Below are 71,468 nucleotides of genomic sequence, written 5' to 3' on the forward strand. Positions count from 1 at the left end.
TTTAGGATGAGGGGAAGGGATCAGAAAGCCACTGTACACGACAACTGGTTAATTTTCGAGTGGCCTGAGGCTATTTTAGTTACCGTCTCTTTTAAGGAGATCAACACTGAGGGCAAATTCCTTCCCAGATAAATCATGCTCATTCCACATGCACGAGAAAGTGGGGAATTTTGTTTTTCAAGTGGCTGCTTTGCATGTTTCTCTGGCTGGCAGCTTGCACACCACTGCCAGAGCAGTGCTGATTGTGTTTGCTGCTCATGATGAGAGAGGTTTAGCCTCGCCTGATGCTTTTGGGATAACTCTCCCTAAGGCAACACTGAAAAAGCACAGGAGTTTTAAACCGTCTTTTCAGAGAAGGCATCATCCCCATGCTCTTCATGTCTGGGGGTAAATTAGGGGGTTTCTTTAGAAAGGAAAGGAAAAAACAGTCTCAGGGCACAAGCTGCTTTTCCATCACCCTGGCAGGCTGGGTTTATATCCTAAGAACAGGGCAGGGAGGGCAGCCAACAGCAATACCCAGGCTGCAGCCACCTCCCTCTCGCAGCACCCAGCTGTTTCTCATGTCACTTCTGGCCTAAGCTTTGCCATTCACCTGACCCTGTTTGCATGGTGCTGCAGTTCCTCCACAACATCCCATGGGAGATGCATGGAGTCCATGAGTGATGCAATAGTGAGGATCATGGATGCAGCATGCCTGTACCTCCTGGCCAGGACTCCAAGCATCACCTTTGCATGCTGGGCAATGACAGCTGAGGAAAAGCTTTAGTCTTTGCTGCCTTCTCAGTGCTTTGAGATTTGATTGCAAATACTTTGGTGTAGAAAGAGAATGAGGACCTGGAAGGTGGTGAACAGGCCCTTCCTCTTCTTGCAGGCAACTGTAGCTGAGTGCAGAAGCTTCCTTCTCTCCCATCCGTAAGCTGCATGCATGGAAAACAGTGAATACCCAACTGCTCTCACACAGGAATCTCCACACCTTCCTGGAGACCATTCTAAGAGAGCATTCCTTTGGAGATATGAGTATCTCCACATGCAAACACCAGTGTTAGTCCATTTTATCTGAGATTTATCTGCCACTTTTTCATGGTTGATGCACAAGTTGAGACTTGGGTCTGAATCAGCCATAAACACAGTGTAAATTTTCCATGTTTGTTACTTGAATTAGGAATAACTGAAATAATTAAGATGTATTAGACCTTAGAAACAGTGCTGGTATCTTCCATGCAATCTGCACTGGTTTATACTGCACAAGGATGCCCTTGGATGTTTTTAAATCTCTCTTCATGTTGTAACTGGCTTATGAAATGATGGCAAGCGCTGTGAAAGGGGCTTCAGTAAGTCATACAGTCTGTTCCACTGGCCCAAATCTAATTTGTCTCTCTAGCCAAAACAATGGATTTGGCACCTAGTTAAAGTTGGAGATGGTTTCCTTAATGTCTGTAGAAACAGCGCTGGATTTGAGGGTTAAACTGAATGCATCTTTGAAGGCATCAAACACATGTGGCTTGGGGGAGACTTCCCCCTCCTGTCCTATCTCAGGGACCCTCATGCTTTGTGTGAGTTTTTAATTTCCCATGAATGAGCACCAGCTGAAGTTTCCTGCTTCTTGCTGTGGATAATGGTGTACCTAAAGAGGAAAAGCTGCAGAACTGTTCCTATGGTTTTCAGTAGCTCTTGACCTTAAGCCAGGCCTCATTTCTGTAGCTGGCTCCTGTCTCTACGAGAAGCTGAATGCAAGGGTGAACTCAACTGAGTGAACTTATGGATCCTGGTCTGAATTCTGCCTCTTGAGTCTCCCTCCCATTTGGTTCATCAATTCTAGCTGGCAATAAGCTTACAATGAGCTCTTCTCTGCTCACATGACAGCGCTCTGATTTCCTGATGTGTGTTGTGCATGTTAAACTTCTCAAGCGGATTCTGCTTTGGGCAGCATCTGCTTTTCCCAGTTTCAGCCCTGCTGCAGCCCTGGTATTGTTTTACACGGATCTGAAGGCCATGTGTGTTTGTCCCTTCCATGGATAATGTAGCTTCTGTTAAGAACGATCACGTGCTTTTTGTTTTGATCCTTTTCCCATGTGCTTGGGATGTGCTTGGGGTCATCTTTGCTGCAAGCTGCAGATCACGTACAGGGCAGTGAATATTTATGTGCTGGATTTACAAGTAAGGTGTTGACTGCAGTTGCAAGGAGTCGTTATTACTCCATGTCAGTGGATTTGACAATAATCTGTTTTCTTTGCTAACTCTTATCACTGTGGATTTGCTTTGTCCATAGCAATAGGATGTCCAGAAATAAATACAGGGCTTCTGTTTCATTTAGGCAGCTCTGAAAATCACATTCCCACATGTTCACAGACGCCTTTTGTTGTGGAGCTTTGTTTTGATTTTTTTTTTTAACTTGAGTTTCGGTACCTGAAGGTTTCCCTTTGCTCATGTTTCATTTACCAGCATGGATTTGAGACCCTGCATGGCATTGCCAATAATTCCCCTTCGCCATGCAAATATCCTCAAAGATAAGGTTTTAGTGTATATTCTTGACTGTGCATACATGGGGAGGCAAAGACTAAATCTACCCAAAACATTGATGTGGGTTGGTTATAGGGAGATGCTTGTGGGGAAATGATGCTTCTCCCTTCCCACACATGCACATCATCTCTGTCTGTCAGTGTGTAAAAGCCCCCAGTGACAGGTCACGAATGAGCAGAGATTTCACTGGTGGTGGCTGATCTCTTTCAGCAGAAGCCAGAAATGTTGTCAGTCTGTCACAAGGATTGAGATGCTCAACTCAAATGTGCTTTATCAGAGTTTCTGATAGGAACTGGTACAGTGACTCTGAACAAATTGCTGCATGGGGCATAGAGGAGGCAACCCCAGGGTGACACTTTCCATATGTGGTCCTGAAAATCCCCCCAGGCCTCATCTTTTGCTATTGATGCCTTTAAACCCCTTAAAATTAAGCTTTAGAAACCCAGCTCTTGCTGTTGTCTGATCTGTTTTGTCCTTTTGAAAACCTTCCTGTGTATCTTGGAGCCAAATGCTCCGGCAGAGTGTGAATCTGTTCAGGATTTAGTTCAAAGGGGCTGGAAGGAATTCCTGGTATTGCAAAACAGGCAGTGGTGGAGGCCAATCGCTGCCCCGCTGGCCAAGGCAGGCTGCACGGGACTGGCTGGAGCCCAGGGACAGCAAATGGGTGACTCAAAGCATTGGGTTAGTCACTGCTTGATGGGGAATCCAGTAAGATGTCTTGGAGGACTGCACTAGATAGAATATTCTCCAAACATGGCAAGGAAAGAGTAGCTAAAACAACTGAGAATTCAATGCATGCTTTAATTTAAGCATGCCTTAATCTTCCTAGCAATGTATTACCATGACAACTCCATCCATATTTCGAGAACAATCACTTCCAGCCATTCGACTATCAACTATGTACTCAGTGTAACAAAATAATTCATAAACCAATGGACTAAGTGCCAGGAAAAGATGTGATCAAGCAGTCTTATGATACTCGAGAGAAATACTGCACTGCTCCAGTGTGCATTTGAGTTTATTTTTCTGTTAAAAATAGAGGGAGATGAATGTAAACAGAACACAGAGAATGTCTGAGATAACTTAGAATAAATTCTGGGGGTGTTGAAATTGCAGCACCAAAGGAAAAACATTGCAGGGTTTGATAATAAAATCATCCTTTATGTGGGGGTTGCTGAGCTCTTGAAGGTTAAACTTTAGCATTATTCTAGGCTTTAGGAAAATATAGATTCCCTTTACTATACGTATTTCAATGACCTGTGGCCAAGTGGGAGCTGACTGGATGAGCTCTCCATCCCCTCCTCTCACAGGAGGACACTGCAGGGTCTTGATACTTGCAGTTTCAGCACCCTTCCAATGTTTTTGTCTTACTAGAGGGGAATAAAGCATCAATGTTGGTGGCCCCTTATGGAAGGATCTAGAAGTGGTAAGGTGGTTTGCAGATGGCTCCTTGAAACACACACTTTGTTATTAATATGTACAAGGACATGTAGTGATAGGGCATGGGGGAATGGCTTTAAACTGGCAGAGGGTACATTTAGATTAGATATCAGGAAGAAGCTCTTCACAGAGCTGCTACTCCAGAGAAGCTGTGGCTGCCCCATCCCTGGCAGTGTTCAAGGCCAGGCTGGATAGTGCTTGGAACAACCTACTATAGCAGAAGGTGTCCCTGCCCATGGAAGGGGTTGGAGCTGGATGAGCTTTAAGGCCCCTTCAACCCAAACTGGTCTGTGATTCTATGAATATCTGACAGTCTATGCCGAGAAAGTTTGTGACCACCAAGTGAGGGCATGCAGGTCTCTGTGCTGATGGTTGGCTTTTTCTTGATTTATGAGGATGAATGCAATGGGATTCCTGAGGGTCTTCCTAAACATTTCCTGGAGAGTCTTTATCCAGCTTAATCTCTGATTTTTTTTTTTTCAGAGCATGCTTTTCTCCTCCTAATAGAATCACAGAATGGTTTGGGCTGGAAAGGACCTTAAAATCATCCAGCCATGGGCAGGGACACCTCACACTAAACTATGGCACCCAAAGCTCTGTCCAACCTGGCCTTGAACACCACCAGGGATGGAGCATTCACCACTTCTTTGGACAACCCATTCCAGTGCCTCACTGCCCTCACAGGGAAGAACTTCTTCCTTATATCTAACTTGAACTTTCCCTGTTTAAGCTTAAACCCATTACAGTCCTTGTTGTTCATTCCCTGAGAGCATCTGTGCAGATTGAGTCCGCTCTGTACTCCGCACCCCTGAACACAAGAGGTCTCATACAAACAGGGGGGCATAATGGGGCACCCCAAATCCCACTGGCCACAAAAGCCTTTGCCTCATGGCCAGCCAAGCCCCACCTCCATGGCCGTGCATTCCTGCCTGTAATCCAGGGCGAGACTAAGCACCAGATGTCTGACCTTCTCACCCTCCTGGCAACATGAAATGTCCTTTCCTGTAAAGTTCGGCAGGGTTTTATTTTCCTTTCTTTTCCCAGTCTCCGACTGCTGGTTATTATCGTTATTAAGCATAAATGGCCTCTTTCACATTCGGCAAGGCGAGTGCTCTGCTGAATCAAGCCTAACTACTGTGAAAGGGTTCGCAGGATGATGCTGTGAGCGATTCAGAGAGTGACTTGCAACTAAATCAATAAGAGAAAGGGACATTATGAACCCATGTCATTTTGCAGGGGAGGGGATATTTCCACATGCTTGGATCAAGAATATAACCCGTTATTTACTTTTGCAAAGGAATAAAAGACCAAGGAGAAGGTCTTTCCTTAGCTTCCTTACCCTATTGGAAGCACAGCTTGGAAGGAGATATCAAAAATTGAGCAGTGGGAAAGTATTAAGATCATAGTTTGACTCACGGGCCAAATGAGCACTTGTTTTTCAGTGGTGAATTCAATTGCCTAAAAAGAGCTCTGGCAAAGGGCATCCATCTACAGCACCCAATGAGGGAAGAAATCATATATATTAGACATGGAACAGATGGGTATTGGCCTTACACTGTGCTTTTAATTTATCATCCAGCACATCTCTGCACTAAGGGCAATGTGAATGCAAATGTTCCTTCTCCCTGCATGAGGGGCTGAAAATAGCTGAATGCAGGTTACAGTTACGGGCACGCAGCTATCAGAAAGCCTCTAACCGCATCCTGTTACAATTAATGGCCTGCGTTCAGAGCGCCTCACGCTGCGATGCCCTCAAATATCACAAACTAAGCAGGGTCGGGCAGGATCATTAGGAGGTGAGGAGAGCTCCGAAGAATCCCTCTGTCTTGGCAGGTTGTTCTGAGCTGGCGCTGTGCTCATTCCCAGCACGGCCCGGGCCAGGCTGCTGTGCAGGGGCAACCTGGAAAACGGAGCCTGAGGTACAGGGCTGGGGTTGTTTGCTTTGGTTTCTTTCTTTTTTTTTTTTTTTTCTTGGTGTTTGGGCTTTTTTTGGGGGGTGTTTATTTTTAGGGGATTTTTTTTGTGCTTTTATTCTTATTTTTTTGGGGCAGGATTGGTTTTTTTTTCTTTTATTTTTTTTGTCTTTTTTTTTCTTCGTTTCCTTTTTTTTTCCTTTTTTCCTCTTCTTTTCCTATTTCATTTTTTTCTTTTCTTTTTCTTTGTTTTTTTTCATCTTTCCCTTTTCTCCCCTTCCTTTCCATTTTTTCCACTCTTTTTTTTGTGTGGTTTTTTTCTTTTTTTGGGTTTTCAGTTTTTTTTGTGGATGGTTGCTTTCTTTTTTTTGGTTGGTTTGTTTTGAGCAGAAAGGGAAGGGATTCTTGTCTGTTCCCTTTATCATGATTTGGTGCCCAGCTCCTGCATCCTGATATTTCCCCCAGAAGGCCAGGCTGAGACGTTCCTACACCAAAACCACGGGGAGACCCTGGTAGGGAAGAGCTGCTTTACTCCTCTCTAGAAGGGGCTCCTTCTAGACTTAAATACAACCATCTCTTCCCCTTCAACTGATATGGGAGCTATGACACCCACAGGTGAAGCACAAGGAGCATCCAAATGTTGTATGATGGGCAACCATTTTCCAAGAGGAATTGTGAATATAAGTCCTGGCTTGGAAAATGCACCCCATAGGAATGTCAAACACAGCATTCAGTAATCAGGAGGAAGTTCAATCCAGCTTCACAGATCTTTAACACCCTCAAAATCCCTGCCCAGAAAGACCCTGCCCCAGTACAAACACTTGCACATTGTTAAGTCCAGTGATTTCCTAATGGTTCCCAATAGTCCCAGTTTCTGAGTGTGTTTTATCCTGTTTCAAAACTATTTTGCAGAGGTCTCAGGACATGTCTCATATTGAAGAAAATGTGAATATCGTGGTCATTTTGCAGGATTCCCCCCCTTTCCCCTTCCTTTTGTTAGGGCTGAATGAGGCTGGGTAGTCTCTTGTTTACAGTCCCTTACAGTGGGCTTTTTTTACTGCCAGTGCCACAAATGATGTCATTCATTTAGCGGGAGCCTGCCTATTCGAAATGCCAAATGTAATTAAGATCTTTACTTTCAACTGCCATTCACAAGCACTGATGGTGAGAAATGGCTCCTACCTTTTGAACTTTCGGCCTAGCAGTGGGAGCCTCCCCCTGCAAGGTTTCAACCCAGAGCAAGCAGAGATTTCACATGGTATTTGCAATTCTCCCCTGATATTGGAAAGTTCAGAAGCTTTCAACCAGGAGGTGACATCACTGCAAATAACTCCTCTCCTGGGTGAAAAATACCATCATTAACCCCTGGAGATTGCAATGCAGAGGCTCTGCCTTGCTTCAGGTCCTCCAAGTCCTGAAGAAATGGGGCTGAGCCTGGCCAGATGCTGCCAGCTGGTTTGGAGCCAGGGTACTGGGATCCTACTCCACCCATGACACTTACAGAGAAACAAAGGGTGTAAAGGGTGTGTTAGGGACAGGAAGAGGCGTTATGCTTGTGACTGTACTCCAGCTATTCTCCACTGTCAGAAGCCCCCTGAGGGAGGAGGTGGGAGGAGGCGAGGGGAGGAAGGCCAGTAGCAGATGGCATTAATTTAGCACAGCCCAAGGCTGCTGCACAATGGGCTGAAGCCTGGTCCTTGTTTTAAACCGGCCTTAAAACCTGCAGCCCTGTGCTGGTAGGCTGGTTTTCCACCCCTCCTGCAAGGAGAAGGAACCTGGGCATCGAAGCTAGTCCTGAAATTCACCCAGTGAAGCTCGAGCTAATAGCAGTCAAGATGATGTTAGCATGCAGCGAAGCTCTGGGGGCCCATCCCAGCCTCTCCTGACGTCAATGGAAACCTTTCTGTTGACTTCAATAGACTGATCAGGCCCTTGGGTTGTAATTGCAAGCATACATGGTTCCTCTCCTTCCTTCTTCTGACCAGAGGTGGTTAAAAATGTGTATGAGAGGTGCTTTTTGACAGGTCTGGCTGTTAAAGCACCTTTCTAACCCCGACAAAGGGAGCTTGTAACCAGAATAATGTGTGTGCAGACACTATTTGACCTGGGCTATCTATTTTATCATGATTGAGTTTCAGCAGGCAGAAGATCACTCTTCATGGCAGCTGGCACTGCTGTGCACTGTGGTGTCCAGTCCTGCCCTCTCCTCTCCCCTTCTTCAGCAAGGGCCTGCTTCTCAACACGGTGTTGAATTATAAGCTGTAAAATTCATGGCTAAGGAAACCCCAAAGATGTAGTTTCTTTACCCTCTATTCACCACAACTGTCACACACAAAACTCACTGGTCTTATCTGCTCTGAGCAAATCAAAGCAGGTCACTCACCAGAGTGCCCAGCCTGACCTGGCAGCTTACTACTGATGTGAAGAACTTTAACCCAGTACCTTCTTGCTGTCTCTGATCCTCTGGCACCAGCTCCATGTCCTCTGCAGACTTCCCTTCATCCCCCAGAGTCCTCCTACCACCACCTCTTCCAGGGATTTTTGTGCAGGTTATCTGAGGATATGGTACTTGAGTGAAAATATGATGATGAAGCACCTGTGTTTTGACTCTACGCTGTTTTTTGCTGCTGGTTTTAATGTTCTGTACATTCCCGTGTGATCACTTTTTCTGCATTGCATCTCTTTCATTGAGCTTGTGAATGCAAATCACTGCTGGGATGTCATTCATCTTCTTCCAGCTGATAAAATGTCTGTGAGACAGGAGGGAGCATGAAGTCTGGTCTCTGTCCTTTAAGCACAAGCTGCATGCAGCCAGCAATTTTACCCTGCAGTTCACAGTTATTCCCATAATAGAGGCATCAGTAAGAGTTGCTGATTTTATTTGTATCTTTTGAGAAGAGTAATGCATCAATCTAAATATTTTTGTCCCCTCTGCTTTTTACTTTAGGGGAAGAAGACAAGATGTGAAACTTGTCACTGCATGTAAGTAACTTGGTATCTACTGTACAAGCCAGACAGGAGCTGATCCAGTGCATCAGCTGAGAAGCAGAGCGTTGGTTTAACCCTGGGGACAGACATAAGACCACTGATTTCTGGAGGTGGCATCATGCAAAGGGGTATGGCCTGTGACTTCTGGCAAGGCACAAGAAACCACAATGTCTCTGGACTTTGACCTGCTTTTTAGAGCTGCTGTCATCCTGATGCTGTAGATGCCAAATGCAATGAAGGACCCTGCTCAGAGCACTCAAACCTGGCCAGATTTGCTAAGTAGACCCCTGGACAAGTTCCATCATGCTCCTGATGCTACCATGAGTAGCATCAAAGCGAGCAGCAGGGCAGCTCTGTGCCTTCCCTGTCTGTCAGCAGGGACTGATGGGGCTGTGTGCACAGTGAACTCCTTTCCTCTGCAGGAGGTTAGTCTGAGATGCTGCGGTGGGGCCACCCTTTGTTCCAGGCAGAAAGCTGGTGCAGGACCCACTTCCTGGAGGCAGCAAGGAAGGAAACCCTAAGGAAGGAAGATTAACACCACTCTGAGTCATGACCTAAGCCTCAGCCTGCCTCCGGGCAGCACGTGTGGTGCTCACGATGAGTGGGGTTCGGGGCAAAGTGACAACAGATAATCCTGCTTCAACTATTGGGAAGAAATTGCTCTTAGATTTACAACTTGATGTTCTAGAATGTAGTGTCTAGGCTGGTTTGAAAGGTGGATGTCTGGGGCGATATATAATGTTGTGGCTTGTTTAAGAAATGTTAGTGATGAGCACACGTTAGTGAATAAGGCAGGTAACAAAAGCTATACTATTGCTAATGCACCATTCTGGTCTGATGTACCATGAGAGTTGATGGCTTCGGCCAACCCCCGAGAGATTCCAAAAACAAATCCAAAAGGGAGCCCAGGTAAATAAGGACACTACCAGACTGAAAAGACTTTGCAGACTTTTTGTGACTTGATTTCATCTTGTGAGTACACAAAATCCCTCAGTCATTGACATTACTTGTTTTAAAGAGCTAGGGAAGAGTCAGGAATGCACAGTAACTTCTGGCTTGAACTGCACTGAGGAGCTTTGAGAGGAGGAAAATGCCCTTTCCTCTTCTTCCTTGCTGATGCTTCATCCTTGACTTGTATCACAGTCCCTTCCAGTCAGGGCTGCTCGCTGAGGCTACACGGCCTTCACATACTTGATATTGTGAAAGGAATTTTGGGTGTTTTCCCAAACCTGAACTAGTCAGCAATGTCTGCTAACCAAAGGCTTGGTGCATTTAATTAGTTGAATGGGGTATTGGGTTCTCATAATATTATAAAACTGGCAAATCTGACATTTTCTCTCTCGGAAACATAGGATACGTTGACAAGAAACTGAAGATTATCAGTAACAGGGTGCCAATGGGTTTTGACACTGGTCTGCCCTTTGCTCTGCCCACGTAAATTCTGACACATTTGGTCTTCAAAGAAATCACAGAAGAAACAAATCGGAGGTGAAATCAATCCCTAGGTGAAAAGAATGCAAATACTGGGAAACAAGGGCAGCACAACATTGAACTCTGCTAACTTTTGGCTCTCCAGCCTCCGCTTCCTTGAAAAAGTTAGATAACTTAATACAGAGATGTCCTTGTTTATTGCTTCTCTCCGATCTTTCATGGTCATTTGAAAGTTAAAACAGATCCTCCTCCTCCAGACAGTCTAGCACAGTGAAAGCAGCTTGTTACAAAACATGGTTAAGAATGTTTAAACAGAAATATGTAGACTAAAGAAGGAACTATTCATGATGCATCACTCCCCTGACAGGCTCTGAAGTTATTTCACCCTTCAACACAAGTGGTAAAACATAATGGAATCCCTACTGAGTGTTTTCATGCCTACCAGTACATAAAACAAGGACATAACAAAATGCCCAGCGTGCCCCTAACTATGAGCTTGGATGAGTAAGGAGGCCAAGAGAAAACAGTGGCACTGTGGGAAATATCTGTGGCGAGGGAAAGGAACAATAACCGAAAGTGATAGAAATGAATGGTTCTTGTGCAGCCATGCATCAGCCAGGGAAGTGCATTGTGCCTCTTGCAATGGAGGAATAGCTGCAAGCAGAGCATCAGGATAGACCGTGAGGTTTTCCTCTCTATTAATGTAAAGAATGTTAAAAGCCACATTTAAAAAAGCCCAACAGTTGGGAAAGGAGGCTGTTTCTGGCCCTTTTGGTTACAAAAAGGGCCATCGAGCTTAGGAGCAAGTCTATGTGCAGAATACTTGGAATGCACCATTTTAATCTATTCCTTTTTTGCTTCTAATTTAACTGAGAACATGGAAAGGGCATAGATGTAGCACTGCAGCATGCAGAAGTGGGGCACTAAATGGTTCATTAACATAATGCTGAATTCTGCTGTCATTAATCAGGCCCTATTCAGGAAGACAGCAGCAAGGCTTTTGCCTGCATAAAACCTCCATATGACTTGGCCTTTAATATACAAGAATTCATTTAAATTTTACTGAATTCACTGAACTTTATGAACTCAGAGTGGCTGTACAGGTACATATTAATGATGAACAAGCTGTAAATGAGAATTTGCTCCAAAGAAGCTATTAACTCTTACTGCCTTTTTTTTCCCCTCTGATTTGCAGCTCAGATTGAAAGCACTTCTGAAGCCTTGAATGTTTTTTTGATGTCTAGATGCAAAGAACCTCAGAAGAATTGTCCTGAATTATTGTCATTTACAACAAGGAAGTGAACTTTTATGGAGTTCCAAATGCTTTTCTGTGCTCAGTAGCAGGGATGGTTTAACTTTGTTCTCCCTTTGCACTGATGTAGCTTCATAACCACCCAATGGGAAGTGATGGTTATAGTGTTGTAAAACTGGTGGAAATAACAGGATTACCTTTGACTAACCACAGGGTTTTCTATGTCAGGAATTCAAACAGCTGGAAATCACTGTGCCCTCAGACTTCGTTTTCCTTTTAGAAGAAAGGACTGAATAATATATTTAGCTCTTATACGCGGCATTCAACTCAGCGTAAAGCCTGCAAAAGTAAGCAGAAAGGACAAAAGGCAGGTAGGGAAAGAGCCAGAGAGAGGCATCTGCAGACCAAAGCCAATGTTTCTTCAAGATAGGAGAAGGTTTTTGTCAGTCAGGTGAAGGTAGGACCTGGGAAATCCATCCTACTCAGCATTATGTTGTCCCTAAATTCTGGAGCCACCAGCAGCAAGACCAATGTAGTAATGAGAGAGAAACCCCTGAGTCTTCACTGCAAGCTTCTCATAGTCTCACTAATTATCATTCATCTTTGTTTCCTGCAGCAATAATGGCCTGCAGTAGGAAAGTCCACTCTTCTTCCACCTCTCCAGGCTGATGGTGATGATGATGATGGTGGTGAGTGATGGTGGGAGTAATGGCTCTGCTTTCTGCTGGGGATATCATCAAAGGTGCATCAGGCAATTCAGGTGTTGGCAGTCACCATGTTGTACCCACAGTCACCTTCCAGCTCTTGCAGCAGTGAGCAGCCGGTGGTAGTTTGTCAACTCTCCAAGGTGGCTGTGAATCACTCAGAACTCCCCAAAACTCATAGTTTTGAAGGAACCAAGTTTCCTGTCTGAAGTTCTCCCAACATCAGAAATTTCAGTTTCGCTGGGTTTGCTTTTGGTCTGGTTCTAAGAATGCTAACAGTGGGAGAACATCCTGAAGATCTGTTATTTCAGATCTTGTGACTGAAGTAGCTGTGACAAAATGACACAATTTATTTCCTTCAAAATCGAATGGTGGTAAAACTGACATTACTTGATGTCAGTTCTTGATTTGCATCAGAAAGATTCCAGCCAATGGTGTAAACTGGTTCTCTGATGAACAGATCAAATGTCAGTGATGTTTGAAAGGGTTTTTTTTAAGCCACCTAAGACTTAATAAAACCATAATTTTACTGCTTCAGTGGGGGAAAAGCTGTTAATGAGGGATACCATGGTAAAGAAAACTGCTTTTTGGCTCTGCCTACCAACTGGCTTATTCTGCTTCTAAACAATTGGTCCCCCTTATGAGCAGACCGTAGTGTATTTATTAAGTACCATCAAGCATTCACAGACCTCATAGTTTTATGTCTGTAAAACACTTGGATATTATGATCTCACCTTATGATACAGAATCTCTCTATTCAAGTTTATACATGACGTGGAAAGTCTCTGAGATGTACTCTGAGGTGTAGAATGAGTGTAATTCCCCTGGAATGAAAGAGACGTGCCAATGTATATCAAGTGAAGCTATGGCCCACAATGTCTCAAAGACATTTGCTTTTGTCTAGCAAACAAGCAAACAAACGTTTTTCATTTCAATGGAAAGCAACATTTATGTCTCTCCTTGCTCATGTACAGAAGGAGATCAAAGATGGCACAATCCCTTCTTACCAGGCAACGTTTCACTACCAGACAATTAATATGATAGTATCAGGGAAATGAAAATCCATTCCATACCGAGGTGTTTTCCCTCATGGACTGGAAAACCACTGGGTTTATCATTTTCTGTCTTTAGGCAAAAAGGTAACTCTTATTTGCATGATTGTCAGTTTGTGCTTGAGAGTACCAAATTTACTTAAAAACAAGCTCAGCCAGCTAAATGAAATGCCAATGGCCTTATTATCCTGAGAGAGCAAAGCACTTAAGCCCATGATTAAAATGAAGTTAATTGAATTTAAGCCTGTACTTAAAGCATAGCCATAAATACTTCACTGAATAGCCAGGAGATTATTCTCATGCTTAAGTGTAGCACTAATCAGTATTTTCCTAAACCCAAAGTTTATAGCCTCCTATGAGCAGTTCCAGGTACCCCACTTTGAAAACTGGCACCAAAATCAGGGTGTTTCTAAGGAATTCGTTTTACAGAATTAAGTTCAAGGTGCTGCTTATACTGTAAATAGGCAGAGTAGGTTTGAAACAAGAACACAAACATTAAAATCTGGGTGTGATGAGTTATGTATAAGAAAGGCAGGAAAAAGCCTATTTCAAGTTGAATTGTGTGGCTTTCTCAGGAACACATCCCTGGTAATGTAGAACGGAAACATCTCCCTGTTCTATGAATTTAGGGGATAGTGGGAAGTGCAGTGCAACTGTAACTGCTCTGTATTTTCACACCCGAGATCCTCTGTATCAGGTTGGTCTTTGGAATTCAAAATTGGGGGTTGAATTAAAAATGGCAGCTCTGAAGTGGCCTGCTCTACTGGAAGGTGTCCTGCCCATTGCAGGGGGTTGAATCCAGATGATCTTCAAGGTCCCTTCCAACTCAAATCATACTGTGATTCTGTGGATGTATTGAGAAAGCCAAAGTGGTACACTGACAACCAGTTTCACAGCTTTTGACCAGAAGAGCTATGTTCCTATTACCAGTTGCATTTTATATGTGTAATTTGCAACTATATGATGGTATTTTTAGGATGGTGGAGAAGCAGAACTGAGGTATCACACAATTTGGAAAAGAAATGCAGACCAGAATGCTACTTTAGACAATAATATATGACTGCAGTGAGATATGAGCTTCAGGATGAAAAGCAGCTCTCCTAATACATGTGAAGAACATGAGTATGATCCTACTAGGTGGGATCAATATTCTGCCCAGCTCAAGTGTATTGCCCAACAGGCAGCAACAGAGGATGCCCGGAGGAAGAACCCAAGTACAAAGCAAACAGTAATGGCACAGAATACTTGCCAACACTTGGCAGCCGAGGGACTTCTGGAGCCAAAGGTCAGTGTCTTTGTATTTACTGACCTTTAATGGGTTTTTCTTTCATGAATAGCTCTGTCACTGGTTTTGGTTTTTGAACTTCTGTAAACTTTTAGTCCCACAGTGTTCACTGGCAGAGATTTGAACCCCTTATAGCACTTTGTGTGAAGAACTACTTTTTTCTCTTCAAAAGCCAGCAGCTATGCTTCCTTTCACCTCCTCCAGAACTGGAAGACAAAGTCTTCTTTCACCTTCCCTGTTCCACCTGGGCTTTTTGCAGATGTCTGCAATATCCTTTCTCAGCTCTTTCCAGGTGGAAGAGACTACTTAGACATTCCCTGCATAGGACAATTTGATGCTTCAGATCACTCTTTTTGGCCTTGTCTGTACCTCTGCCAGATGCAGGATTTGTTTATCAGATGGAAACAGAGCCTGCTGCCTGGATCCTGAGATGCAGGTGCACCAGGAATTCAGTGTCAGATGACCCGCTTTGCTTTGTTTGCCATTCCTTTTGTGCCTATTCCTGACATTCAGTGAACTCCTTGGTGACCAAAAATACATTCAACACCTGCATCAAACTATTATAAATTATTGTTCCTGAGTAATAATGCTCAAGCACATCATATTGGAAGTGACTTCACTCCCACATGTGCTGCTTTACTTTTATAGTTATACCAAATTTCATCTGTCTTTTGTTTCCCAGTCAGTACGGTGAACTCCTTCTTCCGTTCTTCACATTGAGTCCTCATCTTCACTTTCCTGGTCAACTTTTTTACCCACAGATCATCTTACTGCCTTTTCCAGCTCATTGAGCACTACATTGAGCAGCACCAATGTGCAATATGCCTGTGAAAATCCACTTCCCTCTGCCATGGAAAGTAACCAGATGTTTCTTTCGAGTAGCAATACCTTCTCAGGAGATCATTACCTCCTTTCTCCTGGCAGATGATCTTCCCTGAGAAAGGTGGGAAACATTGCCAAGAGTCTTTTAGAAATCCAGGTAGAATATATCATTATCTTCCTTACACTGACTGAAACCTTCAAAGGAGTCTAGTAGTGATCTGCAGAGCCTGACTCTTGAACAAGCCATGTTCATCCTTCCCCTCTATATGCTTTACAGGGGGTGTCTGAACCTTCTTTTCTATTGCTGCCTTAAATCTTGCCAGATAGCTGGGGCTCTGGCAAGGGACTCCAGCTGGCAGTTTGAAGGAGACACAAGGTTTCTCAGAAACTAGGGTTTGAGATGGTTCAGCTGATCATTTAGACACAACCCTCAACACCAACCTCATCCCTGGCAGTGTCCGAGGTCAGGTTAGATGGGGCTTAGAGCAAGCTGCTCCAGTGGAAGGTGTCCCTGCCCATGTCAGGGGTTGGAACTGGGTGAACTTTAAGATCCCTTCCAACCCAAGCCATTCTATGCTCTATGATCTTCAAGATCTAGGCATTGATCTATGGCTAGTAATTAGATATAATCATAATATTCTCATTATTTTAGTAAGAACTGCTTTGATTCTTCAAGCATCTAATTGCATGAACTTTATTTTCTGTTCTACATTGTTCTCCTAGGGTGTGCTGCTGTCAGACTGTTCCTGGACTTTGAAACCTCTGTGAGCTCTGTTGTCAACAAGACTAATAGGCTTTTATTGTGTTTAACTCACAGAGCATAAGCATGCAGACTTACAATGTTAGTCTCCATTTTTGCCATCTTTGTATATAACATAGAGAGTGGTGAAATGCAAATAGAGAAGGCCTGATACAAAGATCATTCATGCTTTATAATTGTATTTTTTATATGAAAAATGCCATTACCTTAATTACAATGGCCCATTTTGTAAATGCCTTAAATGTGTGTATATATATATTTATATGTGCATATAGATCTATTTATATGTATTAAACATGTATATACACATTTATATCCATTAAATGCATTCCGATTGCAAGTATTCTTCCTATGCACAGAGCCTTCATGCAAAGAGTCAATACATTGAGATTGTAATAGCTCCCATTTTGCAACCTAGATAAATTATTCACTAAAAGGGATCAGGCAGCTCTGGCAGAGCTGGGATTTACACCGGGAAAGAGCTTTTGATCTACAGATTGTAAGACAGGCACAGCACAAAAGATGGCTGCGTTGCACCGGCGCGAGGAGCGTTATTACAGGATGAAGGAAGGAAGCAAAAATAGACCTGACACACAAGTTTTGCTGAAAGTTTCTAAAGTGGGAATTTGAATTCTCTGCAGCCGGCTCTGGGTGCGCTGCTGGGTGTGTTACCCGATCCGGAGCTGGGGACCCTCGGCTCCTCCCCGCCGCCAGCATGCGAGGAAGAGAGGAATAGGAATCACTTGGAAGGGAGCTAGGGCAAAAATAAAGGCTCGGGAAATGGAGCTGCAGTAAAGTTGCTGGAAGGTAAAGCCCTGTTCATTTGTTACTGCTTCTTGCTTTGTTTTCTTCTTACGAGCCCCTGCCTGCCACTTGGTTTGTTATGCTTTGAAGTACGTTTTGCAGCAGGGGGAAGGAGATTCGCGGAGATGGCGTCACTTATAAAAACTTTCCAGATTTTACTGAGCTTCTTGTTTGTTTTCTTCTCCTTTTTTTTTTTTTTATAAGGGGGGGGGTAGTTTGTACTATTTGCAATGCAAGTGGGCGATGTGGCTGAGGTCTAAATATACGCCAGTGGAAACAGAACCCCTCAGATAGCGACACCGATAGCAGATGCTATTGTTAACTTTTGGGATTCCAATTAAATCCTGCAATGTTAAACATTTATTTAATTACTGGACAGGGAGCAGAAATTCTCCTTGGCTACACTAATGGAGTCAGAATAGCGCAGTAAGGGAGAGAGCTGTTTCTCCTACCTCCCCCCAAATCTAAATAGCCATAGGCAAGCACAGGCTCAAGTAGGAACATTCAAGGACAAAAAAGTTGCAGCTTTGTTTTAGGAATTATATTTCATTGGGATAAGTGAACTATATTGCATGTATTTTTCCGTATCTCCGGCTCAATCCAAACATAACATTCCAAAGGATAAAATCTGTTACAGAATAAAACCGACTTCGTGACAGCTGAACTTCCATGCGAAGTCTAAAAATGATCTAAAAGCACCTTGAGAATCCCAAATGTCATTCCCAAGATGTGGTGAATTGTAATTAGGGCTGGGAACTATTTTAGTGACAGTGTCTTACATGGGGCCCGTGGAAGTAGCTGAGGCATTTATGAACTTGGTGGGTTTTCTTCCTTTACATACAAAAGTTTTCAGACAATAACAATGATCCCAATTCATTTCAGATTTGCAAAAATGGAACCAAAACTGAAAATGTGTTGTTTGCCTTTTGATTTCCCTTCCTGTATTTCCCTTGAAAGCATAGGCCATAGGGCAGTGCATAAAGAGTGGAAGAAAGCTCATCAACAATAAAATAGTGGATGAAAAATAACTTTTTCATTATTATTATTATGAGAAAAACCCTTATTTTGTGTTTTTCTCATCTGTCTTCTCCAAAAGGTTTAATTTTTGTTTTAGACGATGATCCAGTTCCTTTTCTCCTAACAAAAAGCAAAGAAAGGAAAATACAATTACAGTGGAAAAGAGAAGCCAACAGCTTGCAACAGGCTGCCCAAAGCCTGCACTGCACCATGCCCAAGAGCACTTTAATTTTATAATAGACATTATTATGCCTGTATATGTAGATCTTGATACTGTAGAGGAAATTATTAAACCCAACTATTTGGTCATGAGGGTGGAAAAGAAAAAGCTGTGTCCCTAAGTGTGCCACAAAATTTAAATACAAGTTGAAACACAAGGCCCAGCGTCTGTAACTTGGGGACCTGGGCAGGAATACACCCAGAAGGAGAAAGTCAGGTCCTGTCGGTTCCTACATGAGAAAGCTCCAGCACTTGGCATTGCCATCGCTAATTGCTTTGTGTTGTGAAATCCTGAGGTGATAAAGCTGCTGTTAGAAAGCTGGCCTGTGAGTAATTAAGCGTAGGTCTGGCTATTAAAACCTGGTTTGTTACTCATAGGCTACACTCATCTGCTGTGTCTTCTCTGAAGATACAGATAAACTCAGCGTCCTTTTCCTTGGTCTAAGCCAAAAGTAACTGCATAATGAATGGTTTTTAGCCATAGGGATTGTTCAGACACATATTGTTGGATGAATTACCTTTATCGTAATAGGTACAATTATTGTAATAGATGGCTTCTATTTCAAACTGTTCCTTTTTCCTTTCATTTATTCCCAGAGGACATGCTGGAGGATGCATACCTTTCTTCATTTAATGTTTAAAATGATGATTTTACTCAGAAGGAAAAGTTTCCTTTTCCTTTTTTTCATTAAATTTCTGTTTCAGAGGGTTTCTGTTTAGTATATTCAAGCTTGTCCATAGAGTGGGTGTAACCAGGGGCAGAATTTGGCCCATGATGTGAGCTAAATTTTCAGGGCTTCCACTATTTAGAGCTCTGTTGAGCTAAAAATAGTTTTCCTGTGGTTTTGGCCATGGAGCCACAAATACAAGTTTTCAGTGCACAGTTATTGTGGATGTTGGTCCCAACTATTGCTACAAGCAATGGAATTCCAGCTCATGAGTCTGTCAGCAGATGATTATGTCGAGTGTGAAGCTACAGTGATCTTCTCACTGTCTCAAAGTGAGAATGATTCCCACCCAAATGTCAGGCACTTTCCAAAGGGACCATGCTGAGAAGGCAACATTTGGGTTGGGGAGTGAAAAGCCCCAGGAAAAATTAGATCTGTACAGGTAATAATAGTGAGCATGTTGTGATCGGACAAGGGGAATGGCTTTAACCTGCCAGAGGGGAGACTGAGATGAGCTCTCAGGCAGAAGCTCTTCCCTGTGAGGGTGCTGAGTCACTGGCACAGTGTGCCCAGAGAAGCTGTGGCTGCCCCATCCCTGGCAGTGTTCAAGGCCAGGTTGGACACAGGGGCTGGGAGCAAGCTGCTCCAGTGAAAGGTGTCCCTGCCTGTGGCAGGGGTTGGAACTGAATGGGCTTTAAGATCCTTTCCAACTCAACCCATTTTCTGGTTCTATAACAACACTGTAGAATACACCCAGGAGGCTACCCAGAGGTCTTGGTCTGGCTGCTGCAGACAGATTTTAGGAGGCAGGGGCTATCATCTGAGTTTAGTAGTGGGAGTCAGACAGCAGAAAGTGCTCATGTACCGTGAGATTGCATTCTGGAAATAGTTGGAAATCACTGACTAGAAGAGTGAGAATACTACAGGCTTTGGTACTGCTGATGCAATGGTGCGGGTAAACTGGGGGATGGTCCAGAAAAGTTGCAACACCAGAGGAATATTCAAAGGATTGTGGCATTTACAATTTTGGCATTTACATTTTTTCATCCCTTCCTGCATGAGATCAGTGTATTACATTGTGTTAATCAGCTGGGACATTTAATTCCATTCCTCTGGGAAGGTTTCTACCTCCTTTTACCAAGAAGCAGATCCAATTCAGCAGTACAACCAAGTGCTATCCACAGGTGTCAACGGAAGAGGGTTCACAGCATGACGTGGACTTTATGGCAGTTCTCAGGCAGAGGCTTCTCTTAGTCACCACTTCTTACATATCTTGCTCTTCCTGCAGTGTCTTTTTTTCCCTTCTTGGAATTTTGCTTTGTTTTTTTATTAGTTTTCCAGACATTAATTTCTTGAATTGCATGTCCAGTTTTGCACCTCTCGTTGACTCCCAGGTCTGTCAAACCGGATACACCATCCCTAAGATACCCATATTTTTACTCTGTGGAGTGTGAGAACTTACAAAACCTTTATGTAATGCATTTGTTTCTAACGTCCTCATAGATCTACCAGTATGCAGTAGCACATCTCATTTATTCTTCCAGTCTGAGAAGAGTTTGCAGCTTTAGACTCACTGGGAAGTATAACTTGAGCTTGCCTTTCCCTCCCCTGGCTTACAATTTCATGTTAACATCTCGTACCTGTAGCTTCAGGAGACAAGACTAATTCTTCTCTCCCTTCCTCTGTGCTGCTGTGGAAGTTGAGTCATGCAAGGTACCCAGAAGTGTGGCTGTAACAATAACAGAGTACATAATTTATTCTCATAGCGTTCAAAGGCTGTGAGCCTTTGAATGAGTGTAACTTCACAGGAGCCCACACCACCAAGGGCCTGGTAGATAAACACCTTTCATGTATTTCCTCCAAACATTGCACTTTTTTGTTTTTTCACTTTTTTACATATCTGATGCAATGCACACAACCTTTGTATTGCCTTCTTGTTGTGAGGCAGCAGCCACTTAGTATCCAGCACCCTTGTTCTCAGTCTGCTGTAACTTGCAGGGTTGTTTAAGAGGACTAAATGGCCAGAGCCAATGCCACCTCCCTTTCCACTTGCTGAACTCTGCTCAGACTTAACACTGCTTTTCAGCCTCAAAAATATACGTAAAGGTATGTATAGTATGTTAGCCCCTCCTTAGTCTTTCCCACCCTGAAACTTTTCAAACAGGGATGGCATGTTCCTCTCTTCACTGCCAAAAAAACCCTGAAATTCCTTTCTCAGCCTTTCCCCCTTCCCCCATTTCTTCTCAGCTGACAGCTGTGAGAGTGGAACCTTCTTGAGCTCTCCAAACCATCTCTCCCAGTCCTGTTTTGAAACTAGATTTGGATTAAACAGTAAGTCATCTTTCACAATGCAGGAGTTTTTTAACATAGGTAGAAAGTGGTTTTGCAAATGCTTCATGTGGGTGAAGGCATGATAACTGGTTTTATATATATATATATATATATATACACACATATATATATGTAAAACCAGCTTTCCCCCTTCTCTCCCAGCCATTTAGAGTTGACAGAGAATGAAGTGGAACAATGCAGTCGGTTTAGAAGTCATATGAAGGCCACAGTTTCGTAATAAAGCAACTTCCCCCCCAACTATTTCCTTATAATTCAAACAATTTGATTTTCAAACTATTCATTTCTAGCCAAACAAAAATTTCATGCAGAAATATAGGGACTGTATTCAAAATCTGGAGAGAAACATCAAAATAATGCTTGTTGAAATTCATGGTTGCTTCTCAACCATACAAACTGGTGGTAGGTCTTCCGTTGTTTGTTTTGCACTTTTATCAGGTTGTAAGGTTATAGTAGCTCCAGCACACACATCTACAGTAATGCTGATTATGAGAAGGAAGTTTTCCATCTTCATTGCTATCAGGTTGTGTGTAAAGGAATGCAAGACTTTGGTTGACTTTGCAAGACAGGACCAAAAGCATAAACATGTGCAGTTGTCCCTGCAAAATCTGAACACACAATTAGTAATTAAATATTCAGGTAAGTAAAAGGTTAGCTTTTTTTCTTTGGAGCACCACAGCTGCATGTCTATGTGTTGGAAAATCTTGGTTTGCCAACGCTGAAGAGGATTCATGGTTCCATGAGTTGTAAAATTCACGAATTCCTGAAATCAAATTGATTTCTGGAAACAGTTGAGGATGCTCTGAGTCTCGTTGTTGCAAGCCTTTCGTTGAACTTGGTAGGTCAGTAGGATGGACCCAATGGAGCATGGCTGTAGAGATTAAAGCAATGGAAACCATGTATGAAGTACACAGTGGTGAAGGTGGTATTAACTTAATGTGTGATCTTAAGGGTATACCGACTTGAACAATCAGATGACCAATGTCATTGACTTTGTCCTTTGTCTCACTGACTGAGACTACTTGACTTTAGACACTTGAGGTTTGCCCATTAGAGGAAACCTATTTTTTAGCTAGGAGGTCATATTTATATTGCAATATTCCAAACCAGTCTGTATACTCTGCTTAAGAATCACTGCTTTCTGAGTGGAGTGCTGCAAGCAGACACGTCCAACTTGCCTGTTGTTTAAAACTGAGACCATTTGGAAAACTCAGTTTTGGAAAACTTAGTTTTCCTCATCCTCTCACATACATTTTCATGCACACCTTCAGCATTCCTCATCATTTGAGCTCTAAAACCTCCGCAAGAGGCAGCACATCGGAGCTCTGCATTGCAGATTGCTCTGACAGTATGCAACTGTTTTGTAACTTCTCAATAAGAGAACATTTTGTTTTGCAGAGACACGATGGCTGGCACACGAACAACACCTAAAATGCCTGCTGCCAATTTGTTGTTTGTTACTTGGTTTATTAATTAAGTTACACAAAAGATTTGGAAGAAGACCAACAGTTGGGTTTTTTTTTTGTCCCGTATTTTGGACTGCCCGGCCAAAGCAGAACAATTGCTGGTGCACAGATACATTGGAGTCCCCAAAGGTTAGCGCTGTTCTGAGACTGAATTACACCAAAGCTTTGCTCCTTCCCCACTGTCATGAACTTTAGTTAGAGATATCCTCTTGGGCTCTTAATTGACCTCTGTATAGATCTGATCAGAGTACACTGGTGCAAAATACTTCTGTTTACCTCAAAAATAACCAAGAGCCACATAGGTTTGAACGGGAAGAAAATGTCTTTGAAGCTCAGATATATTTGAAATGGAAACTTCCATTTGGTTCACTGGATATTTTTCCCTCTTTCTACAAACTTTATGCTGTAAGATTTTATTGTTTGGTTTTTTTTGGTTGGTTGGTTGGTTGGGTTTTTGGTTGGTTTAGTTTGTTTAAATTATTTTATTTTTTCTCTTTTTTTATGTTTTACTCTTAATTCACACAAATAAAACCTGGGTTTTAATGTGGCCTCTTTTTCACTTAATTATATATGTATTTTATGTATTTATATCTAAAATAACTTTTCCATTCTATTTCCTTGCTTCTAACATTTCTCTCCCAACAGGAATTTGCTTGATAGCAAGACTCCCTTGGCATGCCAGATGCAATCGGTATGCCAGCCTCTTAACTCCTGCAAGATGGAGTAGTTACACATCCTACGACAAAGATACAAGCTTATGTACAGATTATGATTTTGCCCCATATTCTCTGTTCCTACACATGCTGTAGGAATTTTTGTGGTGGGTGAGACCGGGATTCAGTTTAGGTCAATGCTGTGTCTGACCCAGGCTCCAATTGGCCTTCCCTAAGGAAGGTGGCTTTTGCTTTCCTTGCTTTCGTGTAGGGAAAGTTTCCTCTTAAGATCACTTTGAAGGCTGAAGCATTCAATACTTTCCCCTAATTGTGGATGTTGGCGATGCCCATTTAAAGCTAAACTGCGCAGTGCCATCAGGGTGCAGGCCTCAGCATTGACCCCTGGGCCGGTGGCCGTGCTGGGCAGGAGGGATGGCTGCAGCCCAGGCCCTGCAGCGCTGGCCATTGCGGCATTCAGCCCTCAGCTGCCATTGGGGCCTTCAATAGGCCCCGACAGAGGTGTTTCATGGGGGCTCACTGTGGAACCGCACTGATCCTCAGGTAAATTATTTATCCCTTCCTCTTGGGGTGAGTTCTTTCTTCATCTAGAACCCCCAACACTTCTATTTTCTCTGATTTCACTTGGTTTTGCGGGTACAAGCTGGATCCCCAAAGGCCCTTCCCGCTGCATCCCCTCAACATATTCCACCCCTCCCTGCTGCCACGCACATATTAATTCCACTCAGCCCATCCCATCCCTTGGATCAGCCTGTGGATCCTAGTCCCTGCAGCACCGGCCATTTTGGCCTCCACCCCTCAGCTACCATTGAGGCCTTCAAAGCCAGCAAACATATCCTAAGGGGTCACTGTGGAACTGTGCTGATCTTGAGGTAAATTTTTTATCCCCCATCTCATGCAGAGTTATTTTTTTCATCTACAACCCCCAATGCTTCTACTTTTTCCCCTGTTTCACTTGGTTTTGTGAGTACAAGCTGGATCCCCAGAAGCCCCCCCTCCATGTCCCCTCAGCCTTGCTTAGCTGCTGGATCTCAGCCCCTGTGGCACCGGCCATTGCAGCCTCCACCTCTCAGCTGCCACTGGGGCCTTCAATGGGCTCTAGCAGAGGCGTTTCATAAAGGGTCACAGGGCGACTGCTCATCTCGAGGTAAACTTTTTCTTCCTCCATCTTGAGTTATTTCATCAACAACAGGCCCCGAATGTTTTGCTTTTTTCTCTATTCCACTTGGTTTTGTGGATACAATTTGTATCTCCTCAGCCCAGCCCAGCCCTTGGATCAGCTCAGCTGAACCTGGACCTCAGCCCCTGCAGCGCTGGCCATTGTGGCCTTCACCCCTAGATTGCTGCTGGGGCCTCCAATAGGCCCCAGCAGAGGCATCCTCATGAGCAGTCACTGTGGAACCACACTGATCTTGAGGTAAATCTTTATCCCTTGGTCTCAAGGTGAGCTGTTTTTTCATCAGCAACCCCCAACGCTTCTATTTTTTCTGTTTCGCTTGGGTTTATGGTACAAGCTGGATTCCTGCTGCCTCCCTCCACTCCCTGCCATCCCTGTCCCCATTCCCTCAGCCCACCCAGCCCTTGGATCCAGGCCCTGAAGCACCGGCCATAGAGGCCTTCAATAGGCCCCAGTGGACGTGTTCTCATGAGGGGTCACTGCAGAACTGCACTGATATTGAGGTAAATTTTTTATCCCTTTTTTTACCCCTCCTTCTTGGGGTGAGTTATTTTTTTTTCATGTAGAACCCCCAACAATGCCATTTTTTCTCTATTTCATTTTCTTCAAAAATCTCTGTCCCCATCCCCTCAACCTAGCCCAGTCCTTGGATCAGCTTAGCTGAGCCTTTGGATCTCAGCCCCTGCAGCACCAGCCATCACAGTCTCCACTCCTCAGCTGCCATTGGGGCCTCCAATAAGGCCCAGCAGAGGCATTTCATAAGCATACACTGAGGGACTGTGTTGGTTTTTGCAGTGAATATTTTATTCCTCAATCTTGGGGTGAGCTACTTTTTAGCAACAGCCCCCAAATGTTTTGCTTTTTTCTTTGTTTTGCGGGTACAAGCTGGATCCCCCGAGGCCTACCCCCCACACCCCCTCAGCCCAGCCCAGCTCTCCCCACCACATCTGCTTTCTCCCCTCAACACTGCACATGCATTATGCTTCTCACTGACATCAGAATTCAGGCCTCAGCCTTATGTCGAGTACTTCCACCTGTGGAGTGAAGTGAGTGAAAAGCAGAGCTGAACATGGCTCAGCCTTCACACACTGCTCTAAGTTATCTTGTCTTCTGTAAGGGAAGCAAGACGTTGCCAGTCCTTCCCTGCAATATGAGGCCTTTGAACAGATGACCGGGTTTATTACTCATTTCAGTGCAAGTGAGTTCCAGCCCTCATCTGCCACTGGGGCCTTCAATAGGCCCCAGTGGAGGTGTCTTCATGAGGGGCCACTGCAGAACTGCACTGATCTTGAGGTAAATTCTTTATCCCTTATTTTTTAGTCCTCTTTCTTGGGAGTAAGTTATTTTTTTTGTGTGTGTAGAACCCAAAACAATGCCATTTTTTCTCTATTTCACTTTCTTTTGGTCATATAAACTGTAGACCCACGGCACCCTCCCCCCTGTCCCTCTCCCCAGCCCTTGGATCTCAGCCCCTGTAGCACTGGACATTGTGGCCTTCACCTCTCAGCTGCCATAGGGGCCTTCAACAGGCCCCAGCAGAGGTGTTTCATAAGGGGTCACTGCAAGACTGCTCTGGTATTACAGTAAATATTTTATCCCTTCATGTTGAGGCTGTTTTTTCATCAACAAACCCCGGTGAGTCTATTTTCAATATTTCACTTTGTTTTGTGGGTACAAGCTGGATCCCCACAGGCCTCCTCCCCATGTCCCCTCAGCCCCTGCAGTACTCCTCGTCATGGCCTTCACCCTTAGACTGCCATTAGAACTTTCAATAGGCCATAGCAGAGGCATTCTCATACAGGGTCACTGAGACCTCCCTGAGGTGATATTTTTTATCCCTCAGTCTCAGGGTGAGTTATTTTTTTTGCTGTCAGCCCCCAACTTTTCCATTTTTTTCTCTTATTTCACTTGGTTTTGGGGGTACAAGCTGGATCCCTGCAGGCCCTTCCTGCTTCTTCCCCTCAACCCTGCCCTGGCATCTCAGCCCCTGCAGTGAGGTGGTAGAAGCCTTCTGCCATTGGAGCCTTCAATAGGCCCCAGCAGAGGCATCCTCATGAATGTTCACTGCAGAACTGCATTGAACTTGAGGTAAATTTTTTATCCCTCTATTCAGGGTGATTTGTTTTTTCATCAACAACCCCTGACACTTCCGTATTTTCTCTATTTCACTTTCTTTTACGGGTACAAGACTATCCCCGCAGTCTCAAACACTGCATCTCTTCAGCCCTTTCATCAGCTCAGTTGAGCCTTCGGACCTCAGCCCCTGGCACCGGCCATCGCGGCCTTCACCCCTCGGCTGCCACTCGCGCCTTCAACAGGCCCCGGCAGAGGCGTTTCATAAGGGGTCACTGCGAGACCAGGCTGATCTTCAGGTCAATTTTTTAAGCCTCCATCTCGAGCTAAGGTGTTTTTTCGACCACAGCCCCCGAAAGGTTCTCTTTTTCTCTATTTCATTTTGTTTTGCGGGCACTCACTCGACCAACACCCGCCCTTCCCTCCGCGTCTGCGCTCTCCCGTTTGCAGCGCGCATGCGCGGAGAGCGCAGGCTCCCGCCCGTGCGCTGGCCCCGCCCCTCGCGCACATCCGGGTCCCGGCGCTGGCCCCGCCGGCGCCGCCGCGCCGCTGTCCCCCTCCGCGGGCTCCCGATAAAGTTTTGTTGCTGAGCGGGCGGGCGGCAGCGGTCCGGTCCCTGCCTGCGGCTTCACGGACGGACGCTCGGCTCTGGTCGCCGCGGTGGAGCACGGCTGCCTCTGCTCCGTGTCGGGTGGGTTCATGCGATGGGGGCTGCGGTCAGCGTTCACGGGGCGGGGAACGGGCCTTTCCGAAACTCACAGGGGGACCGAGGCCTCTCCCGTCGGCGCGGGGCTTTGGGCCGACCCGGGCCGGGCTGAGGGGGAGCGGCGTGTGGAGGAAAGAGCAGCCGCGGGAGGGAAGGGAGAGCGCAGGATCGCGCTGCTGGGCTGTTAAAACACGCTCCGTGCTGATAAAAATAAGTCTGTGCACGTAACTGTAGGAGCGAACTGTTGCAACCGTAATGAGAGGCTCGGTGGTTTTTGTTTCTCTTTTTATTTATTTATTATTTATTTAAGACGAGGAGCTCGCTCCGGGCTGGAGCAAGGCCTTGGCCCAAGGAAAAGGGAGAGGAACAATTCCACGTTTCGGATCCCTTGGGAAAGAGAGGCGCTTTCTCGCGGAGGCGATGGTAGGGAACCCACATTTGTCCACCTCGGCCTTCCCTTGCGTGCACCCAGCCCTGACAGCTGCCTGACAACAAATGGGCCGCCCGAGTGATTTAGAATGGCAGTTTTTGTTTTCTGCGGGTTGTAAACTTAATAAGAGGAAATATGGTCTTGCGGTTAAAAGCACAAGACTGGGAATCAAGTGATCTGGGTGCTTCTTCCACTCGGGTAGTTTCTAGTGGGACTTGAAGCTCATCGAATGAAGCTGTTTCTCAGTAAAACAGGGAAGACCTGATTTTACAGTAGTTGTTGAATGTATTATTGAATAGGTTCAGTAATAGTTGTTGTTTTGGTGGTATCTGTGGGGATTTAGAGATTTTGCTCAGTGAATGATTTGAGCTTTCACAAAACCTCCAAGAAATAACTGTCAACATTTGCATCAGCCTCTAAGTTTTGCCTTGTCGGGGGAAATCAGGTCGTCCGACGGCTTTAGATGAAATCTCTTGCTGGTTTTTATGTCTTTGTTGATTTCAGTTGATTTACCTTCCATGGGTGGCTTTATAGTACCGAAACCTGAAATTACCATTGTATATCTCAGTTATGAAAGTTCTGTACAGAATATCTATCTGATATTTTAAGGACTCACAGAATTATGTTGAAGAGAAAGGGGGGAAAAAGGGTGGAAACATAGTGTTGCAGTCATGTGCCCGTGCTCATCAAGAGTAATGTAATACTTTATGAAGTTGGCAGCTGGTAGTAGTGGAAGTTAATAGCAGCAGCAAATAACTTAATTGAAGATGTTTCATAATTAGAGTGTTGTAACTTTTGAGAGTGCACTGTGTGTAGAGTGCTGTTGGATTTAATGTCTTAATCCCTACCGTTTGATAGTGGCTTACTCTTACCGCTGATATTAAAATTGCACACTTGGCCTTGAAACTGCCGCTCAGCACTTAATAGCGCTTACTTTTGCAAACAAAACCAAACTTTTACAAACCATGTGCTTACTGGGGAACCTGCCTTTGTGAAAGCTCTCTTTTCCATTGTGGAGAAAATACACTTAAGGGAGGAATTTTCTTGGTTTTCTTAGAAAACATTCCTAGTGGAAGCCCAAGATGGATAGTCCTGATGGGGATGAGAAGTGGGAAAGGAGGAAGAGAAGCTTCCTCTGAGTTTCTTTCTCTGGATGGCAGAAGATCACAACAAAAGGGCGTGCTGCTATGATGTTGTATACAGCTGTGGTGGGTGTATTTTATCTGAGATTTGGAATTTTAACCTCTGATGGAACCTGAAGGAACTGTAACTGGGGACTTTGTACTACTTGGGTCTGGTTATGAAGTCCAGTTTTTAATCTTGCACCTTGAGTGGATGATCTGGGCAGAGTTTTCATGATGATAGAGTATTATCTGAGCTGGAAGAAGCTCTGTCTCAAGATGGAGTGCATGCACTCTATTAACCAATTTTGGGGTTTATTCTAGTGGTTTTAGCAATGTAGGTTGTGATCTTTAGTATTCCAGAGGATGCTTTTAATTTAGTAAAATGTCCTCTATATTTTCTTTATTTTTCTCTAAAGAAAACTTAACTCTTCTGTTTCTCTTGGCTGAATTACCTACCTGCAGAGATACTGCTGTAGCAATTCTGAGCAAGTCCCTGTATCTTCCTTCACCACCAGTTGAGCTGCTTTTTTGTTAGGTTTGTTTTTAAAATAAAATGCAAGTTCCTGCTAATGTCTATGATAGATTTGCCAAAATTAATGTGTTCATACTTATTCCTCAAAGATCTTTAAATGATTTTTAAGAGCAACAGGTAAAGGAGCTCATGCTAAGAATTAAAAGATTCATTCTGGTGTGAGCTGAGAACACTTCAGATAGTTCATGGCTTACATTGATAAATAGCTCATTAAAAGCAAGTTGAACAGTAATTTAAGACTTTTGCAGTTATCATTAGTCTTGGTGCAAGTTCCTGCCCTGTTTTCTGGAAGCCTTTTAGCCGTGTTCCTGTGACCACGTAGAGAGGTTTGGCTGGCACTAGAGCGTGCTTGACCAGCTTGGGTTGGCAAGGTGTAGCCCGCCGCCTGCCAAGTCTATCCCTGCTGACCTACCACCAAGGTTGAGCCTGCCAGGACTGTCATCCCCGACAGAGGACCTTTGTCAGCATCGCTGCTACTGATACACCAACTATGAACTAGGGTCTCTGAATTCTGGGTCAATGCATGTCACAAACTGACAAATTTAGAATACTTTGCCATTCATTCATTCTGTGCAATGGGTGTGTGGGGGGAAAGCTGGTTGAATTACTACTGTAAGTGTTCCCTCCAATCCTGTAACTTTTGTAAACTTGTCACAGTCTTAATGCAATTCAGATGGAATGGAAGCATATATATATACACACACACTTTTATTTTTCTTCCCTTCTTTCAAAGCTTCATGAAATTTTAAAGTCCCTTTCAGATTATATTTTTTGTTGCTAATTCACATTTTATTTAGGATCTTAGTCTTTAATGAAGGTCTTGCATAGGAGCATCAACATTTTTGGAAGGCTTTGTTCAACTTTTTTAACATATTTTAGGGGTTGTCAAAAATATAAGATCCTTTATTTTCCCAGTTTTTTCTCCAGCTGTAGTACCAAGGTAATTTTTAATCACTTCCTTGCTTGCTTGTCCGTGTCCACAGAAGAGGCTTTTGTTTTCATGTTTAGTGAAATTCGGTAATGCTTTAGTATGTGATTTTTGACTAAGAAAGGGATGGTAACTTGTAGCTATCTGCTGTAGTTAAGAGTAGATCTTAAGTAACCTTAAAAACGTGAGACAGTTTCAGGGCTGACTTTCAGATGTGCTGATTACTGTTGGTAATAGCATTTTTCAGCATAATGCTTCTGCTGGAAAGTGCTAATTAGCAGAAATAGAAGTGTGAGAAAATGTACAGATCTGACAAAACACTTAAGGGAGAGAGATTTTGGTTCAGAGATGGAATTTGTAGGTTTTGAGAACTTCTACAAAAGCTAATTGCTCAGTAATTAGAGTAGCTGCAGACACCAGGGCCATGGGAGAGGTGGATTTTTGTGTTCTAAGCAGATGCCTTAAGAAATAGATATTAACTTTGTTTAGGCGTGGGAAGTTTTCTGTGTTTCTCCCCTGTATCACAGTTAAGCTCAAGTTTTGCTGTGATGCAGACCAAATTCAGACCTTTCTGTTCTTTGGTTACACTCTTTCTGGGGTTTTCCTGGCATCAGTTGGGAATGAGGGTGCTTTTGAAATGCAGTACAGCTCTGTTAGTGAACTCCTGACTGGACCTCTTTTGTGATAGAAGTCATGATCACTTGTATTATTTCTTAACAGTAATTATTGAGAAGACTAAGAAAAATGAGAAGCATGGCTTTTACTATCAGGCTTTTATGATTCCACTTTTATGTACCATGTATTACTGCTTGTGCTTGGCCTTGGAGTTTTTATGATGTTTCCTTTAGGAGAGTGCTAGTTAAATACTTCTCAGTTGACAGAGCTAAATGCTTCAGTTTTATTTTCTTTTTAAGCTGTGTTAGATGATGTACAGATGTGGAAATGAAAAGAACAAGTATTGTGTGAGAAAGCCATGTCTGAAGTTGTCAGTACATTTTTGTGTTTGGAGAACAGTTCATGGTTAGTAAAAGTTTTGAAGATACCAGACAATTCTTTTCTGTTCTTGTTTACATGTAGTATTAGTTAGAATATATTGCCTTACAAGGCATGTTTCAAGCACAGAAATCTAGTGCTGGTATAAAAACATTTATGGGTTCTGGTGAACTGGATGTGCATTTGGATATGCAAGCTCAGTTCTGATCAAAACACTGCAAGTTCCTTTTTGATACCATTTGTAAAATCTCCTTTCATTTTCTACTTACCCTTAAGGGGAGGAGAGTTAAAAAATAGTTATATCACTGGTGATCTGCTGCATGGCTAAGATGTTGCACAGGGTAATTGAAGAAAACCCTTTTCTGTTGGAAGGGCTATGAAGTGGTATGAGATATGTAGGCCCTTTGTGTTTATTACCCAAGTTTTTAACCATTGTGTGACCTTGGGATTTATCTTATCCTTGATGTATATGGGAAAACTGTGGAGCTAACATTTCTTCTATATTTGTCCTCAAGGAAAGGCTGTAATTCATATCATTGCATGGGACTGTGTGCTGGACTACAAGGTAAGACATAGACTTGGGAAAACTAGAATAAAACCCAAGTGTAATTCCTGCCAAGAACTTTGGAGGGAAAGAAGGACCTTCATAAAACCAGGTGAAATTGATATGTGGGGTTGTAGTTTTAGACAATTTTGAAGAAAATATTGATGGTTGGATGTAGCATAATATGCTTGTAGTAAGCATGGGTAAAGCCCTTCCCAAATCTTAGCTTGTGAAGCCAAGCCATCAATATGCTGTGCTATACTGTAATTGAATTTGAGTGTTCTGTGTGAATATATAATATATTGAGTGTATGAAGTCAAAATACTTGAGCATTTCTAAGTTGGAAGAGGTAATAAAGTTAAGCACAATTTTAACTGCAGATCTGCAGCAGCTCTAATGAACTACCAATTGTGTAGCTGATTATAAGTGGTGGTTTGTTTCTCTTCTGAAATTGAGTCTCAAAGCAGCTTCTAACCATGGGCACTGAGGTTCCTTAGTTCAGACTGGGTATGGTGCTACAGGAAGCTGTCTTAATTTGCAAAAAAGTAAATTAAGCAGGAGGAGAATAGTGCTTGTGCATTTGCAATACAGGCTTAGCATTAGCAGAAGGGAAAGATAAGGACTATCTAGTTCTTACCCATTTTATTCTTACCCTTGTAAAAAGCATCATCTATTGCCAAGCTGGTGGAGTGATGGGCTGCTTGGTTTAATGATACTTTAGCTTTTGAAGGTGGGAAATTGGTTTGCAATTGATGGCAGAACATGTTGCATAAGAAGTTCAGCTCATTAAAATAAACTACATTTAACTTTATATTGATCTATTCTGCTGCGAGTCTTGCTCAGACCTTTTTAGGCAGAAGGAGATTCCTTTATAGTGAATCAGATTTATCTGCCAAACTTGCTGGTGTGATATAGTATGCTAAGAAAATCTCAGAAGAGGAACCAAAAAGTAGTTGAGTTGCTTAGTGTTGTGATGGTAGATGAAAGGTAGTCTCTTCCTCCCATCTTTGCAACTGAAAAGTAACTTGTAAATTCTGCTGTTAGCTCAGTTTATTTATGTGTAGCTGGCTTGATGAGGTATTAAGGGGGGGTCAAACAATGGGTCTGTTCACACAACTAGTTTCCTTCCATTTGCTGCAGTCATTAACAAGAGCTTTAAACATATAAATAATGTATGCCCCAAAGTCCAATTTTGATACAGCATTTACTTCCTTTTATGCTCACCCATTAAAAGCCCCCTCATGCTACCCCTTGCAATGCATTACACTCACTCTTTAGAGTATTTGTAACTATTACTTTATTTTAAATGTAATAACATGTTTTCCAACTGATGTTCTCTTGTAGCTGAGCTGAAAAGTTATTAAATAAAAGCAGGTAATGTGTAATAGGTCCTGTGCCTCTTTAAGGAAAATTAAGAAAGCTTCCCCCCCCCCCATGAAAGCTGTTGCCAGCTGGGTCTAGAGGTGCAATAATACATGTAATTTGTGCAACACTATGAATGAAAATATGACTCTCAAGCATTTGTTTCTGTGCTCAAGTCTTGGTGACGTGCTGTTGTACTGCAGTCACAGCTCACAAGGTGCACTTTTAAAGCCTCAGCAGAAATTGATTGTAAATATAGATGATGTGGTGATGCTGTTCCGAGCAGATGCATGATTACTGAGAAACCTTTCAAAAATCAGATGCTGAAATGATATTAAATACAAGTAAGTGTTCTAAATGTGGATTTTGCTGCTCATTCAGATATTTTATCATGAAAATGTTTGGTTTCTACATAAATACCTGAATGTGCTGCTCTGTGGCCTTAAATAGCTCCAAAGAAGGAAACACTTTAAGTGTACACATAATTCATGAAGCTTTTTAATTCTACCTTGCTTTCTTAAGAAAAAGCAAAAGCTGTAAACCTTCAGTATTTTTGCCTTCCAAAGTGAAGCTTTTAATGAGATTTAATTTAGTGTTCTTTGTAGTTCTCAAAGTCTATTACTAGTTCGTTTCAGGGTTTTGTTTTGCCCTTGCTTTTCTTGACCAGGTAAAAATACATTTCAGCAGAAGAGTCTTGAAAGCATCATGGGTGGCCAGAATGGATTTCCAGTAAATGCCATTAACATTTTCGTCTTCAGCAGTCTCATTTTTCAGTGGTTATAGTGCAAGAATGTATGTGGAAAACTAGGTTGGTTTTGTTGATAGGTATTTAGGTGAATGTGAAGGGTTTTGAGTTATGTTACTTACTTCAAGCAGATTGTTTCTGAAATCATCATTTATAGGACAGTTATTTGTCAAAATTCTCTTGACACTTGCCCTACAAACCCTAGTTCCTCCAAAGCATCAGTTTAGAACTGTTCCAACTTTCTTTGCCTTTAGGTAGGATTGTTTATTCCATGAGCATACTTGTGGATAAATGATGTTGAAATGATATACAAGCAGGAAAATTTCATTCCTACTTGCTGCATGTTACTGTTGTGTGAAATAAAAAATAAACAATTAGATGTGATCATAGAATGGAATCATAGATCTGCAAACTTGATTGCTTAATATAGATGGGGCAGCTGTAACGGAAAATAGATCAGGGTGGCGACAGGCACGAGGCGTTTCTTAGAATCTCATCCGAGCTCAGCAGCTATAGAAATTTCTGGTGTCTCTTCTGCCTCAGTGATGCTGAAGGTTCTTTGAAAGCATAGCTGAGAACCAAAAATAGAACTTTTGAATTGTCTTCTTTCTGGTCTGAGATTCTAGGTGGGATCATTTCCTTTCTTAGGGGTGTGAGCAATAGCCGATATCTTACAGCTATTGAATGCGCACAAGGCTTGGAAGCAACTTAATGTGACTATAAACAGCTTTTACTTTTTAGAACAGTAAACTTTTATCCTCAATAAAAGAATAAATTTAGTCTGCATTCTTGGCCAAGTTTATCTCCCTTTATGTGTTTCCTGTTACTTTGAAGGGTGCAAAGGTTCTCATGTGTAATAGTTCTGGGGAACTAAATGATACTTAAAGTGCAGACATGTCCTTATTTCTCGTGATACATAATTGGTTGTGGGTTCTTTTCTTCTTTTTTCTTCAATGGCCTCTTCTGAGGCTTTACTGAAGCAGTGGGAGACTTCTAGTCCCTTAATTTCTTTTTGTTCATTTTGCTTTTTATGAGAATTTAGGAAGAAAGGTCTTCAGCCAGTTTTGGTTTGGTTTTCCCAGGTTTTTTGGATATTATAGAAACAAAGCTGAATAATCAAAGAATTACCAATGGGATTAAGCTACTGTGTGAAAGAAATGTTTTGTTTTTTTTTCCTGTAAAGCACGTTCATAAGTTTTTAAACTTACACTCTTTGTTGTAACCAAGTGTCCTTGGGTTTGTTCCCTGCTTTCCTCACCTTCTACCTCCCTAGCAGAAAATTTAGGATGATTACATGTGCAACATGATAAATGCTTTGTCTAGGGATGTTTGCTGTATCTTTGGCTGCTGATGCTTATACATGGTTATGTTAGAAGAAAATACCTGTCCATGTGTCTGAGCAAGCTTGTAAATGTGCCCAGACACTAAGAGAAACCTTATCAGATGACTTTTAGTTTATCAGAGATGGGAGGCAAGAAGATCCTGATGATCAAAGGTAAGAATCTAAGAGAACCAGCACAGAGGAACTTAAATCTTCTGCTCCCCAGCACACACCTTTCTCTTATGTGCAGATTTGGTGTCTTGGGCTATGTTAGGTGTTCTGATTCACCGTGGTTTATCAAAAGTTGAGAGACAGTGTTGTTTGGCAGTCTCTGTAGCAAGAAAGGAAGCATCTTTTGTTATTGACATCCTTTCTCTTAGCTCTGCTCTTGCTTTTTGCCAGCTGCTCATTGTCTATACTTGCTTATTTAGTATTCACAAGGGATTTTACAAGTTCTTATCAGTGCGTTGCCACAGCACATCATTTCCTCTTGTCATCGGTATTCCTTAAATTGGTGGGGGGAGGATTTGCATTAGAGCTGGTGAGTGGTAGAAAACATCACCATTCATGAGCTCTGCTTGAGTTGCACAGTGTTGTTCTATTCCTCTCTGAGGCAGTTTGTAGTAAAGGTCACAGTATTTACTCCACCATGCCTCCCCCTTCTTTTTCTGGGGAAAAGAAAACACTTTTTTTTGTGCCAAAGGCTAAATATATCCAGCGCTTCAGATATTCTTCTGAAAAGATACAAGGAAGTGCAGCATAAAAATAGCCACAGCTGAAAAGGTTGATCACCTTTGAGTGGCTGGGGCAGGGTTGCTTTTGGGGGTATTACTGTTTTTCTTTCAATTGTTTTTGTTTTCTATGTAGCTATCTGCAGCTTCTTCCTTATTTTTTTCTTAATACTGTTCCAAAAATGTAGGGTGCTGAATTGGAGCTGAAGAGCAAGCAAATGCTTTCATATTTTCTCCTTTTGGGAAATAAAGATCCATTTGAGAAGCTGAGTGCTTCAGTGCAGTACTGGCTGTGAAACTTGCCTGTGCCTCTTCCCTGTTTCTTCATTGTGAGTTTAAGTCTTTTGGTGAAGCTCCATGACAGGGAAATAGTACGAGTTTTAAAGCATATTCCCCAGGCCTGTTTTCTGAAGGAAAATAATGGATTTAAAGAATACTGCTAACAGAAATCATGCTGTCCTTTTTGTCCCTTGACTGTCCTTTCCCCCACTGATCAGTGATGCAGGAACTGGGGACTCTGATGACATTTAGCTTTGGTGTGAGGTTCTTGTACATAAGAGATTTTTTGAAACAAAATCGGGTGCCATGGCTGGATTGAAACAGGGTTTCTTTTTGATATCAGCTTTTTTGGTTTACCACCTTCTTTTTTATTAATTACTTGTTAACTTATCTCTTTAATAGGAGGAATCAATCATTTTTTTGATGCAAAGACTTCATCACTGACATCTATATGTTCATTTGTCGGCCTCCAAGAACTAGTGCAGCTCATCAGTGACAATAACTGACATTTCTTTGGAAACAAAAAAACCTCAAACAAAAAAGCCCAACAGACAAAACCCAACAGACCTTTTGAAGACTTGTGTCAAATGACGTCAATGGCCAGTTTGTTCTCCTTTACTAGCCCAGCTGTAAAGCGTCTGTTGGGCTGGAAACAAGGAGATGAAGAGGAAAAATGGGCAGAAAAAGCTGTTGATGCTTTGGTTAAAAAGCTGAAGAAGAAAAAAGGTGCTATGGAAGAACTGGAGAAAGCCTTGAGCAGTCCAGGACAGCCCAGCAAGTGCGTTACTATCCCCCGCTCTTTAGATGGACGACTTCAAGTTTCTCACAGAAAGGGCCTTCCCCATGTCATTTACTGTCGTGTTTGGCGTTGGCCTGATCTACAGAGTCATCATGAGCTGAAGCCATTGGATATTTGTGAATTTCCTTTTGGATCTAAACAGAAGGAAGTCTGCATCAATCCATACCACTATAAGAGGGTGGAGAGCCCAGGTATGTTTGAACATGACTGTCTTGAAAACTGGACAGTATCTTCAGGAACCACTTACTGTTCACTCCTCTTTCTCCAGTGCCACATAACAAACTACATTTGGTGTATGAGGGAGTTTGGAAGAGGAGTAATGTTCAAAATATACTTTTCTGATGGGGTTTGCGGGAGGTGTGTTGTCAATTCTGTATTAGCTGTTTTTAATTTGTGGCAAGTTACACTTTTCCAACAGATCTATTAAGCCCATTAACCTTAAACATAGTGGCAACGTCCTCAATTGTAATAAAATAGTGAGCAGTGATCAAAATACTTTGGTTTATGTGACAAACTTGTTTAAAACCCTCATTCTGTGGGAGATTTGTAATCTTCTTTCAGGAGTTTAGTATTTAATCACTGAGTGACATGAATTGAGGAGATAAAATATTAATTCTAAGATATAGAGTCGATAAAGTCAAGTGGGACTTGAGTTCCCAGCAGCAGGCAGCAGAGCTGAACAGCACCAAGAGTGATGATCAGTTAGAGCAAGGTACCAGATTTGTGTCATGTAGCAAGTCTGCTGTTAAGCTAGATTGCTAAGGGAGAAGGTGAGGAGGATTGTGGTTACGAGTGGGAGAGGTGAAGTATGTTACTCTAGAAAGTACAATGAAAAGTTACTTCTGTAGCACTTGAATTCCAGACTCCAGCACTCTTGAATTTAAAAGCTAAAACTCCAGCTTAGCAATAGTTATGTTGTAGTATAGAATTTTGTTGTGTTCAGCAAGAAAGGACTATGTGTAACTATGTAGTTAGGCTATAGTAATATAAACTGTATTTCTGTTTCAACTCGGTAATTTACACATACAGTGACAGTAGGAAGAAAATTAACTCTACCCCAGCCAAAACCAGGACAGCTTAGCACCTCTAAATCAGTACTTTGGTATGTGCCACATGGAGACTGTTTTTTTTTCTTGGGAAAAAAAAAGATCCAGTTTCATGAAATAAGTGTAGTTTCACTCTAATTTTGCAAGAGTGACGTTTGAGCCTTCCATGGAGCATAATGTAAAAAGGTAAAGGAGAGAGGATGGGGTAAAGGCATCCCTGATGAATCCCCTACTTCTCTTTCCACCCCTCGTCTTTCCATGATGAGCAGAAGAGCATGTTACTTGTACCTCTCCTATCACTGGTTTTAATCTAAGTATCTATTTTTTGTGTTTTGTTTTCAGTTCTACCTCCAGTGTTAGTGCCTAGACATAGTGAATTCAATCCACAGCACAGTCTACTAGTCCAGTTCAGGAACCTAAGCCACAACGAACCACACATGCCACACAATGCGACATTTCCAGACTCTTTCCAGCAACCCAACAGCACTCCATTTTCCATTTCACCAAACAGTCCCTATCCACCTTCTCCAGCCAGCAGCACTTACCCAAGCTCCCCAGCTAGCTCTGGACCATCCAGTCCATTTCAGCTACCAGGTAAGTACAGCTTAATGTCGACTCAATAAAATAATTGAAATGTCACATGCTACTGTGACTTACTACCTCAGGAATTTGTGATACTTGCAGTATCACAGAATCACAGAATCCCAAGGGTTGGAAGGGACCTCAAAAGATCATCTGGTCCAACCCCCCTGCAAGAGCAGGGTAACCTAGAGTACATCACACAGGAACTTGTCCAGGTGGGCCTTGAATATCTCCAATGTAGGAGACTCCACAACCTCCCTGGGCAACTTGTTCTAGTGCTTTGTCACTCTTACAGTAAAGAAGTTCTTCCTGATGTTAACATGGAACCTCCTATGCTCCAGTTTACACCCATTGCCCCTTGTCCTAAAGTAAATTGCTTTTCCATTTGCTTTTTGAGAGGGATTTCTTACTAGTTTTGTCACTGATCAGAATTAGTTCCTGTTTTACTGTCGTGGATGGTCTGTTATTTTGCACAGCTTCCATGCAGAATAACTGATACATACTTCAGAAGAATATTTAGTAATGACAAGGAAACAGATGTAAGAGGCTGAGCAAAAAGTTTATTGATGTCTGTCTTTGAACAAAGACAGATGGAATTTAACTGGGGAAAAAATAGCAGATTTTTGATAGGAACTTAACCTATTTGGATAAAAATAAGGAAAAACCAACAAATGATATGGGAAAGAAGCCTTACTGAGTCTGATTATTGGTGTGGTATATAAAGCCAAGAAGTTGATAGATTAAAGAATTTCTTTTCCAGTAGCTCAGTGGCCTCATCTTTGTTGATGAGACCACTGGTTGCCCAGTGCCACAAAATGAGTGTCCATTCAGTGGGTATCCCTCTTGGATAAGTACTGGGATCACTGGGATGGGTGCATTAATGGTATCTGGAGAGAATTTCTGAAATAGAGGATAATAATATGTTGGTACACTGGCTGCTTTGCTGAATGGAAGAATGCAGAGATCTGCACTTTTGTAATGAACTCTGCCTACAGAAGCAGCAAAACCATAACTGGTTTAGGCCTTTGTTAACGCTGAGACAAATAAAGTTATTTCTTCTAGTACTTTCTTTTTGAACAGGAAGGAGAGGGTAGGCAAGAAAGCTAGTGTTTGTGGGACAGGAGGTAGGAACTGGAGTCATCTTGCTCAGCTGCAGGAATACAGTTCTTAAAACAAAAATGCAGGAAGAAAAAAAACCCTGTCTCTTAATTTTTTTAGGTAAGAATCCCAACTGTTGAAGGAGTTTACAGTAAAGGCAGCTGGCTGGGTTGTCTTCAGGTTACTTTGAAAATGGGTCCAAATGTTTCAAGGTCTCTTGTTCAAGAGTATTTTTGTGTATTTACAGCCGTAGCATGAATAAATAAATACTCTAAATTGTTGAGGTTTATTCAGGTTTATTTTTTTCGTGTTTGCAGCTGATACTCCACCTCCTGCGTATATGCCTCCTGATGATCAAATGGGGCAGGATAATTCGCAGTCTATGGACACAAGCAATTCAATGATCCCTCAAATCATGCCAAATATATCTACCAGAGGTAGGTTTGGAGAGTGTGATGTAAAATTAACATGGTTTGGGTTATGACCAAATTGAGTGAATAACTTCAGATGACACAATGAACCTTGTTGATAAGTGGAAGCAGTCCTCCAAGGCAAGTTGGGGCGGTAAGAGAAAGAGTTGAGAAATAAAGCTTACCTTGCTTATTTGCATCTCTTGCCTTTAAAGCCTCAAGTGCATCATATAGCTTACAACAAGCTGAACTTTATTCATTTATTGGAATAATTTTTTTTTCTGCTACCTTTGCCTGCTGCTGGAATTATATATGCACAAAATAGTGCATAGACTCTGAAAACAGTCCCAAAATTATAACAGTTCTTTTAAAAGTGGACAGAAGAATCATGTTTCACCTGATACCACAGTCACCTGTATTTTTTTTGTGTAAAAACATGCTTAAAATAGGAAAATAATATAAAATCAGTGGACTAGTTAAAATGCCTAAAAGTAAAAATCATTAAGATCCAAATCAGGACAGTTCTTGCCTATCATGACTGTTGACTGAGTGTTTACTTAACTGTTGGTATACTGGAACATCTGCTTTACAGTTTGGGATTTAATATTTTAACCCTCATGTAAATCCAATTTGCTTATTTTCAGATGTTCAGCCTGTTGCTTACGAAGAACCCAAACACTGGTGTTCCATCGTGTATTACGAGCTAAATAATCGTGTTGGGGAGGCTTTTCATGCATCTTCTACAAGTGTCCTTGTAGATGGGTTTACAGATCCCTCCAATAACAAAAACAGGTTCTGCTTAGGTTTGCTCTCAAACGTTAATCGCAACTCGACAATTGAGAACACTAGGCGACACATTGGAAAAGGTAAAGCTTGGCTGTGTTATGCATGATTATGAAGTGAAGTCTTTGTTTTTATTTGAACTTCTGTATACTGCAACAGTGTTTATTCTCAGATAAGAATAGTAGAAATAATCTGATATGTTATCTACTTCTCTGGTATCAGAACACAATTTAGTTAAGCATAGTTTGGGTTTAATTAGAAATTGAACACATTTTTCTTTAGCACTAATTTAAAAGATTTAATACTACCTCTTCCTTACCACACTGTATTGTCATAGGGGCTTGCTTGTTATGACTGATGTATTAGTCTGTATGTTGAATTTCATGTTTCAGCAGCAAGAAATATTGCAGGACTTCTATGTTACATCTTCTTCCTAAATCAGATTCTTCATGCTACTTCACAGTGTATCAAAGATAGATTTCTTTTGTTGTACATGCAAGACACTGCACTGCTGTCTGCAGTATGTTCAAGTATCTTGCATGAGTTGTCAGCAGGACTTTGAAGTGCTAATGCAAAACTGCAAGGGCTCATTTGTCTGAGTGGATCCATGGGGTGTGTTTGTGTGTGGGAGGGATTCCTGGAGACAGCAGGTTTTGCGAGATCTTCTAGTTTTCCCATACTGTTTGGCTGATAGCACATACAGATGCACAGTTTTCATCTTTGATGGAATGTGCTTGGATTATCTTGAAAGGTAGTGCTACTTTTCTGAATATCTCCTTTTTTTTTGTAACTAAGTCCCAAGAAGAGAACCCTATTTCTGTTACACAAATTTAGAGGCCTTTTTAATGCCAGAGATAATTCAATGCAATTGGTGTTGAGTTTTGTTTGATAAAAGTCGCAGTTGCTTGTAATATGTCTTCTATCCTCAAGACTCATCCTGTTCCTTAATGGTCTTTTAATTAGAAACAACTATAAATATGGCAAAATGTTGCTTGGCTCTGCAATGTTGTTGTCCAAGAAAATTTAATAATATGAAGGGGAACATCTGATTTCTTGGTTAAGGGTGGTTTGTAAGGTTCTGGTGTTTTGGCTGATGGCTTTTAATGGTGCTGGCAGGGAAATCTAGCGCATCTCCCTAAGGTCAAAAATGTAACAAGGGTTACACATGTTGTGGAGTAGGATTGGCTGCAATGAGCTTTAATAAGTCTATGTCTTTATTACTAGTTATTAAAATAAATTTGCTTTATGGTAAAAGTTCTGAGATTTAGTTTAGATTTTAGGCTAAGGCTCTTCCCTGTGAGGGTGGTGAGACACTGGCCCAGGGTGCCCAGAGAACGTGTGGCTACCCATGCCTGGCTTTATTCAAGGCCAGGATGGATGGGGCTTGGAACAAGTTTTAGTATAATGGGACCTTTCAAAGGTCCCTTCCAACCCAAACCATTCTATGGTTCTATGTTTTTTGGATTAAAATACTGCTTCTTTATGGCTTTTGGAAGGTCTTGGGTTTTGTCTCCTTACAACTACACAATCCTACTTGATAAGTTCTTTTTTTCCCTGCAGAAGTATTCCATTGAAAGTGTGATATTAAGTATAATCCAGTGTACAATTAGAAGTACCCGTGTGCTTCTCAGACTGTTACATTATCCCACTCCCCTCTTTAGAAATCTCTTGGAAGATCTTTACTCAAAAGATTGTTAGTTAGGAAGTGGTAGTCCCTGTCTTTCTAAACATATAGGGTTGTGTGCTGAAAATGCTTTCTTGTGCACTCCAGATCTTCTGACAGCTGCTTAGGCTGGTTGAAGCCAATGGTTTCTCTGTGTAACCATCCTACCTTAGTCCCAGGCAGATCTAGCAATGTTCACAACAGTTGCTGCTGTCTGAAAGATTAACTTGCATCTGCTGACTCGCTGCAGCCTCATCTGGCAAACTGCAGGGTAGTCTGCAGTGACATATAGGCTTCGGTACACAATGAAAGGGAAGCATTTATGTTACATATTTGAATCCAGACAGATGTGAAAATCTGAGGACTTTGATTATCAGATCTGTGAAGTCTGATGGTGTTAAAGTTGTGCAGCTAATTGGATTACCTCTTTTACTTCACAAACATACCCTGAATGTCAGAGCATGGGTATACTTTCTGGTTCATGTCTGTCATTGCCCCTTCTCTAGGACACTTTTGTTTCTGTTGAAATTACCATAGGCAGAAACAATCAGTTTTATAAAACTGGAGTTTTAAAACCCATGAAAGTTCTCTAGGAAAATAGCTTGAAATAACTGTTGTGTGGCATTCTGTTCTGTAATTGATGAGAGAAGGACATCTAGTGGCTAGTGTACAATGAAGCCTACTGTGTTTTGAATTGAGAAAGTATGTTACAGTGTGGATAAAAGAGCTTACTAAAAAGGTCCTCAAACAGAAAATGTACTTTGTTGTCTCTGATTTTGAGGGAGCTGCATTAAATGCTATATTTTTGGAAGAAAAAAAAAAGTAATTTGACACGTTTTTATCTTTTGTTTTCCAGGAGTTCATCTCTACTATGTTGGTGGGGAAGTCTATGCTGAGTGTTTAAGTGATAGCAGCATATTTGTACAGAGCAGGAACTGCAACTACCACCATGGCTTTCATCCAACAACTGTATGCAAGATTCCCAGTGGATGCAGTCTAAAAATCTTTAACAATCAGGAGTTTGCTCAGCTTTTAGCTCAGTCTGTCAACCATGGATTTGAAGCAGTGTATGAGCTCACCAAAATGTGCACCATTCGCATGAGCTTTGTAAAGGTAAACAGGGCATTGATATCTGCTGTGGATTTCGGTATTCAGCAACAATTTCATTAGCACTGTAACAAGGTAGCAAAGCTATTTGGACCTGATGTTCTTTTAAATGATAACTATGTTGAAAATAGTTAATTTGGGAGGAGGGAAATCGGTGTAAGAAAGGGGAAGCACACAGTGCTGTATTGGATGTTGGCTATCTAGTTAATTCAGTATTCAGGACAGGCATTTAGTTGTGGTTGCTATAATTTTATTAAAGGAGATTTGAGTTCATGCTCTAAATCTGAAAGAACAAAGTGAATTACAAGACCACTAAAAGAATGCCAGTAGAGAAGAGCGTAAGAGATTGCAGAAAGAGATGCAACTCCTTCAAAGAGATATTAAGTTTTAAATAATTGGTGTGGGGTAAGAAGACATGATTTGAATTCATGAAGTCAGACTCTGCTGTTACTCTCAGTGGTGTTTTCTCAACATGTTTAATCAAGATGCTGTCCCAGTTCAGAGTTAGCACAAAGTCTAGACTTGGGCCTTCCAGGGTTTTTTTTTGCATCTTGTCCAAAAGATACCTTGTTTTGTCAGTTATGATAAATATTGCTCAACTTGAGAGTATAGAGGTTAGGGAGCAGGAGGGAGAAACAGAAAAGATGTGGCCATAGCCAGGAGTCATTCTTTAGTCAGCAGTGAACTCCAAGAGGAGCTCCTGCAGTCACTTCAAGGCTGTAGCAGATAAGACTTCATTCAGGCTTCCAGGTGCAGCTTCCCTCCCACCCCTTCCCGGCCTCCTGTTTTTTCCTTTAGATAAGAAGTGTTGCTAGATCAGGAGTTACCTTCAGATAAGTATCTTAGAACATGAATTCCTGCTGCTTGTTAGTACAGTTATTTTGAAAGCATGTCCTCAACTTGATCAATAACATGCTGTTCATTTTTACAGGGCTGGGGAGCTGAATATCACCGACAAGATGTGACGAGCACCCCATGCTGGATAGAAATTCACCTTCATGGGCCCCTCCAGTGGCTGGATAAAGTACTTACACAAATGGGTTCTCCCCTTAATCCCATCTCATCTGTTTCATAGTGCTGAAATTCTGTCTTCAGCCTTATTTTTAGCGAACTTATTCTAATTCTAGCGAAACTTCCAGTGTGGATACTGTGAGCTATGTGGAGAATGGATCTTACAGTTTAACTTCTCTTTTTTTTTAAAGCCCTTTGTGACCAATTCCATTGTGTATAGCTAATCAGTTTTACATTTCAATTTGTTCTTGTGATGCTTAAGTGACAGTTGAGCCCTAAGGGTAACAAAAAAAGTCTATTGAAAAGATTCAGAACACTTTTCCCCTCCCTCCCGTAGAACTTGGAGGCATATGTCTTAACTGGAAAATGCTTTTTGTCCTGGAGGGACAAGAATTATGAAGACTGACTTCAGCAGATAAATACATATCATAGTTTGGGATTTTTTTACTGTTTGAACATGTGCATGAACATGTGCAGCTCCAGCTTACAAGCTGTAGTTTTAGCAGAGTTGCTTAACATCTTAAGGTTGACATCTGTCATAAACAAAGTTAGACTTTATCATGGCTAATTTGCCTCAGATTGAGCAATGTGACCTTTTCTTTTTTAAAGTGTACACATGAATATACTTTTTACAAATCTTGTGTAAAAAACACTTTTATTGTCTATTGGAAAATGCTGTCATAAACACTATATTAATGCAGAATAGCAGTTCTTAGCCTTTTTCCCACTTTAGTGTTGTAATCTCTTTTAACCACCGTTTTCAATAGTAATCGATACAAGGTAAACATCTTGCACGTTTCTGGAGTAATAATCCTTGTTTTGCTTTGATTTACACACATGCCATTTGGATTTGGTTGCCAAGGCTATTTCTTTTTAGGTACCCTTCTGTATTTTAACATCAACACTACTATTTGTAAATGGCAGTGCTTTCTACTTTTTGGAAGGAATTAAGTTTTTTTGTTCTTTTTTTGGTGTTCTAGCTGTTTGTTTTACCTGTCTGGAATTGATCTGTGTTAGGCCTTTTTAATCTCTCTGTAGACATTACGCAGTATTAGTGATTACACTGTATTTAATTCACTTTCAGTATGAGATTGAGTCTCTCCGAAGACTGTGAGTGGCTTAGCAAATTAGTAACTGATTGCAGAAGCTTTTACTTCCAGATCATGTGATTTAATACAGACCTGTTGGTAATGACCAAAAGTAATCACTTCTTTGTAGCCTACATGAAACAGTGGTCTTGATCCTGTCCCTGATGGCAGGTGTTCAGTCAGAAGACTTGTAGCTCTAGTTGGCAGCTTTATGGGATGGAAGGACTGCATTAATATGATGATGAAATTTCTCTCTTACATGTACGGAATCCTCTTGCCTGTGCTGTTGTATTACTCAGTAGAGAATTTAAACACTGTACTAAACACTAAAAGAAATCAGTTAAACAACTTATGCATATTTTTCCCCTTTAATAAAAAAGGAGGCTGAAAGAAATACTCTAAGAGAATTAAAGTGAATTATATACAAAACCTCTTTGCATGCAGAAAAAGTCCCATTGTATTTTTTACCTTCTTGTCCTCCTTTTTCCTGAATCACCTCTTCAGAAAAGGGTTCAGTGTTTGGGGGAGAGGCTGAAAACTCTAAAATGCAAATAGTTATTCAGAGATGTGCTGCAGTTAATTACTGCAATCATGAGACATTGATTGCTTACACAAGTTTTGGTGTCTTCTATTGAATGACATGGAAATCATGCATCATATGGTACCTAAGTAACAAGTGATCTTAAAGAAATGAAATTGTTTATGTGCCATTAAAATGTTTCTTATAAAATTTCTTAAAGGAATAAACTGTAACACTTCTGCAGAACCCTGATGTTCTCTTGTACAGGAATTTCTGTATTACTTTGGTGGTGTATTTTTTATGGGTTTAGTGTTTTTTAAGCAGTTTCTCAAGTGTGTTCAAAACCGAACAACTGAATGGTCAGGAGAAGGGGAAGAACTTGATTTGCTGTTCACCTTGGGGTTCTCTCTTTCATTCTTTGGAGCTGCAACCCAGAGATGGTTCTTTTGATCAAGTAAGATGTGAAGTCAGTTGGACACAGGATCAGGCTTTTCTTCCTATCAAGTTGCTGAATATGTATATTTGACACTACAGGATTTATTTTTCTTGACTAGCTTTTATAACGTCATGGCACAATGGATTAAGGAAAGATCTTGGTTGTAGGTACAAGGTTTTACTTTATCCAAAATGTTTTTCACTTGACTTCATCTCTGCTCACTTGTGTGTTTAGATGTGGCCAACAAAATGACTCAAGACTGGCTGCTGAAGTGGGTGTTCAAGAGCCAGAGCTGGTGCTTAGTGCTACTATTGTGGTTAGATTGGCTACCCATACACTGAACCATAATTTCTGCAATAATAACCAGTTAACCCACTTCTGATGCTGTCATTAAGTACTACAGTACTCTGGCATTAGTCTGCTTGTGTACCTGTTCTTGAACTCTAATATATGCAGTGCTGGGAATATCCTTGTGACTGCTGATTTTACCAGGGTAGGCTTGTGGGAGCAGAGCCAGTAAGATTTGTCTATGTCGTACTTCTCTGTAGGACTTTTTGAGAGCTTACTAGTTAGCAAGTGTGTGCTGCTGGTTCCTGGTGTTCCTGGTCATATTTGGGTCAACTGTGCTGCTGATATAAAATTCCTCTATCAGTGCATGGATGGATTGGATGGAGAATTGTTTGACCCTAATGATGGTTTAAGAATAGTGATATCAGAAAGCGCGCTTTGGTTGCAGCATACTTGTGTGTAAGTTACTTCTTAGATGGAGGGATGGAGAAACTGTATCAGCCAGTAATGTGGTACTGAAGGACTGAGCCTTTCCAGTGTAGCCCAGCTTAGACTGATGTTACTCTTCAGTGAAAACTGTTTTGATTTTTGTAGTGTATTTTCTTCTTTTGGGCGTCTTTCTACTCTGCACCAACCACACCATTAACTAACAGCTTTGGCAGTACCAGCAAACACCTAGAACGGGCTTATACTGAAGTTCTTTCTGGGTTTGCTTTTATCGTCGCTAAGACAGTAGCTTGGATATTCCTTCTTAGAGGAGGACTTCAGTCTTGCTGGCAGTCAGTCCAGTGCCTTGCCATAAGTGTTACGTTCATTTAATTGCATTAGGCATTAAGTAGTTGTACATGAAGGGATGACAGTGAGTTAGAGAATCTATAGGACCAAAATAAAACTTTCTAGTATGACTGACTGGTGAGAGACAAATCTAACAGAACAATCTATTAGTCAAAAGAGTGATGAACCAGCCCATGTGTTACCATTTGGTATAGAATTGGTTTGGCTTGAAGCTATGATTTTTTTCTCTCCCCACAATACCACAGTGTGACAGTTCTCAATTCTTGGGCAGATTCTCTTGCAGTGTAAGTCTAGAGAATACAAAAATGTGTTGGGCTTTTTCCCTCCTTTAAAACACAAACTTTTCTTCAGGTTATTGTTTTAGTTGTCCCAGAGTATTGCTGGTGATGGCGTTTAGGACAAAAACACCAACCTAGATGTTTTACTTCAACAGACAAACATGTGACTTAAGTTTTTATAGTTGTGTTTTAGGAAGGTGTCCCATTCTGAATGCAAATCAATAGACCAAACCATCAGATTACAACATAATGTTGCTTTATTGTGCTGCTCCATAAGTCTGCTTCTGTGCTTGTTGCAAGCATAACCTTTATGCTTTTTGTTTACATTGTAGGAAACACAGTTCTAGCCATGAGTTGTTTTTTCATTTAACTCTAAACATCTTTTTATTTTGTTAATTTTAAATGATTAGGTTTTGCTATGTTAAGTTTTTAAAGAAAATTTTTTGCATACTGCTGCTCATATTTCAATAAACAAAACAAACAAAAAAAACCCACAGATTTTCCTCATTTCCTTTCTCTGTAACTCAGTATGTCCAAAATACTTGTTTCCAAAGGCTGATTTATGACTTTTTGTAACTCACTGCTGATGCCTTACCATCTTCTCCTTGTACAGATGTGATCTTGTATCTTAAAAGTACTTTTCTACAGGATTTTGGTAATGCAAAGCTGCATACAAAAGTGTATCAACAACACATTGTATAGGGGGTGGTTGAGGTTTTGTTTGGGTGTTTTTACCCCTGTGGTTTTTAAACAGGTGTCATCATGTCTGCCTGAGTAGAGCTTTAAACCGATGGCCTCTAACCTGATAGCCTTGTCATTGAAATGAAGGTCTTTGAATGTCCTCCCACTGTTCCAGTAACATGGGAATTCAGGAGAAGTTTCTTTGCTGTTCTTTTACTCTTTTTTAGCTTTAACTTTGAAGATTGAGGCATAGAAAACTCTTCTTTTGTTTACCAAAATATTATAGAAATACAGGTTGAAATAGCAATTGGTGGAGTGCATAAATTAAAAGAAATCTTTCTTTTTTGGGTAGGCTGAGTACAAAAATACTGAATACCAATCCCACAGGGATACCCACTGAAGAAGTAGCTAATCTCTTAAAGTCCCTTCCAATTCCAACCATTCTGTGAATGCTACAGAAAGGACAAATGATTTGCTTAGTATAATACTGAAACAAAAGTGTTCCTAGTGCTTCATCTTGTGTGTGTTGCCTCCTTTGGGCTTTAACGTGGACAGCAGGCTGCACAGTGCAGTGATATTCTGAAGTTCTCATCTCTACAATAGTAGGGGTGTTTTTCTCTGAATGTGCAATTGCAGTGTACTAAGGAGGATCCAGTCACTCAGGCGGTCATTTATGTGTGTGTGTGTGTATATATATATATATATATATATATATATATATCTCCTGATATTTTGATGGTAAACTTCCAAAATAATTGCCATTTAAAGCTCCCAGATTTACTGCCACAGTACTACCTATATGATACAGTTTAACTTGTAACATCCCCATGAAGCGTTGCAGTAGCTGTTTTACTTTCCAGAAACTTCATATGGAATTCTTAATAGCTTTCTATAAAGTAAAAGATTTCATTTGTTTTCTATTTTTATAGATTGAAGAGGTTTTGTTAACCTTTCTCTCTGGGCATTTAGGTGTGTGGTAACAATTGGTAAATACATCTGAGTAGCCAAAGTGACCTGTGAAGTTGTTCATTTATATTTTTTATTTTAGACGGGGAAATAAAAGGTTTGGTCAAAACCTCTTCACCCCAATACAACCCTCATTGTGAGTGAAGTGAGTCAGAGGCTACTTCTATTCACTGCTAGGTAAAAAGCAAATATCTCGCTGGCATTTAGAATAATAAAGGGTGTCCTGGACCCTGTTCCAAGAGAAATCGGCTTTTCTTGTTCCACAGTGCTCCCTGTCCAGCTGTAAGCAACGACTGTGCCTTCTCTGGCAGCATCCCAAGAAATCCTACTCATCTAGATAAACTTTCATGGAAATTCCTTAGGAAAACTTGGAAGTTACTTTTGCTGTAGATACTATAGTCAGAGGCTACTGGTGATTGGATTGTAGACAGTGTGCTAAATCAGGTTTTTCCAAATAGCTTTCCTTGAACTAAGCACTTCATTGTGGAAATGCTGATTCCCGTTTGACTTTCCATAGTCAGTATTGGGCCTGTGTGGTCCAGAGCTTGTGTTTCCCAGACACTGCTAGCATAAAAAATGGACTATGCTCAGTGATGATACTGGCTCTAGTTTCCATTGGATTCTTAAGCAGTGTTAATCTTCTGATTTAGGATGCAGAGCAGGCTGTCATCTGTGTGTGCTGAGGCATGTGTAAAAGGTCCCAAAGTACCTGTGAATTGTCAGCCACTCAGTTAAATTGAAATGGATTTAGATATTGCATCATCTTAATGCTCAATTAGCCTTGACTTGTGCTGATCAACCTTACTTAGCACTTCGGGTTGGTGACCTTGAAGAGCAGTAATCATTCCCTTTAGTTTTGGCTATCTGTAATCTTTGAAGTAAAGAATTGTCATCCTGTGTGTTTTTATCATACAGGCACAGCAGAGGTGGTTGTCTTTAGCTCTGTAGTGTGAATTCTCACTCCAACCACTTGCAAATGTAATAGTGAATCAGAAGAAAGGTGCATGCTGGAAAGCTGCTTACTTCCACTGAAAAGTGAAGCCTGTGCAAGCTGTAGAGTGGAGGTTTGAGACTTGTACAAGCTGTTTAGCATCTGTCCCCAGACTTCCTGTGGGAGCAGCAGAAGTTAGAGTATGTGCCAGCCGTTGTTGCAGGTAGACTAAACCACAAGGTCTGGCTTTTTCAGTTTTGCCCTCTGTTCCTATATTTAGGGTTATTTTCCTCTAAAACCATCCTGTGTAGTCTTCGAAATCCAGCACAGTTGAAGGACTTGACCTCTAGACACCAAATAAGCAGCCTCTGACTGATCATAGAATCATAGGATACAAGGGTCATCTGGTCCAACCTTTCTAGGCAAAACATGACCTATACTGGATGTCCCAGCACTTTGTCCAGCTGAATTGTAACAATGTCCAGTGTTGGGGAATCCACCACTTCCCTATGGAAATTATTCTAATGGCTGTTGTTCTTGCTGGGAAAAATTCCCTTTGTGTCCAGTTGGAATCTTGCCAGGGGTAATAACCCCTCTTTTTCATGTGACTGCTTGTAAAAAGGGAGTCTCTGTCTTTGCAGCCACCCTTTCAATACTGGGCCATGGGGATAGGATAAGGTCTCCCCTGAGCCTTTTTGTCTTTAGGCTGATGGAGTTCTAGTATACATCACTTTAAAACAGGGAGCAAACGTTAATAGAAGACTACACAAACACATACATAAAACTCTTTTCTGATGGGTGCTTTGGTGCTTTACTATTTCCAGGCAGTTTGCATCAATTCTTTTTAAATATACTATTAACTGCCTTATGGATGCTGCAGTGTGCTCTACAAATAAATCTGTGAGCACCATTTCTGAGCTCTGGATGAGTGCAAACCCAAGGGAAAGTCCAGCTTGGGATTCTCAATCTTCCTGATCTGTGCTTCTCAAGGTAAGTCCGAGGCTGCAGTTTCATCAGCTGGTAAATGTGGTTGTAGGAGGTCCAGTTTAAAACCAACGTTGCATCCACTTACAACATACAGCACTGAAATATGTAACAATATGTGTTGTGTATGACAGTATATTTTGTATATAACAAAAGAAATCAGTCTAAAAGTTAATTCAAGAGCTGTGGAGGCAGGAGAAATGTTGCCAGGCGAGATCTATTTTTTTTGGGTTGATATTTAAAAGATGATCTTTATAGAAAGAATGCTCCTTAAGTTTCCAGTAGGAAATCAGAGGCAAATATGGTATGTTAAAGCTGGTAGTGCAAGTTTAGGATGCATGATCATGCAGGGCAGCTTTGCTTTGCTTTCCTCTTTGCCATGCAGAACCAAGGTAATTACCAACATGAGGCACCCCAAAGAGGCATGAAATACTTAACTTTTGGGTTTTATCCTTTGCCTTTCTCCTTGCCTGTGTAGATTGATAGACTTGTGAGTCCTACAGAGGAGTCCATCAATTGATGGCTGTGTAGCATGGGGTGTGGAAAAAGCTCAGCTCCTGGTTATTGCTTGAGGGAAAGGGAAATGCAGGAGGGTGAACACCCATAGCCCACCTATGGGTATGAAATGCAAGAAGGAAGATAGGTCCTGCTGGGTCTCCCAAATGTTAACCCAGTGTTCAGGCAAAGCAACAGGATGAGTGAGCTTCCAGTTTTGGGGTGCTCTTGCAGAACAGCGTTGCACTGTCGGCTCCTTGGTTATTCAGTGCCAGTACTGTACAAACTCCCTGTGGGCAGCTGGTTCAAAACCATCCATGGACTAAGAGATTAAAGCCAACACAATGAACTGTAACAATAACCATTGGGAAGCGTAGCACGGATATGAAAGGACTCATTGCTTCCAGGTGGAAGTGTGGAGTTATTTCAGTGCCCCAGAGGGAGAAGAGTTAAAACCCTACTTAACACTCAGGTCCTAATGCAGCAGAGCAGGTGGCTGTGTATTTAAGTGCAAAGCATTACAGGAGCTACTCATCATTTGAAAACAAAGCATGTAATTAAGAGCTGCACTGAGCTGGGGCCATCCTGCTTTGCACAGCACCGTGTCCCACAGTTCTGGTGTTTCACTTGTCCTTCATGTTTTAGTACCTCAACCTCTGGTGTGCTCTTAGAGAAGCCATTCGGAGGAGGCTGCTGCAGGGCTGTGAGTGCTAAGAGGCTTTTACGGAAGGCATTGCTCTAAAGCCCCAGTGAATGGTGTATTTGTGCCAGGGGCAGGAGTGTGACTGGCAGAAAGGGAAGGGATGGAGTATGCATTTGGGACTCTGCGGGTGCCATGCACCTAATAAATCAGTTACAGCAAGTGAATGAATGCCCATCAGTGTGCCTCTGGTTGGGGAAGTAGATTTTTATGGTCAGCTTGAAGTTTGGTTCTGGTAAAAGAATATATATCAGCTGTTTTCTATACATAGTGTTTCATACAATTGTTCCAAAGTCCTTAATAGAGCATTTCCTCTGCAATAGAAATGATTCTGGGTATCAATAAGAGCAACACAGGGCATGAAGAAAAGCTTTCCCGAGAGGTTCTTCTGGGCTGTTATCCCAATTATCGGGCTATGGAGAAAAATCAGATTATCCCTGGGTTGTTCTTGGACCTTCATTTAAATTAAAGGGTGCAATGCAACACGTGCTTGATCAAGCTCTGAGACTTTTGCCAGCAGGACTTTTTAGAGCAAACTCATTAAGGTTGGTGGCTGAAAACAAGCTGTTACTTTGCAATAAATCAGAAATGCCTGATTTGATAAAACTTGATTTATTCAAAGAGGGCTGAGAGAAACACACTTGAATTTATTCGTGCTTTCTACATTAGAATAATTGCTTGGAATCACACCGCTTAAATTTGGTGCAGAGGAGACCAAAACTGGCCACCTGTCAAGGAATAAAATACTTCAGCCTGTTGTTGAGTAGTTGAACTTACTTGAGCAGAATAAAACACGGTAACCAAGACAATGACATGGAAGTGTTATCAACTGTGCCATTACGGGGTAAAAAAAGCTTGCAAACAGGCTCCTGTATATCCACGCTTTGTGTGTAATTGCATTGTGAAGTCTCAGTTGGGTTAAATCAGTTATGTACATATATACACACAGCACTCGGCTATGCTCTGCGTGTTAAGAACACATTCAGGGGTGCAGCAGCTGACACAATTTGAACCCCATTCCTCTGATGGATGACCCACTAGCAAAAAATAGGGTCTTGGACTCCGGATTTTGGGAGAGCTGCAATTTGGTTGCATGTTGGGCGACTGGGCTTTAAAGAAAAGCCCTTTGCTCATTGTTTGTGGGGAAGGACAAGTGGGAACTGTGCTGTAACTACAAGATTGCTAGAAACCAGCAGCTATAGACTAGCATCTCAGCTAACAGGGTTAAGCAGAAGCTTTTAGAACAAAGTGGGAGAGCTAGTAAGGGAAACCAGTGGGGTTTTCTGGCAATCAGTGCTGGATCAAGCTGTTACTGTATTGATAAAGCATGCTTCTAATCATGCTAGGTTTATATAAAGAGCAAGGAGTGGAGGTGTATTGTGCATTAAAGCAACTATTCCTGTAAAACTGTTAATGGCTTGCAGAAGTTACCTACTTTGTACTGAACTCGGAGCACTCTGCTCTCCTCTTTCCTTAGTTTACATGCTATTAATGGCATTTATTTTCTCTCTTCTCCCCATCCTGATTATTTTGGTTTTGTGCCCTGCCAAATCGTTTCTTTTGTAGCTTAAGAAAGTTGAAGACAAATTCCTTCAAGTATTTAGTGGTTCACGTAACTGGTAACTTCAACCCTGATGGATGATGCAGTAAAACCAAAGAATCCCCAATCTTAACAGAGTTACAATCAAAAGACTAAACAAGTGTTTTTCCTTTCCTCCTTCTGCCTGCCAGGGCTCTCACTGCATTACAGCAGCAGTGAAGAAAAATGGGTCTGGAAAGTAAACTCATACCCTCAGCATGGAACTGTTAGGTGAATATACTGTGGGTTTTTCACATTTGATGCTATGGTTTCATAAACGCGGGTAACAAGCTCCACCAGATGCCCAAATCAGAGATGGTTGTTAATGCAAATATCCTTGTATGGACACTGAATGGGTGGATGATGACATTTGCATACATATAGAGCTTAATCTGGAATCACTGGGTGATTTTGTAGCACAAAACTGCATAAATTAGCTAAAGCATTCTATCGAGTTCATAACAGAGCTTTTTATTTACACCTATTCCCATTTGCACACAGCATATTTCTCAGCGATCTTTTCCTGCGCTGCCGCCTATTACTCTAAAGAGGGTCACATCCATCCAGCAACACATGGACATAACGCCTTATTGCACAGGGGCTCTGGTGCCTGCTACTGATGTAACCCATCGTTGCTCTCTAGTGTCAGACAGCTTGTGTTCTCCATGGGCTCTTGGCTTCTCTGAGCGATCTGTCGTAAGGAAGAGTAGCAAAGAAAGAGTTTTTCAGCTGGCAGTTAATGAAGAGCACAATGAATGTCACAGTCAAGAACAGAAAGAAAAACAGGATGATGTAAGTCACCAGGTCTGGCTTATTTATTTCCCCTTCTTTTAACGCCCGGGCTGTGGACATGTAGAGAGCGGAGGAGCTCACGGGTCTCGGCGTGCTGCTCAGGTAGGGCGTGTTGGTCTGAATGATGAGGTGAGCTTCAGTGGCACTGGTTGAGTTTAGTAATTCACTATACATGTTCTTGCCTAAATATCCTTCACGGTAGAAGTAAAGCAGGAGAGCAAACGCAGTCAGTCTTTGGCATAGGAAAGAAATTGTGTTCCTGCTTGTGAAAGGCTGAAAACCTGCTGCATTTTGTTTATAAACAAATGAATTCACTCGCGTGGCTCAGGCACCCTTTTTTAAATCTTCTTGGCTCATATTTACAGCATTCACCCACAAATCGGAATCACAAAACAACACAGGTACCTCGTGTCCTGGGCCCTTGTTCCCCCAGCGCACCTCTCTTAGGGAAACACACTGGATCATCTGCTGGTCAGCCGGGATGGGCTGGAAGCGCCGGGAATCTGCCGGGAGCCCAGTGCATGGGAAAAGGTTTTCCCTATCCCAGTCCTGGTGCTGGCAGCCGGACAGTGAGGACCCAAGGGTTTGGCTGGCAGCACTCACCGTCCATCAAGGGAAGTCACGATGGGATTCCAGCTGATTTTCCAAAGTAGGATGCCCACAAATCCGGGGTTAAACGGCATCCGCGGGGAGACGCAGAGGCTGCGTTGAGATCCCGCTGGATTTGCCGTCGCGGCTCTCTGCCTCGGGAGGCTCCGTGCTGTTGAAATGCCGGTGCTGTGAAGCATTAGTTGACTTTCTTTAATCCCAGTCAACGGCGAGCTGTGGAGCCAACGTTAAAGCAGCTGAGCTTCCTGCTTGAGCTTTCCAGGCATTCCTTTCTATTGCTTGGAGAGAAATAAATGTCAAAGAAGAGCAATCAACCACTGTCCCTTTGTTAAAGAAGAAACACCCAAAAAAAGCCTCCCTGGGGATGGAGGGGGGGAGGAGGGGGGTGTCAGTGCGTTGGAAACCTCCCCTGTGCCCTCGGCTCAAGCTGCGAGGTGGGACTGTGCAGGGCTCTGTCGAGCATCACTTTTCTCCCCAGGCAGGGTCTCCACCGCAGCATCACTTGCTCCTGTGGGAAGGGGAGAGCTGTGCACGGTGGTGCCGACCGCTCTGCAGCCCGTGGTGCGTCTGGCAGTGACACGATGCTCGAAAGGAAGAGATCTCCTGATAAATCCCTGTGAGTGCCTCAGGCTTTGGGTAGAGGTTTTGAGCTGGGGGAGGGCAGCAGAGAATGGGACAAAAAAAGGAAGAAAATTGCCTCGAAACCTGCCTGTCTCCCTCAGACCTTTGTTGTAACCAGAAAATGTCTCTTTTCTTCATTTCCCTCCCTTCTGGTTGGTCCCCAGCACCCTCTCCAGCCTGACAATTAACATGTTAATTCTCTTTTCCCATCAAATTGCTTTTATGCTGCTATTAGCTGCTGGCCGCTCGCCAGCTCTCACACTCCCCTGCATCAGATAAGCAGTGTTCGTACTCCTATTTTAACACATTGCACTTGGAAGAGGGGACAGGGGACAAAGCCGGGGGGTTAAAAGAGGGGGGAAGAGAGCAGAGCTTGAGAACCGGGCAGGGGAAAGGGTAAAACACCTTCTGCAGTCCCAGGGTGCTGATCCAAGCAGCCGCTAAAGCTGCTTATGATGAAAGACTGCAGGCGGCGGTCCCGGGTGATTGAATGTTTCACTTAGCGTAATAAATGTTCCTGCTGGGAGAATGGGAATGAGGAGAGGAGGAATCTCCTGGTCAGTTAGATTTAAACGGAGTGTCTGCTACAGGCCTTGGTCAGCGTGTTCCTCATCTGCTGCCAAGCTCCAGGCGCTCCAGTTAAACCCCCTTTTGTGCCCGGTGTGCTGCGGTGGTGAAGGCTATCATATCCGTGTTCACATCCTTATGCATCTGTCCTCAGGGAAGCTGCTACCTGTCTCTTTACCTCTGAGCCTTCCGAATTCACAAGTTTTGAAGGTTTTCCTGGTTCTTTGCTCCCCTCCATCCTTTTTCAGCCCAAGTGAGCTGACCCTTCCTCATGCTGCTCTCCGCAGTGCACTGGGGAGCCTTTCCCTTATAGCAGTCCTCCTAGGGACATGTCCCCTGCCCACAGAGCCACAGCAGTTACACCTATTTACTCTGTGTGGGTTCAAAGAACAGGACACAGAGGCAGGCAGCCAGCACAGGGCTTGGAAAAGTCAACAGAGTCATAAAGCTAATACAGTTCACAAGCATTTTACCTGCTCTGTCTCTTTGAAACAGGGTTTTGAGCAGCACACATGGCTGGCTGCAGGGCTGGACCATCCCCTCTTCAGCGCTGTCCTCTCTGATCTGTGTTTGAATTTAACCAAACTTTGCATCTTTAGTTATTTACTTTATTGTTTCTATTAGCCTGTAGGAAAAGCAGGAAGGAATCAGGGGAGGCTGGACAGCCTTGATGCTTCACATATTTCAGCTAAAAGTTTGTTATAAACAGCTTCTCTCAAACGTTGCCAACTCTGCAAGAGAGAGGGGATACAACAGAAGATGCCCATGGATGCTGTAGCTGTGGGTCCATTTTCTTCCTGCACAAAGTGTGGTTTTGGGCAGCCTTGTGGTGCTCTACTTGATGGCTTGGAGTCAAACTGGATAGAGGTGGAGAAGGAAGGGCTCTGCCAGGGCTCTTGGTGGCTGTGCACTCATCCTCTACCTCCCCCCATCCCTCAAGTCCTTGGGGATGTACCCCTGAGCAATTGGAGGTGTCCCTGGAGGCAGATGGGATGCTTGCATCAATGGGGCAGTCACTGGGGTAAATCCTCCAGGTGTTTTCCAAGCACCCTTTGTGCTCACAGGCTCTGGAGTGCACAGAATTCCTCCTGCTTTTTGGCTGGCTGAAGATGATATAGAGCGGATGAGAAGCCCAGGGACAAATCAGATGTATTTTCTGCAGCACTGTATCCAGGCTTAATCTTTAAAAAGCTAAATTGCCATAAATAATACCTTAATTGCAAAAAGAAGAGCTGATCATTTCCCTTTGTTCTCTTTAATGTGGGAAAGCATTTAAAGTTCCTGGTAATTTTTTCCTCATTAACGTACTTAGTAGTTTTGTTCATGTTTCTTGTTTTCTTCTTTTATTCCCCAAGGTTTCCAGCATTTAATGACTTGTTTTGTAAGGTTTTATTTAATGTGCACTGGCAATGATGCTGCAAGGACAAACACACAGCCTCTGACACTGGCTGGAGCTTAACAATAATAAACCTTTGAGTGTTGCAACTTCCTGGTGTGTTTGGCAGATGGGTCAGCATCAATGGCCCTGGTGGCATCACAGGGTTGGAAAGGGTCTCTGCACACTGCCAGTGCCTCAACACCCTCACAGGGAAGAGCTTCTGCCTAAGAGCTCATCTCAGTCTCCCCTCTGGCAGGTTCAAGCCATTCCCCTTGGCCTGTCCCTACAGGCCCTTGTCCCAAGCCCCTCTCCAGGTTTCCTGCAGCCCCTTTAGGCACTGGAGCTGCTCTAAGGTCTCTCCTTAAGGAGCCTTCTCCAGGCTGCCCCAGCCCAGCTCTCTCAGCCTGGCTCCAGAGCAGAGCTGCTCCAGCCCTCGCAGCATCCCCATGGCCTCCTCTGGACTGGTTCCAGCAGCTCCATGTCCCTCTTGTGCTGCTGCCCCAGAGCTGGAACAGGACTGAAGGGGGGGGGTCTCACAAAGAAGGAGCCTGCAGTCCTCAGCCCCTCTCCACTGCTGCTCCCCAGGCTGGCAGGGTGATTGCACTTGCTTTATGATCCTTCAGCCAGGCTACCACCACAGTACAAATCTTAGGGATGAGAACCACTTGGGGTTCAGCTGCACTGTGAAAGTCTGGAGCTTCCCCCATTTCCAGCCTGGTAAATAATGCATGCTCTCTCACTTGTATGCTTACACAACCCCTACAGTGATAAATATCAATGGAAGGAAATGAAAGTGGAAAGGAAAGTTATCTTTCTCAGTAATGCAACCATTTACAATCTGTGTTACAATCCTCCTGCTCTTAGGAGTGAGCAGCAGTTGGGGGGATGTTTCTATTAGCAGAGCAGAATGCAACAAATCACGGGATGTAACTTTCCAGTGACGCATAAAAGCAGCCTTAAAACCATATAAAGGAAAGAAAATAAAAGTAATATACCAAGATCACTTACTTTCTTTTATCACCCCAAAGTGCTTATTTCCAGGTGCCTGAGAAGCAGATATTAAGGACCTCTCTTTTTCCAGGAGCATAAAAACTAAGCACGAGACACCTAACCTAGGGATCTTGCCTTTGGTGCTCAAGTATGGGGCTGAATGCCTGAAGAAGTTGGCCCAAGTGCTGAAATGTCTTGAAAATACTTTACTTCAGAGCTTGTGTATATCCAGTGTGTTAAAACTAACTTCTAACGCTGGGGCTCTCAGGACATGTTTGTACCAGCTGAAGCAGAAGCATTAGAATCTTCCTACGTAAGTCAGAAAACCAGGAGCTTGTGTGCATTCAGTCAGGGCTGGATTCAGATCCTTTGCTGTTTTTTAGGTTGTGGGGAGCTTCATCAGAGGATGGGGATAAGCATCCTGCCCCTCCTGCCGTTCAGGTAAGCTTTGTCACTGCTCAAGTGGATGTCGGGATATAACTGGCTGTTTGGGAAAGCTGAGAGCATCCCAACCTTCCTGCCTGCCCTCCCATCACTGGTCCAGCATCCTGCAGCAGCTGGGCTGCACCCGTAGTGAAAGGTTTTTTACCTGTGTGTGGTAGGTGTGTGCATTCCCTGTGTCCTGACAGAAACTCTCATTTTCTTTCTGCAGTAGCTCAGTGTGTGCAGAAGGGAAAGCACAATCTGAGTTCCATGCAGCCAGGAGTGGGAGGGTGCGCATCCAGTGGTGCTGTAGGGGATGCAGCATCAGTACATCCACACGTAGAACATGAGCAGGAGGGTTCTTTGGAAGTAAAAACAAAAGGTGTAATTGTAGAGAAAGGTTGTCTCTGGTACCTCCTTTACCCTTAAACTGATTCCTAGCCACAAGCACTGCTCTGTGAGCTGAGCTGGGTGCAAAAGGGGCTGCAGTTGCTGCTCTGGGCAGGACAAAGTCTTCTCTCAGCTCATCAGGAGTGTGTCAGCCTGTGTCTGTCTGCCCAAGGCTGCTGCTCTGGGGCTGCCCAGACGTGTTGGCTTGTGACTGTCTCACTCCTGTCTCTGCAGCACAAGGATGCTCCCTGGGGCTGGCACCCAGGGAGGCTGCAGCCTCTCACTGCCCAGGAATAGGTATGTGCATTAACAGTGCTACAGTGCCTGTGTTCCCAGCTTTTAATCCTAGTTATCGGGGGTTGAATTTTAGTGAAGAAGGGAGGAAGTGTAAAAACTCACTGTGAGGTTGTAGCTTTGAATGTATTTTGGTTTTGGTACTAGCAATCCCTTACCAACCTGCAACATGAATAGAGGGCAATGTCTGTCCCATCCTGAATATACTCTCTGGGGATCAGAAGCAGAGCTGGGGAGGCTGTGGGGAGAATAGTGCCTGTCATCTCTCTCCTATTCATGTCTCTTCTCAAAGGGAATAAAAGGAGTCTTTCTGTAGGCTGCTGCACAAAACACTTCCCACCTGTATATATAACCCTCCTCCTGCCTGTTCCACTGCTATGCTGTAAAGCTTCATGTTTAATCATAACGTTAGCTTTGTTGTAGGGAATTCAGATCAGGAGGGACTGGGGGGTCCCCATCAGCAATTGATGAAAGTGTTGAACTCTCAGCTAAAAAATCCTCTGGCATTGCCCTGCTTCTCCCTGTGTTAATTTTGCCAACATTAGGGCTTTGGGATGAGACAGAGATTGCTCGGGAAGCTTCCCAGATCATCCCAGGGTTCTTTTATTAGCTGAGCCTGTCTTTGTTCATGGCTTCTTGCTCATAAAACTCACCAGTCTGGTGTCAGACGTCTCTTGCAGGCAAGGGGGACATGGTCTGTCAGTGATGGGAAGCTGTGGCTGTGTCTATCAGATGGCAGATAACAGGTTGGGCAGAGAGGGGTCCTCTTTCTTCTCTGGTTATTGATTCTTGCTTTGGTTTCATAAGGTCAATATCGATTCTAACTTTTGAGGGGACTCAACACTGAGTAGTGAGGGTGATTCGTTAAACCTAGGTGATCCCCATGGCTTACATATAGGGTTTATCTTACCCACCAGGGTACCCCTGCCTCCCTGCACACAGGGATAGCTCTGTGATCAGGTTCTGTGCAACAAGATGTCTATATTGCAACCCCTTTCCTGGCTTAAAAAACACACTTAATAATAGTTCTTTACCCTGCATAGCTCTGGAGGATTAATTACTGAAGGTGCTAAGTGCTCTGGTGCAGTAAAAAGAACTAAAGAACCACCTAAAACAGGGTGGAAGAGGGAGCTGAACCCTGGGGGTGATGGAGCTGAAATCCTTATAGGTAATGACAGTCTCTACAGGTTAAACCTTTATCCCATTGCTCCCACACAGCATTCCTTCCCCTGCGGTGCAATCCTCACCTACAAGCAGCATTGGGGGTTGCTCTGTGTGTGCTTCCCTGCTTCTGTGAGTTAATAAAACAAATGTGTTGCTCAAGGTGGGTTATTTATTACTGGTCTTGATGTGAGCACAGCCCGCTTGCAGCATTAGCTCAGAGAAACAGTGATGATATTAACAGAGCTGGATGTGTGGTGCCCCTCGGTGATGGCAATGTCAGCTCAGGTTAGAGAGTGAGAAGCACATCACCCTTCTCAGGCTGGGCATAGACCTCAGAGGTTTAGATAAACTTTGTTTTGGGAAGTACCAGACTCTCAGTGTGCCTGGCTACTGCTTTAAGGCATGGTTCCACCTATAGCTGTAACAGGAATACAGAGCACAGTGTTCCCCAGCAGGACAGGGAACTGGGGAGCTTAATTGTGTGCGTGCTGCTTGGTAAAGGACAAAAAGTTTTGTGATTTCTAATTTGCCATTCAAAACAGCCTGACTCAACAAATCACATTGCTCATTGCTTTTGTCCCCAAGGTCTTTCTGGTGTCAAGATAGAAAACTGTAAAACACACGGAGCATCTCTGGGAGCAGTGGCCTGCCCAAGGTTGGGAATGGTCAATCCTCAGCAGAGCCAAGGTTTCCATCAGCTGAGCTCTCATGTCCCACACAGAAGTAAGTTATCAATAGGATGGCAGAACAAAAGGATTTGCTTCAATTTTTTTTTATTAAAACCTTAAAAAAATCTTTCCCTTCTTTTTATGCTCTCCTAAACCACCTGCAGATGTCCAAGGAAAGGGTAAAGTTGTACTTCTATTCCTATAGTTTTAATTCCTATGGCACAGCTGATCTGAAAGATTTGCACTGTTCATAATTGCCCAGAAAGGGGAGAAAAAGGCTCAGAGACCTGTATGTCAGGTTTCTGTGTCTGTTATTCCTTATTCTGTGATGGATTCTGGATCTTAGAGAGGGATTTGATATATATTATCAATGTTCTATAGTTAGGTTGCCTTCAATTATGTGACTACACAATGTCTCAAACCTGGAGCAGACCCAGGCTTGAATCAAATGAAATCAGTTGGGTTTTCTCATGTTCTGGATTCCTAAGGCTCCCCATAAACCCTCTCCTTGTTCCTGTGGGAGGTTGCTGCTCAGGCCTTTATGGAAAGCCAGGTTTGCTTTAGGTGATTTGTGTGCTTGTATAAGCCAGAAGAAAGAGGAAAGCCAGGCAGAGATGGGAAAGGAGATCAGCGAGCAGCAAGCCCAGCCGGCAGCTTCTGCTGGAGGGGAAACCACTCTTACTCATCTCCTTGGTTCTCCTGTTAGCATAGCTTAACCTTGTCAGTCCTCTCCACCCCCTTCATTAAGTGATAGCTTGGTGTCTTTGGCTCTCATTGCTTAAGACTGTAATTATGATTAGTCAAGGCAAGGTAGCTGCCCATGGTTGCCAAATAGGATGGGAATGAACCATGCTGGAACAGCCTGTGCTTCAGGAAGCCTTGGAGAGCTGACCTCATCATCATAGGGTTGTGGCTTGCCTTAGGCATGTAGCATCCTGGTGCCCACTGGCTGCCACTGGGGGAAGACATGAAACACCCTCAGCAAAGATGGGCTGAAACTTGTACTTGCTGAATATGCTTGGAGAGAAAATCTATCAGCATGTGATGGGTTATTTTAATAAGTTAAAATCCTATTGCTTCTGGAACATCACAGAGCAAACAAATTGGTTTAAATTTCATTGCCATAACTTCATGAAAAATTTGAAAAGCACAAAAGGCAGGATCAGGATAACAATATCATCTTCACATCTGCAACAGTGCTCATAAAAGGGAAACTGCAGGAAATACAAAGCAAACAGGAATACTTTCAATCTCAGCCCCTTGAAATACCTACAATGTCCCCCCTTAATAAAATAAGACATCACCTGCCTTTCAACTGTGCTGAGAAAAGTGGTGTTATCAAGTGCTGTTTCTTTTTGAGGTGTTGCAAGAAGATGTTGTTACTTAGTCGTGTTCCTTGCCCAGATAAAGGCAAATACATCCCCATTGCATTTTAATTAGCTCTCAGCCCATGCTGGTTGGAGGAATACAGTATGATATTGTCATTAAAATTCATGCTGTATAATCAGTACAGTTTGTACAGTTTGAACTGCAAGCAAAAGGACGTTTAACTCTGGTTAATGGTGGAATTATCTAACCCTTGGCATCATTTAACCCACTGTTACAGTTTTAAGTAGAGAGAAAGGTTGAGAGGTTGTGTTCATCAAGAGAAAGAAAATTACATTGAGATCAGAAAGAGAAAGGTTGTGATCTTCCTGAAAGGCTATATCAGGCCTGCCATTAATTATGAATGCTCATTAATTATAACAGATCATCTGCCATAAATCTCTGTAACTGCACTTTTGAACTGAGCTTCAGGAGGGCAATTTTGACAAATACAGGAGGGACTGCCCATTGTAAAATGCTGGGGCTTTATCTCTTGTGGCATCCCTCTTTAAAGTTAAGCAAACTGACTAATGAAGGTAAGAAACTCATTCTTTAGGAGATCAAAGTCATAAAATTCTCTCAATTCCCTTTGAGACAAAACTGTGAATTGCAATTGGAGGAAAGAGATTTTTCCCTGTATTTTTTTTTGTGCATTTTAAAGCTCTCTAATTGTTCCCCAAGACAGTTCCCTTTGTATTGTGCTGTAAACTGATTTGCTGAACTGTCAGGAACCCAAGAAAAAATCTCTAGGACAAAACCTATCATCTATTCTTAACAACCAAAGGAACACCTTATTTCTCCTTAATAAAACCCAGCACAGGCTGTTTGGTTTAACGGAGAGCTCTGCTGGCATTAGAGTACACAAAATCCATGCTCATAAGAAAGAGGGGGATAAATCTTGGTATTTTTGTTTAGCATTTATACCTCTTGTCTTCATGCTGAAGTGCTTCTGCCTTCTCTTTTTTTGTGCTTCAGGACCCTTTGCTGAATGTTTCTAGGGCTAAATTTCAGCTGCATTTCATAAAATCATATTTCCCAAGGGTATTTTTGTGTCCCCATCCATTTCAGGGGAATGCTGGAGAGTGGGGTGGGTCAGAGAGGTTTGCCTGTTGGACCTCAGGAGGGCCTTGCGTGCACAGGCGGTGATAACTGCCTGGTGGCAATACAAAGAGATTGGGTTGTTTTTATCTAGCTTTAATTAGAGTTTTTAACTCTTCCAGTGCCAGGTTATTCTTAGAGCTGCTGTCATTGCTTTGCCCTGTATTGCATTTAGCTGCAGTATCACAGATCTATGTGTCATCCACTCTGTAGCCTGCAGGTGCACATCTATTCAATCACTGAAAGACTCCCATAGAATTAGCTTTCCCTTTGATATTTTAGAAACATCTCATGAGATGAAAATGTTGCATTGATCTTTTTTAATGGTTATTTAGAGAAGAAAGTGTTTGGACATGCTTGAAAATACCACTGGGCACCTATTTGCATGTGTAGGTGCCTCAATAGCTGTGAAAACCTACCATCTGGTGGTGTCTCTGGACTTGGAGTCTCAGGAAATATGTAGGCTACTGAAAAGAAGAGAATTTAAGCACATAGGTTGCTTTTGGTGATCTGTTCAACTCTTAATGTCTCCATAATGTATGGAGGAAGAACAGACAAAGGACTATGAAAAGCTCAAAAACCTTTGTACTGCTTGCATGTGTTTTACAGATAATGTCATGGAAGATTAGCAGGAAAAGAGTATTTTCTGCCTTCCACTTCTAACATCCCTTAGAGCCTTACACAATAAAGAATTCCTTACCTGGTGTCTAAATTGCATTGCCAATTACTGCAGTCAATGAATTCCTGAAATACTTTTGAGCGACCTCAAACTGCTTCTCTTCCTTAAAGATTTTTATTCTTCCACTGTTTTCTAATAGAATTTCAGATTTGATCTTTTAATTTATGTGAAACTCCTGGGTTGGCTATAAGAGAAGATTTTTCCTCAGCATGCTGGAATACAACCCATTCGGATGATGGAAATCAGTCCTGCTTTATGCACGCCTTTATCTGGTGCAAAAGACAGAAGCATTAATCCCTGGCTGGAGGATATTTTTTGGCCTGTGCATGGTGTCACTGCTGCAAAGAGATATGGAATCAATTAATTCAGAGCAGGAGACTGTATTTTGCCAGATTTGGGAGAAGGATCTCACTGAGATCTGAGTAACTCCCAGGGCTGGCATGTTGGAATTCTTATGTTGGGTCACTAGATTCAATAGACCCTGAGGAACAGTGGCAAAAAAAGCCCTCCTAAACATAGGACCTGTTCCAGTTTCTACAAGAGAAAACTTGGGACAAGGATTTAATCAAATTATTGTGAATTTCAATGCTGATTCTTTAAATACAGGACAATGTATTGATGCTGAACCTCTTACGTGACCATTTTCCTGCGGTGTTGGCAGTATTTAATGCCAAAATCAATCAGATACTCACTGATGCCAGGCCAATTCCCTGACATGCACATTGTTAGGTAGAAATCCAAATGTTCACCCACTCTCTAAATCAGTTTATTTCTCTCTGGCACCATCAAAATCCCATGGCACATCTTGTGGGATCATGTGGGAGAAAATCAGATAATCTCTCCTTTTCACTCTGATGTAAAAAACCCCTCCATGATTCTCAACTGTATAATCATTTCCTATAAAATAAATTACTTTATCTGTCTTAATACTGTCACTCTTCTGTTCTCCAGTGATCTCCTTCTTCCATCTGTGTGCATAGCTGTAATCTTTTCTACACCTACTCTATGTATTCTCAAGTGTCAAAATCTCGCCTCAATCATTCGTGTCATTAGTTTCTTGTTCCTGATGGGATAGCGGGCAAAACATCACAGTTTCTCAGGCTTCTTTTTATCATTCCTGGGCTCATTTTGCTATCAGGAATAAGGGATCACTGACTTTTATGTTTGGTCACCTGAAATATTCTGCTTATTACTCTTGAAGAGACTGTGTATTTTTATTGCTTGGCGTGTATCTTGTTTCCACCATGACTGCTGCTGCAGCAAAGCTGAACTTCAGGAGATATCCACATTATCCAAAACCCGGGAAAGTTAACTTGCTCTTTCTTATTGAGTAATTCTGTGTGACTCATGCTTTGCTCTCTGATATAATTTTTTACACTCATTTGCAGAATAGTGTTCAGACAATTGAGCTTGCTTACTCAAATCACCATCTTTTGTAGCGAGACAGAGCAATCACTTCCCCCTTTCACAAAGCAGGAACAATGAAGTGACCCATAAATGAGGACCATCTTGTTTCCCTGCAAATACAGATTACACTGGGCGAAATGAAATAACTCCAGGATAAAAGAAACCCTCTTGGAAGCTATGCATCTTCATAGTTTAATGTGACAATGTGCCTCTCCTGCTGAGCCCTGACCTACTTTGCTCACAGAATGCTCTCATTACCTTCCCCCAGTTGCGAGACTGTCGGAGCCTCAGGAATTCTTCACCTCCAGATCCGAAGTGTCAATCACTAATGAGAGGTCCTGCAATGGTTTCCTTGTGGATCAGTACATCAGGCGCTGCCCTGCTTATCGTGTCTCATGTAAATCCCTCCTCTTCTCCTACAGTTGCTGTTTGTTTAATTTCTTGTTTCTGCTCCAGATTCCAGACTGCCCACAGCATCCTCCCCTCAAGTTCAGAGCTGGGTAAGTTTTGCCGTATAGTGAGAGATTTGGATACTTTTTTTGGACTGATTTTTGTATCAGCTCAATTAAAATGTTTTGCTCTGATAGTTCAAAATGTTTCTCTCCCTCCCCCTCCTCTTTCCTCTTTCCTTTCCTTATTACTGAAAAGGAATCCGTTTCCTCTACCCAATATATCCTGTGCATCACAAACAGGAGACAGGAGATTAAGTGACAACAGCCGTGGGAATGACCTACAACATATGGGACATTTGGTAATTATCCAGTTTATGTTATGTAAGACAGAAAACCACACAGCTCTGCTAAAACATGTAAATAGAGGAAAGGAAAATGATGGAAAATGACTTCTCCCAAAGAGAAAGATCCTTAATTGTATGTTCCTATTTTTTTTGGCTTTTCAACAAAAAACTAAAATCCGCTTATTGAATTCAAGTTGGAAAGGTGTTTCTTTAGTGTGAGGTGTCCCTGCCCATGGCAGGGGGGTTGGAACTGGATGATCTTAAGGTCCTTTCCAACCCTAACTATTCTATGATTCTATGATAAAAGAAGAGATGTTTGGAGCATGAATACCCACAGTTAATGATTTGCAAACATGGGACTGCAGGGACTGGCTGTAAAAGGAAGCCTGTGCAGGTCTAAATCTGCTTCCGTTGGAGCCAGGGGAATGAAGACAAGAGCGTGAGCTATGGACTTTCCAAAATCCTCCTGCTTTCAATGTGTGGTGGTTTATGTCCAAATGAGGCAGGCACTTACACTTCCAGAGGGGTGAAGTCATCAGAGTAGAGAAAATTTACAGCAAGGAGATCTGTAAAGTTCCATACAGAACAGATCTCTTAGTAGAGAAAAATCAGGACATTCTGTCCTACCAACGAGTGTTGTGTTGGACACTGCAATACAATGCATGGGATGGGGTGAGTCTGCAGAAGACTCAAAATGAAGCTGTTTCCACTGTCACCATTTTGGTTAGAGTTTGTTTTTAGAAAAAAACCTGATGGTTGCTGACTTGTCTTGAAGATCTGCTCTGTATCCCATGGGCAAACCCTTGCCTTAGTTAAACATCACAGCCCTCACTTGTAAAGCCTTGAGTCTGTCCATCAGGTTGTGCATTTGCAGCTCACAATTGAAGGGACTGATAGCAGCACTCATCCACAGGGGAATTGGGCTCCTTAAGAAGAGAGCTCCGAAGAGCTGTGAGGAACCTCTGCCCTGGCTCTATGAATCATAGAATCATAGAATAGTTAGGGTTGGAAAGGACCTTAAGATCATCTAGTTCCACTGGTACCGGCCTTGGTGCTAGGAGAAAAAGCTAAAGTTGGTGGAAAGACTTTCCACTCCTGTGATTCTTATATGGAAAATTACTTCTGTTGTTGAACCTAGTAATTCATTGGAAAACCAGCTTGCACACATAGTGGTTTAAGTACCCTGAATTAATATACAAACTCCCTCTGGGGGCTGGTCCAGTATGTAATTTCCCCCCTGAAACTGGAACTTTGAAAGACTCTACATTAAAGACTCTTAGTGCACATTTATCAGCTTGAAATTTGGATGTGACTATATTGTTGGGAAGTAGAACCGTTGTATATATATATGTACACCACTATTTTTTAAAATGTGGGTCTTTATAATTGAAGATGATGTGTGCAGAAGTGGCACAGTGAAAGTCAAGGTGTTTATAGACCATTAACAATACAGCCCAGATGATCAGTCCAGGAGTATTCTGTTGCAGTAAGGCAGAGCCTCCCTTATTTGAAATGATTAGAAGTCACTCTTTGCAATAATTCTCCAACTCTTTACTCAGTAGTTATGAATTCACTTTGTGTTATGCTTTGCCTGCTTGTGCTACTGTTTTATTTGGATTTACAGAACTCATCCTTGCATATAGCAAGAAGCTGCCTGCATGGTATCTAATAGGAACAAAAAGCTGTAATCTGCTGTACACAGATTAATAAATATGTGATTATTCCCAGTTCCAAATACTCTCTGGGTGAATCTCAGCAGCTCAACTTTCTGGAAATAATGCCTGATTCAAGGATGAAAATTGTCCTCCATGTTATGAGAAAGAAACACAACCCAGCACTGCCCTTCCTCAAGAACCCCCGAGCAAGTGCAGAAGCACTGCTGCATTTTCCTTCACAAGTGATGTACCCATTGCCACACATTATATTGAGAGAAGTTTCTTTGTAAGAAATACATGACATGTAGTAAATATCTCCTCTCTGAGCCTGCAGGAGTCTCAGCATCTTCCATGCCAGCAGAGCCAAATAGCAATGTCCTGTGATGTTCTCACCAAGGAATTACATGGAGCTCCTTGACCAGGATGTGACTGTGGTGCTGTCATGGAGGGACAATAACCAAATCCCTTTTGGTCCCACTGCTCTGGACTTCTCAGGGCCAGCCATAAGGATGAGAGGGTAGAAGAAGAGGAGGGTGTGGGGTAGACAAGGAACTTCTCTTGGTACCATCCAAGGCCATCTTGATCCTCGAGAAAAATAGTTCATCCAACACCCAGTTGGCTGGGTTAAAAAGTAAGTCTGCTGTGATATGCAAAAGCAAGTGGAGGGAATTGGCATATGGCTCAAACTATAGTCTGTCACCAGAGTTCACTTATCAATAGTGTGTCGCATGCTGCTTGCTTCCTCATTTTGGGCTGTTCCTTACTCTCAGTTGCATTCATTGATTTCACCAGGGCTACTTGCACTCTTAAGTACAAACTGTTGTAAGTAAGGGTAAGGCAATTGTACCCTAATCCCTCAACTGTGATGGACTCTTTGTCCATCCCCTAAAATTCTGATGCCTTCTAATCAAAGTGAAAAAGTGAATTGTGTAAAAAATCTTGGGTTTAGCTAAAAGACTAATATATATATAATAATTGTGAAACTATCTCTCAAAATGCTTCAGACTTGCTTCTCAATACGCAATTTTCATTCTATTGAATTTTTTGACATATGGTTATGTAAAGCATCTAATAGAAAACTCTATCCATTTCCACCTTCCAGAAGGCAGTAACTTCAGGAGTTAATGTGGGATTATTTTTAGTATGTATTCAAGTTTATTCATGCTGAAAGGTGGTACTTATCTTTTGTAATTTTAGAGTAGTTATTTGAATAAAAACATGAGTGTGGTTCTATTTTAACTGCCATGTGACATTTGGGAGCTGGTTAAAACCTCACCCAAGATGCAAAAAATCTCAGCATTTTTACTTCACAATGTCTCAGTGGTACATAAAATACCTGTATACGTGTTTGGACCTATAAATGAATAAAATATGGGTAATCTCCTTTATACTAAGGGAATATTATACCATAAACAATGAAAACATCCGTTGGCCAGAAGGAAGTGCAATTCCAAATGCTCTTTGTAGGAAAAGCTTGTTGAAGTTCAATCACCCTTTTGAGTGCAAATTCCATGTTCAACTGTCACCAAAAGAATGGTTAGATAAAAATCTTTGCCTGAGTATTTTCCCTAGAGCTGGGTAAATATTTCTGTTAGCCAAGTAACTGAGCCCTTTGTCAGTTCATAAACTGTCTGCGCAGAGGTTGCAAGTTTCTCATGTTTGGGGGTCACTGTTTAGATAAGACTTATGCTGTTGTTTCTACTGTCTGATGGAATAGTGGAAAGCAAAGGGTCTGCAAAATCAATGTGTAACTTTGGTGGAAGGAGTTTAACCGTTTGTGCAACAGGGGTTTGGCTGGGACAGGCAATGGTCAACAAAATGTATTTTGCCCGATTTTCTTTGTTCTGAGTTTGATTTGCAAGAGAGGGAGAATAAACCCCCTCTTTAGTGATAACCATGGGTCTGACAGGGGGAAAAGCTATGCAGTAAAACTCATAATTGAGTCACGATGATAATGAGGTTGTAGTTAGGCATTGCCAAGTTATCCTCTTTCCTTCTGCGGGCAATGCACAGTTGTGCATTTTGATATTCAAGATAATCTGAATTGCTCCCACTTTGGGGCCTGTGTGCTACCTCTGTGCAGTAC

General features: G+C 42.4%; 2 protein-coding genes across 3 annotated transcripts; one reads left to right on the top strand and one right to left on the bottom strand.

Moving 5' to 3' along the window:
- The first annotated feature begins 16,836 nt into the window (after positions 1-16,836).
- Positions 16,837-48,684, top strand: SMAD5 (SMAD family member 5). Of its 2 annotated transcripts, none has more exons than XM_031047361.2 (7): positions 16,837-16,974; positions 36,709-37,296; positions 38,494-38,745; positions 40,149-40,268; positions 40,886-41,107; positions 43,544-43,800; positions 44,726-48,684. In XM_031047361.2, the coding sequence occupies exons 2-7, from the start codon at positions 36,894-36,896 to the stop codon at positions 44,867-44,869; spliced, it is 1,398 nt and encodes a 465-aa protein (XP_030903221.1). In that variant the 5' UTR covers positions 16,837-16,974; positions 36,709-36,893; the 3' UTR covers positions 44,870-48,684. The 2 variants fall into 2 exon arrangements, with proteins under 2 accessions (XP_030903221.1, XP_005147303.1); XM_005147246.4 differs by lacking the exon at positions 16,837-16,974 and adding an exon at positions 27,136-27,302.
- Positions 48,685-55,191: 6,507 nt separating this feature from the next.
- SMIM32 (small integral membrane protein 32) lies at positions 55,192-55,948 on the bottom strand. The gene is made up of 2 exons (XM_031047445.2): positions 55,942-55,948; positions 55,192-55,661 (listed from the first exon to the last, which is right to left on the bottom strand). The coding sequence occupies exons 1-2, from the start codon at positions 55,946-55,948 to the stop codon at positions 55,192-55,194; spliced, it is 477 nt and encodes a 158-aa protein (XP_030903305.2).
- Between the last annotated feature and the right edge of the window lie 15,520 nt (positions 55,949-71,468).

The sequence above is a fragment of the Melopsittacus undulatus genome, chromosome 10 (assembly GCF_012275295.1).
Source record: "Melopsittacus undulatus isolate bMelUnd1 chromosome 10, bMelUnd1.mat.Z, whole genome shotgun sequence".
NCBI lineage: Eukaryota > Metazoa > Chordata > Aves > Psittaciformes > Psittaculidae > Melopsittacus > Melopsittacus undulatus.

Excerpts from the sequence above, each read along its gene's own strand:
- SMAD5 (XM_031047361.2), top strand. The coding sequence starts at position 36,894 with ATGACGTCAATGGCCAGTTTGTTCTCCTTTACTAGCCCAGCTGTAAAG. Across the intron at positions 38,746-40,148 it reads CAGTCCATTTCAGCTACCAG|CTGATACTCCACCTCCTGCG; the intron begins GTAAGTACAGCT and ends TCGTGTTTGCAG. Across the intron at positions 41,108-43,543 it reads TAGGCGACACATTGGAAAAG|GAGTTCATCTCTACTATGTT; the intron begins GTAAAGCTTGGC and ends TTTGTTTTCCAG.